Source organism: Nyctereutes procyonoides, unplaced genomic scaffold (genome assembly GCF_905146905.1).
Source record: "Nyctereutes procyonoides isolate TBG_1078 unplaced genomic scaffold, NYPRO_anot_genome, whole genome shotgun sequence".
NCBI classification, from domain to species: Eukaryota; Metazoa; Chordata; class Mammalia; order Carnivora; family Canidae; genus Nyctereutes; species Nyctereutes procyonoides.
The window spans coordinates 54730440-54788416 of record NW_026575126.1 but is presented as its reverse complement, the minus strand read 5'-3'; the positions used below and the strand labels follow the sequence as shown (position 1 = coordinate 54788416).

The 57977-nt window shown below is 40.8% G+C and overlaps 2 protein-coding genes across 5 annotated transcripts; one reads left to right on the top strand and one right to left on the bottom strand.

The window, feature by feature from the left end:
* Positions 1-11466: 11466 nt before the first annotated feature.
* On the bottom strand, positions 11467-57043 carry METTL9 (methyltransferase like 9). Of its 2 annotated transcripts, none has more exons than XM_055339941.1 (5): positions 56739-57043; positions 44511-44701; positions 39400-39609; positions 33152-33336; positions 11467-12168 (listed from the first exon to the last, which is right to left on the bottom strand). In XM_055339941.1, the coding sequence occupies exons 1-5, from the start codon at positions 56901-56903 to the stop codon at positions 11963-11965; spliced, it is 957 nt and encodes a 318-aa protein (XP_055195916.1). In that variant the 5' UTR covers positions 56904-57043; the 3' UTR covers positions 11467-11962. The 2 variants fall into 2 exon arrangements, with proteins under 2 accessions (XP_055195916.1, XP_055195917.1); XM_055339942.1 differs by having other exon boundaries at positions 11467-12165.
* Positions 12175-24785, top strand: IGSF6 (immunoglobulin superfamily member 6). 3 transcript variants are annotated; one of them, XM_055339944.1, is made up of 6 exons: positions 12175-14225; positions 18125-18484; positions 20725-20819; positions 21463-21510; positions 21893-21968; positions 23765-24785. In XM_055339944.1, coding segments are annotated over exons 1-6 (687 nt in total). In that variant the 5' UTR covers positions 12175-14119; the 3' UTR covers positions 23767-24785. The 3 variants fall into 3 exon arrangements, with proteins under 3 accessions (XP_055195919.1, XP_055195918.1, XP_055195920.1); XM_055339943.1 differs by lacking the exon at positions 23765-24785 and having other exon boundaries at positions 21893-23128; XM_055339945.1 differs by lacking the exons at positions 21463-21510; positions 23765-24785 and having other exon boundaries at positions 21893-23128.
* Positions 57044-57977: the final 934 nt, after the last annotated feature.

The following is a 57977-nucleotide window of genomic DNA, read 5'->3' as shown; positions in this document are numbered from 1 at the left end:
GGACTCAATCCCGGAACTCCGGGATCACGACGTTGAGCCAAAGGCAGATGCTCAACCATGAGTCAACCAGGTGCCCCAAAGTTCAAAATATTCTTATGCCTACTTTTGTATGTGTTTGAAATTTTCCTCACAAATGATTTTTAAAAGAAAAAGCAACAAAAGAGACTGCGTGTTTTTAGTAAAAGAGGGGAGGATAGATGAGGGGGGAAAGGAGATGGGTGCTCACAGGAAGGGACACACCAGGAGGAAAACAGGTAGGGATGGGTCTTTCAGGTCAAGTGGAAGGAGGGGGGAACCCCTCAAAATCTGTTTATAGATCAAATCAGATGAAAACTGGGGCTGCATTTTGCTTCCTCTGACTCTCAGGCAACCCACACCCCAATTACCGGATGCCACCCTCTTGGGATATTAACAGCAACTTGAAGGGAAGCCCCATAATGCCCACCCACGGTTTCCTGGGATCCTTTCCTACAGATTTCTCTGGTATTGTCTAGCTGGTTTAACAAATGGATGCTTTAACCCCCAAGGGGACTTCCACAACCAGCTTTGCAAACCATTAGGCTCATTTTACTGCCCAGGGCAAAAACAAACTGAAACTTTTGAAACCTACAAACACTAAAAGACACACATTCCAACAGGTTTTGAAGTTAGAGGATCCCCAAGCACTCTGCAGATGTGCTCTGCCCCCACCAATCCCACCTCCCAGCTGGTACCTTCAACTCTCCATAATAACTCCTACTGGGTTTGGGGCTTAGGGGCTTTACGGGGAAACTTTGGTTCTTTTTTCTCCCTTCCCTTTTGGTCAGCTGCCCTGGGGCACTGGCCTCATTCACAATTCTCCAGTTTCCTGGACAATGAGGCTTCTTGTACTTATTGCCAGCATCTCCCTACTAACTCTACGGAGAGGTATATGATTACTGAAACAGATGCCCGGCTTTCTACTGCACATAATGTCTTCCTGCCAAGGAAACCTCAGAGCATCACCAGTACAGGATTTGGTTTTAATTAAAAGCCCTTTGGGTCACTCTTTCAGGAGACTGGCCAAAAGGATTGAATGGACTGTGGAGGGCAATCATGATTTGGGGGTTGATGGTTTTCTTCATGGGCCCCTCCCCCTTCCCACCAAAGGCTCCCTGCTGCAGACTGGTGGAAATCCGGCAGGTTAGGGCTGCTTTGGTAGAACCTAAAATGAAAACAGCAATAATAACCACAAACCAGAAATGAACATGGATTTCCTGAGCAACTGGGAATGAGCATTTGGATGAACAAGGACACCAACCATCCTGGTTTCCCAGGACTGAGCGGTATCCTGGAACACACGGTTCACTTTTAAAACAGGAAAGGTCAGGGGATCCCTGGATTGCTCAGCAGTTCAGCGCCTGCCTTCAGCCCAGGACATGATCCTGGAGTCCCGGGATCAAGTCCCAGATCAGGCTCCCTGCATGGAGCCTGTTTCTCCCTCTGCCTGTGTCTCTGCCTCTCTCTGTCTCTCTCATGAATAAATAAAATCTTTAAAAAATAAATAAATAAATAAAACAGGAAAGGTCACAGGCAAAACAGGATAAGTTGGTCAACCTACAGATGAGAGACATCTCATCTTCTCTGAAACGCTGAAATGCTGAGAGGTTTCCCCCAACACTGGCACACCCCATCACAGACACAAACCAACAATTCCCCATTACATGGAGTTTTACAGTCTGTAAAACAGCTCCATTTACAGTCTGCATCATGGATGCACATTTTCATGCCATCAATGCAAAGTGGGTTAACTTGCCTGGTTTGTAGAATATCAGGCTGATTGAACTGGATTTGGTGTTGGAATGGCCAGGCTCACGGTGGATACAGAAGTCAAAGGAGTGGTTACTTTTTCGATTAGAGGCATGGAGGCTTGAACTCTTGTTCCAGCTCTGCCCTTGATGGGAAGCTTCTAGACAGTCATCCCCCTTCCTCTCTTTTAGTGTCAGGGGAACAAAATGGAAGATTTGGGATTCTGTGATAAAAGGAGAGGAAGAAAGGTTTCACTGAGCGTCTTCCATGTGTCGGCATCATGCCAGGCCCTCCCTTCCATTTACTCTCTCCATCAGCCCCAAAGGTTTACTTGACTTACTTGAGTTCAGTGGGCACACATGGCCACAGAGCAAACAAATGACAGACAAGGGGTCCCAATGCAGGGCTGCCTGACTCAATAGTTGTCCTAATCCCAGCAACCATTGAATGAGAGAGAGCTAAGTACACTCCCCTCTACATACACTGTCTCACTGAATCCTTGCAGAACCTTTGAGGCAAATATTACCATTATCACTACTTCAGAGAGGAGGAAACAGGTTCCAAGAAGTCAAATGACCGGCCCAACATCACACAGCTACTGAGTGGAAGGGCTGGTTCCCAAATCCAGAGCCAAACAATCCAAAGCATTTTAACCAGCTCTGCTTCCCAGCCTCCCTGCTCAGCACCCGGTAGCCAGTGCCATCCCAAGGACAGGAGCTTTGCTTTAGTTTGGACCACCCAATTTGTGCTTTTTTTTTTTTAAGATTTTATTTATTTATTTGACAAAGAGAGAGCAAGAGAGCACAAACAGCAGAAGCAGCAGAGGGAGAGGGAGAAGCAGGCTCCCCACTGAGCAGAGCCTGACATCAGGCTGCATCCCAGGGCAGATCATGACCCTAGCCAAAGGCAGATGCTTAAGAACTGAACCACCCAGGCGCCATCCCCCCCAATTTGTGCTCTTGACCAAATTCCTTAACTTCATTGGACTTGTGTTTCCTCCTCTGTACAATGGGGATGGCAACAGTACCTCCCTCACGAAGACTGTGTAAACATTTTTAAAGTTCATAAATTTATCCACTGTGCAGTCCGTGATGAATTTGCTTTACCTGCATTTTCCCATTTCTTACAACGTTTTCTTCCATAAAATACAGAAAATATGTCAAGAACTTGACTCGTATAGAAAACAGGTGAAGGGGGTCCCTGGGTGGCTCAGCGGTTTGGTGCCTGCCTTGGGCCCAGCGTGTGATCCTGGAGACCCGGAATCGAGTCCCATATCGGGCTTCCTGCATGGAGCCTGCTTCTCCCTCTGCCTGTGTCTCTGCCTTTCTGTGTGTGTGTGTGTGTGTGTGTGTGTGTGTGTGTGTCTCATGAGTAAATAAATAAAACATTTAAAAAAAAGAAGAAAACAGGTGAAGAACTGAGCCCAAAACTGGCACACAGACACACTCAATGAGGGGCGCAGGGGTGGCTCAGGGATTTAAGCCTCTGCCTTTTTCTCAGGTCATGATCTCAGGGTCCTGGGATGAGCCCCGCCTCAAACTCCCTGCAGGGAGGGGAGTCTGCTTCTCCCTCTGCCCCTGCACGCCCACCCCACCCCACCCCCCGCCCCCAAACTCAGGCTCTCTCTCTCTCTCTCTCTCAAATAAATAAAATCTTTTAAAAAAAGAATAGCAGCTATTAATTATTACTATTGCTGCTATTGTTTTTGCACCTGCCATGATGATTACAAACGTTGCCAGCGTTGCTTTTCTTGCTACTAGCATTAAGCGGGTTCGAAGCCCTTTCCTGGAAGTTTCTACGCACGCCCCACTCAGTGGACGCCCCCACCCGCAAGAGCCTTAAAGCCGCGGCGACTGCCCTTAGCCCATCTCCTTCGTCTCTGTGCCACTGGCGGCCTCCATCCCGCCCCATGCACCCCTCGTCCCCTTCCCTGGGGAGGCTCCGCGGGGCGCCCCCAGTCCGCGTAGGTCCCCTGCGCTGCATCCCCCGGGCCCTCCCCGCCCCCGCCCCCCGGGGGCCGCCGCGCGCGCCTCACCTGCGCTGCCGGCTCCTCTGCTGTGAGTCCCGCGCGGGGGGGGGGGGGGGGGGCGGGGCCACAGGGCTCACCCCGGGCGGCCCGAGCGGTGGGGGCGGCGCCAGCCTCCCTGCGCAGAGTGCCCCGGGGTCGCGGCGCCGGGCGGGGCCTGGGGCTTCATCCCCAGAGCCAAACGGGCCAGACGCAGGCGGACAGACTGCGCTATGCCGGGCCCCTCTCTGAGACCGTGGCTGGCCAGGGAGGGTGTGAAGAACTAAATGGCAGAACCACCAATTGCAACATAGGGACTTTATTCGGATCCCAAAGCAGACTGTTAAAATAATTGCAAGATAGTTGGAGCAGTGTGGGCACCGAATGTGTAAAGGTTAAGTTTCTTAGGTATGAGCCCTGTAATGTGGTTCTCTCTCTTTTTTTTTTTTTTTTTTTTAGGATTTCATTTATTTATTCATGAGTGACACAAGGAAAGGCAGAGGTAGAGGCAGAGAGAGAAGCAGGCTCCCTGCAGGGAGCCCAATGTGGGACTGATCCCAGGACCCTGGGATCACGCCCTGGGCCCCAGGCAGGCGCTCAACCACTGCGACCCCCAGGCGCCCCTGTAATGTGATTTTCTTAAAAGTCCTTATCTTTTGTAGGTATATGTCTGCAAAACAGACGTGATGTGTGGGCTTTGCTTGGAAGTAAAGGGGATCACGGGGCAGCAGGAGCCTGGTTAAAACAAGGTTGGGCCATGTGTTGATAATTGTTGAAACCTGGGAGAGGGGTAATTATTATTACCTTTCTTCCTTTTTATGTGCTTGGGATTTTCCACAATGACACGTTTTTTGAATAATAAGAACTGTAAATATGTTCAAACCGATTGGTCCGTAAATGTGACCTAATTTATCTGAAGGAAAAAAGAATAATTCCTCCCAAGTGAAAAAGGCTCCTGCATCAAAATATTTACTGTCCTAGTATTATATATATAAACACAAGTGGTGGTAGTACAAAAAGACCCAATGTAAGTGTACACCAATAAGGAAATGGTTAAACTGTGATACATCAACTCTATAGCCACTAAAATAGACATTAACAAAGACCATGTAATAGTAACACAAGGAATGATTTTATTTTTTTAAAGATTTTAAAAATTTATTTATTAATGAGAGACACAGAGAGAAGCAGAGAAATAGGCAGTGGGAGAAGCAGGCTCCCTGAGAGGAACCTGATATGGGACTCCATCCCAGGACCCGGGGATCACGACCTGAGCCGAAGGCAGACACCCAACCACTGAGCCACCCAGGTGCCCTAGGAAATGATTTTAGAACCAAAAAAGCCAAATATTAAGTAATATACACTATTATTAAAACTGGAAGTACACTGAAATGTTAAGTTTGCACAGTGGGATTATGCATAACTGTTCTACGTCTTTTCTAGTGAAAATATAATTGTGAACCCTAGAGAGTTCCTTACAATCCTTCATATTTAATGAAATACATCTCAATACCTGAACATTTTTCAATAGCTAAAATGCCTAATGCTGACATTATTTTGTCAGTGGCAAAAATTAGAGATTCTCTTCAGAAATGGCCACCTGTACTCTTCTGTTGCTCATCTAGTCAATATTTATATACGAGTGTTCAGCGTTCTCAAGCCCCAGCCCTTGATTTAATCCTTTAAACAAGCTCATTCTCAAGCCTTAAATGATGGGAAATGTCTTCCATTCTTCGTCAACTTTTGATTTAGAAATCAGGTATCTATGAGTTTCACATGATTCATCCTGAAAGGATAACAGTATCTTTTCATTTTTACATTTTTTAATGTTAAAAGTTTATAAACATGGGAGGGTAACATATGTGCATAGAAAATATCTGAAAGGGCATATACTAAAATGGCTTTTTTTTTTTTTTTACTAAAATGTTAATAGTGGTTCTCTTAAGGTTATAGGCTAGGTAAAGTTTATCTGCACTTTCTTCTTTTCACCTGTCTGCAGTTTTTACTTTTTCTATAATAAACATGTTACTTATAATGCAAAAGCCAGTAGGGCTTTATTATCAGTCATGGTCAACTTCTAAATGATAAGAACAAGGTGGCAGTGGGGCCTGGCTGGCTCAGGTGGTAAAGCATGTGACTCTTGACTTTGGGGTTGTGAGTTCAAGGCTCTTGTCAGGCGCAGAGCTTACATTAAAAAAGAAAAATTAAATTTTATAAACTAAAAAAAAAAGTGGCAAAATCAAGTGTAGGAAAACCTGTTTTGTTCTGCTGAGTATAAAAGGGACTGCCAATATATTCTCAACCACCTCAACTCTACCATCAAAAAATGTTGATAGGGACGCCTGGGTGGCTCAGCGGCTGGGGATCTGCCTTTGGCTCAGGGCATGATCCCAGAGTCTGGGATCAAGTCCCACATCAGGCTCCCTGCATGGAGCTGTTTCTCTCTCTGCCTATGTTGCTGCCTCTCTTTCTGTGTCTCTCATGAATAAATAAATCTTTTTTTTTAATGTTGAGGGTTAGCAATTGCACTGCTGGGGATTTACCCCAAAGATACAGATGCAGTGAAACACCGGGACACCTGCACCCCGATGTTTCTAGCAGCCATGTCCACAATAGCCAAACTGTGGAAGGAGCCTTGGTGCCCATAGAAAGATGAATGGATAAAGAAGATGTGGTCTATGCATACAATGGAATATTACTCAGCCATTAGAAACGACAAATACCCACCATTTGCTTCGACATGGATGGAACTGGAGGGTATTATGCTGAGTGAAATAAGTCAATGGGAGGACAAACATTATATGGTCTCATTCATTTGGGGAATATAAAAAATAGTGTAAGGGAATAAAGGAGAAAGGAGAAAAAATAAGTGGGAAATCTCAGAAAGGGAGACAGAACATGAGAGACTCCTAACTCTGGGAAACGAACTAGGGGTGGTGGAAAGGGAGGTGGGCGGGGGGTGGGTGTGACTGGGTGATGGGCACTGAGGGGGGCACTTGATAGGATGAGCACTGGGTGTTATGCTGTATGTTGGAAAATTGAACTCCAATAAAAAAATAAATAAAAATAAATGTTGAGGGTTCAAGGTTATTTAAAACTAATACGCTGAAAAACAAAACAAAACACAATATTCTGTTGATGCCTAAACAGGATATAAGAAAACAGCATTTGGGAACTATATCTGTTCTTTCCAGAACTTAAGAAGTTCAGATGTAAAGGCATTCCAATTTTACATGGTCATATATTGGGGGGGGGCGGTCTTTTCATTTTACATATATTCAAAACGATTTTTAAATGGTCTTATAACAAAAATACTATATTTAATTCGTGAGAATACAGCATATTGACTCTAAAATCCAGAGGGAAATCTTAAGTTCTAATTATGTAATAGTGATCTCCTAATTCTCCAAAAGTATAAAATTTCATAGCTTTTAAAAAGAAGTACTTTGTATCAGTGAGCACAGATTCCAATTCAGTGGTATCAATATAAATGGCAAGCCACAAAGCACAGATTACTAGTAAATGAAACCCAATGCCATACAAGTTGTGCTATAAAAACAAATCGTTCTAGAATCCATCAAAGCCACAATGAAATAACACCTTGCATCCATTAGGATGGCTACTCTGAAGAAAAACAGAAAAGAACAAGCATTTGCAAGAATGTGAAGAATCAGAACTTTTGTATATTGTTAGGAGTGTAAATGCTGCAGCTGCTGTGGAAAACAGTATGGCAATTCCTAAAAAAATTAAACTATTCCCATATGATCCAGCACTTCCACTTCTCAGTGTATACCCACAAAAAGTGAAAGCGCTCATCCTGACGAGTGCAGTCATATATGGAAGTGTTGAATCACTAAATTGTACACCTGAAACTAGTCTAACACTGTATACTAACTACACTGGAACTGAAAATTTTCTCAAAAAAGCAAAAGCAGTGACTTACATATTTGTACAGCCATGTTCACAGCAGCACTATCCACAATAACAAAAAGGTGGATGTAACACAAGTGTCTGTTGATGGATGAATGGATAAGCATTCATTGGTGGTGTATATGTATATACACATGGACTGTTTTTTGCCTTAAAAAAGAAATTCTGACACAGGTTACCACGTGGATGAACTATTTTTTTTAAGATTTTATTTATCTGAGAGAGATAGAGACAGCACAAGCAAGAAGAGAGAGAAGCAGGATCCCAGCTGAGCCAGGAGCCCCACTCTGGGTTTGATCCCAGGACCCTGGGATCATGACCTGAGCCAAAGGAAAAATGCTTAGCCAACTGAGCCACTCAGGCATCCTGCATATGTTTGAACCTTGAAAATATTATGCTAAGTGAAATAAGCCAGTCACAAAAGGACTAATACTGTATGATTCCACTTACATGAAGAACCTAGAGTAGTCAAATTCATAGAAAGCAGAAGAGTGGCTTTCAGGGGGTAGAGGAAGGGGGAATGGGAAGTATTTAATGAGAGAGTTTCAGTTTTATGAGATGAAGAGTTTTAAGGATAGATGGTGATGGCTGCACAGTATGAATAAACATGGACCACTGAACTGTACCCTAAAGATGGTTTAAGATAGTACATTTTGTTATGTGTATTTTACAACTTAAAACATTGGAAGATAAATAATGGTACCATGTCAGTGAACACAAATAATTTTTAAAGTAAGCAACTTAATGGGATATGGTATTCTGAATTGGCTCCTAAAATCCCAACACTCTATTGTTTACTTAATATACCAGTGCCAATTTCTTAGTGTTGACAAACATGCCATGGCTACATAAAACATTAGGGAAACTAGGTAAAAGGTGTACAGGAACTCTGTACTATCATTGCAAGATTTCTCTAAATCTAGCATTCTATTTATTTTTAAATAAATTTTTAAAAGATGACAACTTTAAAAGTTTGAATTAATTCCTAAGTAGAAGACAAAGACAACACAAATACATTAGAAGTGATAAAGGAAGCAGCAAAATATAAATGCCTATACATAGCTACAGTAGTTATGAAATTTTAATTTTTATTGTGCCATTCACTGTTGCCTATCATCTCGTCATCCACTAACTGCAAAAAAGCAAGCTGTTGAATTTTATATTGCAGCAATATTTCCTTAATGATTCTGGGTGCATATTTTCATTTAGATTACAAACAAATGTTTCCTAGCATGGATACAGTGTGAACTTCCTTCTGCTAGTTCCTGAGGTTGTATCTTGGAGAAGTTGGTTTTAAGTTTGTGAGCATCCTGTTTCAGGCCAATTACAAGCCCAAGTGTGTGCTCAGAAGGTGCCTAGGCAGTGCAAGTCAGATCAGATAGCCCCAACTTGGTGCATCGTCTTCCAGCTGAAATATGGAGGCACTTGCTGGAAGCTCATTTGGGGGGATTTGGCCGTCTGCACAAACATGGTGGATCACTTCAGCCACTGAAAATCCATGTTGAATATGTGCTGTAGTTATTAGAAAAAAGGATCATGAAACACTTCTATCAGTAATCAAGTAGTAGGAAGCAAGTGATGAAAACATCTTCAGGACGAGTCTATTTAAACACTGTCCTCAGATCTAAGTGAAAACAAAGCTTTAATCAGAAAGATGACTTCAAACAACTAAGTTTTACTTTGTCCCAGCCCAGCTTCTTTGCTGTTAAAAGGTCAACTAAGTAAAAACTGGTAAGACATACAGAAGGGTAAAATACACCATCACTTTTAACTACTCTGCACAAGGGAGAAATGACTGAAGGTATTGTTACCTTCTCTCCTCTTCTCTGTAACCAGTGGCCCTAACACTCAAGGGCTCACACTGCAGGTGCAAGGAGCTGTCAATCACAGGTGCAGCTTGCCTTTCCTCTGCCCCTGACCTTCCAGATCAATAGGTTAACTTGCTTTGTCCACAAATAGAGCTCTTCTTAATTTCTCTAGCACAACCTTGAACCTGATATGAAGCACTTACACGAGGAATGGTGCAGACAAGAAGGCAACTTTATTGTACTTTGGGGGAAAAAAAACAGGATTCCATTTAGGAAAAAAAAAAAGCCATTGACACTCAGTAAGCAACACTGCCACCTAGTGGAATGGCGACAGGTCACAAAGACTTTCAAGACCAGGTATCAAATGTGCTAGGATTTGTTGTTCAAATTTTCATCCTAAAACAGAACTGTTAAGATATTGGTTTTCAGAGAACCTCTGATTTTGAGAAACTATTTGTGTCTCTGAAATGCATAAATGAATGTATTTTCTGGGGCTTTTTTTTGGGGGGGGGGTAAGAAGAGAGATTTTTGGTGTGTTTTTTTTTTAAACAGACCATTCTATTCATTCTTGATTTCAAAATTATGAAACACTTTGCATCAACCTGCCTCTTTGAACATCCATTACTCTTGCACTCTCTTGCACTCTTGTTCAACAGTCTAAACAGCAAGATTATGACAATTTATAAAGAAACAAACTCAGCTGTGAAAGAACTACATTAAGTTTACTCATTTCCTCTATTTTTATAATCTAGGGTGCTAAGTATTTGAATCCCCGGAAAAAAAGCACTAGAATGCACCAATAACAATTTTGCATAAATCACATAACCAAACTCTTCTTATGACAACACATAATAGTGGAAGATATTGGTGTGAGGATGTGGGGATGCTGTTCTTAATGAATAATAAAGTAACTCTTTTCAAGGCTTTAATTTTCCTTTATACCCAGGTGTTGCAGTAAATGTGTTGACTTGATGACTTCTATGAGCATATAAATGAGAATATTTAATGAAACACCTGGCTGAAAAAAGAAATAAAGTCATGAGAATAACATATTGTTAATAACCACGATTTTAAATCCGTGTCTCTGTTATTATTGAGATTTTAGATTCTGGGTTAAGTGCTCTGCTCTCTTTGGAATATGCACAATGGTTATTGATCTTGCTAATGAGTTCCTCTATTGCAACATTTGTGGGTATATGGTTGGAGGCACTCAAGGATTCTAGAATGTAGGAGTCTAACATGGTCTTCATCAATCCATATTCTTGGCAAATAAACTCAGTTAAGGATTTCGGGACGAACCAGGTTCTGGGAAAGAGGTATACATGTGTAGAGTAAGAAGGGGAATTAAAACATTTTTAGGCTGCATTTTATCAGCAGACACAACGGAATGGTTCAATTATGAGAACCTGAGGGATCCCTGGGTGGCACAGCGGTTTAGCGCCTGCCTTTGGCCCAGGGCGCAATCCTGGAGACATGGGATTGAATCCCACATCGGGCTCCCGGTGCATGGAGCCTGCTTCTCCCTCTCCCTGTGTCTTTGCCTCTCTCTCTCTCTCTCTCTCTGTGTGTGACTATCATAAATAAAAAATAAAAAAAGAATAAAAAAAATTATGAGAACCTGAGATTATCCAGAAAAACAGAATTCTGAGTCTAGTGTGGAAGCTATCACAAAGTCAGAAGCCAGTGTTTTGCACTTCCCAAAGCAACATAAAATGGGAGTGGGGGATGGTCCCTGAAGTATTAGATCTGAATGAGGTTGCTCTTTCAAGGGTTAGTCTAGACTGCCTCAGTGTTCACCACAATTTGCAATAATCCCCCAGCCCCTCACCCAGTCGGAAGCCTTTATCACATAGTCAACTGTACATTTCACCTAATGCTACTATGTGGGCACTCTTGAAGCCAAAGCAATAAAAGATCCTAGGGGAGCCTTATATTAACTCAAACATGATGCCAGAGTCATCTCCAAAAAAGTTTATTAGCATGATTAAAAACATTTTTTGAATAATGACAGAATTTCTAAACATGAAAGAGTATCAGTGGCTATACCTTGTAACCAAATATTTGCAACTGAATGGACAGCTTTATTGCCAGTCTTCATTTTATTAAAAACAATCCATATTTATTGGTTCCATGTGAAGTCGTGACTATTGCTTTGACTGGGGATGAGTCCCTACCGCAATTAAGTATAAAAAATATCTTCCATACTTGGAGTGTGACCTGTATTACTGAGTAAAGAGTTGATAAAAATCCTCAAAGAGTTGGGTTTTGTTTTTTAAAAACATTCCTTTTACACACTACAAAGAAGTAATTAGTATTTTGGCTTTTTAAATTCCTACATGATATTTAGAATGGCAGTCCCCAAAGGTCCTCCCTTCACATAACCGCAAACGCAGACCCTCTTCTGGAGTGTACATTCTTGGGGTGGGCTCTGAAGACTTGGGCCTCCACGTGTCTATACTGGTTTGAGAACAAAGACAGCATCATCCAGAACGTAGTAGTCATTATACATGTCACCTTCACACAGGTATGGTAGTCTGGTGAAAGCTTCAATAACAAAACCAGCTTTTCTGAAAACTTCAGGCAGACTATTCACTTGTTCTTCCCAATTCTGTCCCTTGATTTCTAAAATTTCTGATGGTTTCTCCCACTTGCCACCTACTAAAACAAATAGAAACATTAAGTTAAATTCTTGAACAAACAAGTTCCTTAAAGAGAAAAGGGAGGAAGAACAACATTTGCCAAGGACTTGGTATGTGCCAAGCACCGGGCACTTTGATGAATCATCTTCCTCATATCCCCGAGGTAAGAGGACAGAAATGAAATATGGACCCAGAGGGCTGAGGATTCGCCCAAGCCTACAAGGTTAGTGAGGGTAAGAGCAGAAATGCAATCCCAGGTTTGTCTGGATCCAAAACTTATCATTTTACCATCTTTGACAGTTTCAGATATTACCCTTCATTAGACCAAATGGGTTGTAATAGTTCATGGTTTTAGTGAACTCCTCATTAAATACAGGAATATGGAAGCAGAGAGTTACCCATAAAATGTGAAAGAAAGGTTAGGGATAAATGCAAGAAAATACACCCGAGATATAGTAAATGCATGCAATGTATTAACTAGAAAGATATATCAGGCAGAAAACAGACTAAGAGGCTTTTAATTTATAAAGACAGATCATCAATGTGTTTTTCAAGTGAAGTTGAGCTACTCCCTAACTTTTCATAACACTTTTATACAAGTTAAGCTCCAAAACCAAAGAGAGAGAGAGCGTGCACTAGAACGGATGTGTCGGCCTGGCATTTCTTGGACTAGTGGTTGAAATCTGTCTCGGTCATTTGCAAGCCTAGGAGAGCATCAGATGCCTAAGGAGTGGGGATGGGGTGGCTGGATAAAGTCTTCAGGTTCACACCAAGCATTGGCTACAGACACACAGACACACACAGATAATGGTATATGTCAATTCTAGGTTGTTTGTATATACTGTGATGTTTTAAAAAATGCACACATATTAAATGTATTACTAAATTCAGACAGAGAGTAACTTTCTGTGAGAAAATGCATGATCAATATGTGCCAAGAGTACAAAGACACCCGGCACCTGAACCCTCTTCCTAGAGTCCTATGGCAGTCAAAGCCTGGGGAAGTAGCTTTCCCCTCTATTCCTATGGTGAAGGCACCGGCACATGACTTAAGTTCGGAACACTCGCCTGGGACACAGACTGAAGACCTAGTGACCCAGACAAGAGGGACGTAGGCTCCTTCTCTGGGAGGGCAGAGCAGTGGCCATGATACTAAGCAGCTGGGGCAGCATCAAGTGTTATGAACAATAGAGTGCAGTCTGTGCCATGGTCCCTAGTGCTCGGCAGCCAGAGTACACTTTTCAGATCAGTTTTACAGCATGTTTTTCTGAGGTTTTTTTCTTGGCTCTAGACCCGACGCATGATTCTCCAATCCTCCCATGACTGTGTGAGCTACCCTTGAATCCTTTCAATTTCCTTTCACTGAAATCAGCCAGTCTATTTCTGCTGCTTCCAAGGAAGAACCTGACTGATGAGGCCTCTATGGGGCAGGAGAGGGAGGAGGAGGGAACTTCAACAGAGGGCCCACTCTTGGTCTCAAAGACACATTAGAAAGGGGTTACACAAATCTGAGGTACAGCTAGTTAATGTCACATAGCATTTCTTCATTATACCACGATGTATTGTTCATTAATTTTTCTCTTCTCTCTACATGAAAACACTTCCTTCTGCTTCCAGTGTTACTGGCCCAGCACTGAGCACACAGTAGGTACCCCAGGATCAGTGACCAAAATACTCTGGAAATTTAAAGGAACAATTTATCTGTCAAACAATACTCTCTCCTGGGAATACAGACTACATGTAAATCAAAATCTCCCTCAAAATGTCTACAAATTCAAGAAACAATTTACCATATGAACATTTAGAAATGTGCCCTACACTAAAATCTCAACTCTAAATGGTGAAACTGGGTTACAAACAATCTTTTACACAATTTCAAAAAGTTCCCGGTTATGGTTCCTTAATAAGAGTTCCTCTCTTCAGTTCTTCTTTTCTAAAGAGACCGAAAAAAAAGAGCTCACTCTCTTCAAATGCCTACTGCCCACCACCGCACACGCACACCCCAAGAAATGGAGACTGTGAAGGGAAGCAGGATCGTTCTTGGCCTGGAAATCAATCTGATTCTCTTTTATGTCGGTAAGGTTCTTTCTTTTCTCTTCCATTTTATCTAATCAATTGCTATTCCTCACCTAATACATTTATATTTTAAGCCCCTTCAGATTAATTTTGAAATGTCTGACACTATAGAAAGGGTCTTCTTCCCCCAGACAAATAAGTAATAAAAGAATTGAAAAAAAGTTTCAGATTTTTTTTAAAGATTTTATTTATTTATTCATGAGAGACACAGAGAGAGAGGCAGAGACACAGGCAGAGAGAGAAGCAGGCGCCATGCAGGGAGCCCAACGTGGGACTCAATCCCGGGTCTCCAGGATTGGACCCTGGGCTGAAGGCGGCACTAAACCACTGAGCCACCCGGGCTGCCCAAAAGTTTCAGATTAACCTTGAAAATTCCCCTTGCTGCTTTAGAGAAGAGGACCTCACCAAACAAAGGGTTGAAAATGTTCTTAAAATTGCATGTGCTAGTCATCAACAATGCCGTTTCCATATAGGCAAACTCACACTGCACTTGATAGGCACTATGTAATACTTGCTGAATATTTTCAAAGAACAAGGTTTCTGAAAATCCAGATTTCTGTAAATTAAAAAGTACGTGTCATTAAAAAAAAATGCTGCCATGGCTCCTTCTATAGAGCATAACCATCCCATAATAGATATACTTTTAAAACTCTGCTTATATTGATTTTTTTTCTCTATGAAAAAGAAAGTGGGGGGATTCCTGGGTGGCTCAGTGGTTGAGCATCTGCCTTTGGCTCTGGGTGTGATCCCGATCTGGGGATCAAGTCCTGCGTCAGGCTCCCTGTGACGAGCCTGCTTCTCTCTCTGCCTGTGTCTCTGCCTCTCTCTCTGTCTCTCATGAATAAAGAAATAAAAATTATTAAAAAAAAATAAAGAAAAAGAAAGTGGTTCTAATAATCTATCTCATCATAGCTGTAATAAAGCTAATAATCTCAAACTTGTTCACAAAGTCTGGGTCATAGGACAGGGAAAGTAGAAAAAGGTCTTAAAAGAATTTTTTTCTCATCTGCAAAGAAATATATCAAAATGTTAACAATGGTTATTTGGGCTCGAGGACCATGGGTGAATTCAGTAATATTCTGATTTTTTTCTAATCTGTTTATATGACTTTCATAAACTATTTTCATTAGTATTATTTTAAAGAAGAATCCTTATGTTTTAAAGATATAGTCTGACAGATGTGAAAAGAGAATATCTGAGATTTACCCTAAAATCATGTGGGAGTGCTTCACAGATGGGGGAAGAGGAGAGACAAGACTGGGACATGGAGCAGCAGGGAGTTCACCAAGCTACCCATACTTCTGTGTATGCTTGAAATTCTCCAAGAAAAGTGTCAAAAATCAGTTTTCTATTTATCCAGCTTGGATCTAGCTTAGATCACAGTAAAGTGATTTTGGGGCAGGAGGTGCTGAGGGATAAAGCAAATCAAGAGTCGGGTGCTTAATCCACTGAGCCACTCAGGCACCCCTAAAGTCATCTTTTTGTTATTTCCTCCACCAAAAAGATAAACTTTCAACCTTTTCAGAGGGTACCACATTGGAGGGAAAAAAAAAGAAAAGAAAAAAAAAGAATCCTCTAAGATATGAGATATCTTATCTCATATCTCCTATTTTTTTTATGTCTGGAGTTATCTCCAAAAAATTTTCTGAAGATTTTATTTATTTATTCATGAGATGCAGAGACAGAGAGAGAGAGACAGAGAGAGAGAGAGAGAGAGAGAGAGAGAGAGAGAGCATAGAGACATAAGCAGAGGGAGAAGCAGGCTCCCCGCTGAGCAGGGAACCCAATGCAGAACTCAATCCCAGGACCCCAGGATCACGACCTGAGCTAAAGGCAGACACTCAGCCACTGAGCCACCCAGGCGTCCCAGGATGAGAATTCTTAAAGAGAAATTCTTACAGGACTAGGCTTGGTGTTACCCATTATCCACACTTCTCCCTTTTGCAAAGAGGCTGTCATTGGTGCAGGGGAGGGGCAGCAGTTTCCTCACCAGTCAGCACTCTCAAAAGAAATCATCAAGGGTTCTTTTCCAACACTCAGACTAACCATGCAGAAGTTGGAAATAAGGGGAAACATGAAACTCCAAAGTTGCAAGTATTTAGTTTAGTTCCCCGGCACTTTAGTTCTCCAAAATTTTAAACATCAGCTTCCCTTTTAAGACTATCTGAAGAGGACTTCAGACTGAGGTGCTGTCAGCTAACTGTTAAATCTTGGCGGGCCCAGCTCCATTTGAAACCCCCAAATGGGTTTCAACATAATGATATACTGATCATAACTTGCAAAGAGTTCATACTTCTAAAGGGACTGCCTCTGAGTAGACATGAGGCTGTATTTACCAGACGGAGGAGTGAGTGCTATCCTATTCAGCTGCAGACAAGTGAGGTGACCTTCCCCTCTCATCTGGTCTACATTTACCAGGTCACTAAAACACTTCCAGCACATCTCAGATTGTACGTATACTAAAATTAAAACATTGGTGAGAATATATTTGCATCACACATGCCATGATTCTAATTTTAATTTCTCTTCCATTCTGGATGAAGACTATGAAAACCATTAAGTCAAAAACAACAACAAAAACCCCTATCTGAAACTCAAGCATCAGGTCACTTGGGTTACTTTTCAGTTTCATTTACAGCAGCAAAGGACAAACTCAGACGAGTAAGACCATTTGGAACACATGACCAGCAGAAGTCAGACTAAAAACTAGCTTAAATTCTAATCTGTCTCAACCAATACTATTTTACATAGGCTCTCCCTTGTCCCTAAAAGGGTTTAGGGAAGATCTTCCCATTTATAAACACCAGAGTGGCACAGGCCTGGGATCAGAAAGAAGGCCAAGGTGGGGACCTAGCTGGCCTAGAGCAGAGGAAGCACGCAGCAGAGAGAGCACCAGACTGGGTGTCTAATCCCGAACCTGCGAACACCTGCTGAGACACCCACAATTATCCCTGATATGGGTGGCTGACACCATGGGAAGAGGAGAAGTGGTGACAGGCACAGCAGCAGACATAGCTACCTCTTATTAAATTCTTATTAAGGCTTAGCCAAGTAAACATTCCTTATGCATGGATGGTCTCACTTAAACCATCCACTAACTCCACGAGCTGCATATACTGTCCCCACTTTGCTACACACCACTTGCTTCAGAGCTAGCATCCGAAGTCAAGTCTGTGCTCCTTATCACAACATTGTTCATCAAAGAAGATAGAAGCTACAAGGGACTACAGAGCAGTGTGCTGGTACCAGGAAGAAATCAAATCTGCTTAGCTGTGGCACAGCTAACTCATTAGGCCTCCACTTGGTAACCAAATATGCTGGAGGCGAAGCCAGGGCTGTATTTCCCCAGGTGTGCACCTTGTCTTTTATGTTTCCCGTAGGGACAATCAGGCTTACAAAAGAGTAATTGTGCATTGCCATGAATTCCTAGCAATTCCAACCCCCACAAGGCCAAATTAAAAAAAAAAAAAATCCCTTCACTCATGCACTCACATGAGGGGCTTTAATACCCATTACTACATCGACTGCAACACTCTTGTGGGGCCAGGGAAACAGATGAGGAAACACGCTCGGAGATCAAAGGAAAGCCTGTAAGGACACTAAGAGTCAACATGGGAACCCCAAATTCCCGACTCCAGATCTGCTGCCACCTCTGCCCATAACACTGACTCCACTAGAACCTCTCTGTCCTCGAGTCATCAGACGTCAAAGCAAATAGCAGGTTAAGGTGAGGGAATGTGGGGGCCGCTGGTATCTTACTACTACAGTCTTGCTTGTGCTGAGAAAGAGTTAAGAAAAAGAAAGGAATCTGAGTTCCCTAGTCCCAAAATGTCAGTTAAGGGAGCAGAGGCAAAGGGAAACAAGAAGCTCACTAAATGGCTCGTGTGCTTCTCCCACAGGTGCTGCACGTGGCTGCAGAGTCTCTGTCTCACAACCACCTTACCTTGAAGTGGATTATAATCAAGAGGCTGCAACCATTCAGTGTTCCTTCACCCACATGGGGTGCCCTTCACAGCAACCAAAAAGCCTGTGGTTTCGCTATGGTGTAGACCAGCCTGAGAACCTATGCTTGGATAGATGCAAAAACAATGCGGGCAAATTCACAGTGAAAGAAGCCCTGACAGAAAACCAAGTCACCCTCACTGTAAACAGGGTGATGTTGAATGACAGTGCAATCTATATCTGTGGGATCATCTTTCCCAATTCAAAGGAACCCGGAGCGAAGCAGACCGGAGAAGGGACCACATTGGTTGTAAGAGGTCAGTCAGCTGAGGCTTCACTCAGCCCTTTAAATGCATCACATTACTTATATGCAGAGATTAAGAGACAGATATGCTAACTCAATACCCTAGCTAGTGAAGGGTGCGAGCTGACACAAGCTGCCACAAAGTCTAGATTGAAGCACTACTCCAATCCTGTCTCCCAGGCTCCACAAACACAAAGTCAGGGTTCTCTCTCTCTCTGTGTGTCCAGACCCTGCTAGTGCAGGCTGGCCAACAGGTCCTCCTTTTGTGAATGACAGTGACTGGTAATGTGCCAAGTCCAAAGGCAAATTTAGGATGATTATTGAGCAGCTTGTTCAGCAATTAGGCTGGCATTGCACCATCTAGAACAAAGCATAAGTGACCAATAAATTGGAGCTAGGGGGGAAATGCAATATGGAGAATAAACACAAATTTGAGAAGGCATTTGGAGACCTCTGACCCCACCCATTCTGCATGGAGAGAAGAACAGAAAGGGATCAGTATGACTCTAGCTTCTTGAGATTTGCTAAAACAATTTCCTCATTCAAGTGAGGGTATTGAACCTGGCTATATCCCACAAATTAAAAAATCAAGAAATTTCAGGAAAAAGCTTCCTGTGATTCCGGGGGAAAGAAGAGAAGGGAAATAAATCCTTGACTTTTTTGGATCTCTTCCCTTAAAAAGGACTCTGGTACGATGAGCACTGAAATCATTAAAACATCAAAATCAACCAGCCCTATGGGTTTAAAAGAGGACTTTAAAAAAAAAATAAAAAATAAAAAATAAAAAAAAATAAAATAGGACTTTAGGGACCTGAGATCATTCCGTACAATCCCTGCTTTTAATGACTAGGGGTGTTCTAATGGGCTTTTGGTATTCCACTGTCATTAACCTTAGTTTATTCTCACCTAGAAGATAAATTATAAATGAGTTAATACACATAAAGCACTTGATGATACCCAGCTTATATAGCAAGTACTCAAGAAATATCAGCTACAGATATTAAAACATACACAACAACAACTTTAGAGACTTGTATATCTCACTACATTAGTCTTCTATAAAAAACGTTAGCCAAAACTGAAAGTAGTTTGTAAAGAGATGAAAAGTCTCAAAACTGCAAAGTTTATGTGAAGAGAGATTCTTCTCCAAGTGACGAAATAAAGTATTACTAAGACACAGCAATTTCCTGCACCTTTTTCTACAAGAGCTTCTAATTTAGTACTTGAAACTTTAAAAAAGGATCCCTGGGTGGCGCAGCGGTTTGGCGCCTGCCTTTGGCCCAGGGCGTGATCCTGGAGACCCGGGATCGAATCCCATGTCGGGCTCCCGGTGCATGGAGCCTGCTTCTCCCTCTGCCTGTGTCTCTGCCTCTCTCTCTCTGTGACTATCATAAATAAATAAAAAAAAATTTAAAAAAAAAAAAAGAAAGAAACTTTAAAAAAAATTACAATATGGTTAATTTATTACAAAAATGTATGCTGTACAAACAGTTCACAGAATAAGCACCTACGGGATATTTAGTTGAAAAGTACAAGTTGCTCAGATAATAATTACAAATCCAATTGTATTTTCTGCTTCAAATAATCCGGTAATTGAAGAGAAGAGGGAGGGAGAAATTCAGAACTTGAAAATGGATTCAATAGTTCTACTTCCAAAATTTTATTAGAAAGAAGGGGCACATGTGCCTGTCTTTTAAAAGGTGTATTAAGCCCTAGGATCCTCAACTCATGTCTCCTCAGATCCTTGTACAGACTCCACTATTCAGCTGTGTATACTAAACAGTTCAGTTATACATGTCGGCATTAACAGATACGTTGCAAAAACATCTTAACTCCACGAACAGACTGTTAGTGACCCCTGTACATCATTTCTACCAAAAGAAATTTTAAATGCCCTTGAACAAACTGTCCTAAAATGTTTATATGACTTCAAATAATGTTATATAAAAAGTGATTCTTAACATAATGACAAGTAATTAATTGGATTTAAAATTTTTTTAGTTTTCAAAATGAGTAACAGTTTTGAATTTTAACACATTTAAAGAACTGATGAACCGGATTTAATTATATCATATACTTGAGTGTCTATTGAATCAAGAGACCCTGAATAAATTCTGACAGTAATAGACAAGCAGAGCAGTTCATGTTTGACCTCTACTATAGAGTAACTCCAGTTATACTTTTTATACATGTATTTGCAATAATATGTTTCCATAGTGACTGTGGTTCTTTCTGTTTTTGTAATTAACAAAGAAAGGAAGGAACTGCACAGTCTCCTGATAGCTGTTCTATCACTGCTCTCCATCTACATTACCGGTGCACTCGTGATCTTCGTAGTCCTCTCCAAAGTAAGTCACATTTCCTTGCACTAGATGTCCCTACAGCCTTGAATATTATCACAAGGAAATAATTTCCATCTCTCCACACGTGAGCCTCAGAAATAGCTCACCTAATTAACATCCTCCTGTACATCTGCAGGAAACACCACCTGCAGGAGTGGTCTGTGGGAGTGTAAATTCTCATCACTGAAGTTATTACCAACCAGAGTACACAACTTGCAATGTTTTCTCTTTAAAACCAGTAATACGAGAATAAGAGATCCTTCTTTATAACTAGCTTATATGCGATCTTTCCTCTGGGAAGCATTACTGTTATCTATAAAAGACCAAAAAGGGGTAAACAAAGACACTGAAAACTGCCTTAAAAATTTTTTAAAATGCCTGAAGTTTTTTAGAAGGAATATCTTCTGGCTGTTCATAGGCTATAAGAGGGGTACATATGTGCTATATTAGGATTATTACAAAGCCTATAATCAACACCAATATGAATTATTTTATTAATGTAATAAAACATCTCAGAAATGACATAGAAATTAACTCTCACTGTATACCATTTAAGTGTTTAGTTTAATCTTAATAGTGTATAAGATATCTGCCAATGTTTTGAGTGCAAAAAATGCCTATTTTAAGACCTTCCTTTTCTTCTTGACAGTCAAAATCTAATTCTTTAAGAAACAAAGAAACGGAAGATTCACGAAAGGTACAGAGCAATGCTTGCAAGATACCTTTTAAATGGTGGCTGGTTGTAATTACTTCAAACTCTAAATAATTTTTAAAAATACAGAGAACATTATGGTAACTTTCAACCAAAGATAGCTTCTCTTATTACTGAGAAACTCAAGGATAATCTCAAGTGGTAAACTATGATTTAAATTTGATCATTCTCAACCATAAACCTTACCTAACATGCAGGGAATACAAGAGTTAATGGTGAGTGTAGATGTGTTGGAGGGGTTGGGGGTTGCGGGGATAGTTTCTCAGACTGGTGGTGGTAAAGAAAGAAAAAGCTCGGATGATAATATAATAATCATCTCTTCTAGTCCTAAGAGAGACAAGGCATTTTTTCTCATTTGTGTTTACAGAAGAAGAGTGCTCGACGTATTTTTCAGGATATTGCTCAGGAACTATACAGTAAGAGACACATGGAAACAACAACCTGTAAGTGTACAATATCAAAAAGATGTAGTGCAGATACAAAGCATATTTGACTGAAAAAGCTAAGCTGCCAAAAGCCATCAATAATCATGTTTTCTATAGGGGAGTCTGAAAGAGGAAGGACTTTCATAAATAATGCATTTTTATATAGAATCTGTTTTGATAAATATGTAAAAAAGGATATCTGATACAGTATTAAATAGAGACCAGGCTGACATCTTGGTGACATGGAATCTTTCAGGAACTCATTGGATACAGGCAATGTTTTCAATTCAGACAAGGATGCTTTTGTGAATTAAAATTCCCTTGTATAGTACCTTGCATGTAGTCATGGGCAATAAGTAAATGATGCAAATGCTTGTGGGCCAAATTATACAGAAAACATGACTTATTGCTAATAAGGCAGAAATAAATTCACATTAGACAAGATGAGCTAATGAAAATAAAAATCAAGTATTTTATCAGTCTTTGGGGTTGGAGAGGCAGGAAGAATGCATTTATATTACCTATAAGGCATCCGGCAGTGTCTCTTTAAAGTCCTATATAACAGGTTTTTTAAACAAGATGCTGTTTTAGTGCTAGTGGAACAGATCCTCAGTTTCCATGAGGCACAATCAGACTGCTCAGATTTATTTTAAAATGTATCCAAAATAATGAAGTTATATACAAAAGATTTTTCCTCTTAAACAGCTGCCAAGAGGACAAATGTAACAAGTGTCTGATTTGAAGTATTTTTTTTTTTAATCTAACTTTTCAAAAGGATTTTCATTCAGGAGAGAGTATAGTCTAACTGGTCATTTCATACCTCAGTGTGTATACAAATACACAAAGAAATGGTCTAATTACCTAAGACAACACTCTGAATAATTGTAAATGCCTCTTCATTCCTTCCTTATTGAGGCAGGAGCGTCTTTTTATGCAAACAGGCAAAGGTAAGCGTCCGGAAGGCAAGTCTAGAAGTACTGTAATGTAAGCCAGGGCTCTCACAACAGCATCTCAACAAGAAAATTAATTTTCAACAGAGCACAGAGGAATATGTTACTGTACCCTATGAGGATAGAATCAGCAAATCCTAGACTGGAAAACACCACAGGGCAAATAATCCTTGCTTCAACAATATTGACAACAAAAATGCGATGAATGGAATCTTTTCTTTTTTTTAATTTTTTATTTATTTATGATAGTCACAGAGAGAGAGAGAGAGAGAGAGGCAAGACACAGGCAGAGGGAGAAGCAGGCTCCATGCACCGGGAGCCCGATGTGGGATTCGATCCCGGGTCTCCAGGATCGCGCTCCGGGCCAAAGGCAGGCGCTAAACCGCTGCGCCACCCAGGGATCCCTAATTTTCCTTTTTAAAGCATTTTTCATCCTTTATTGTATTTTATTAAATATATTAAGGGATCCCTGGGTGGCGCAGCGGTTTAGCGCCTGCCTTTGGCCCGGAGCGCGATCCTGGAGACCCAGGATCGAATCCCACATCGGGCTCCCGGTGCATGGAGCCTGCTTCTCCCTCTGCCTGTGTCTTGCCTCTCTCTCTCTCTCTCTCTCTCTCTCTCTCTCTCTCTCTCTCTCTGTGACTATCATAAATAAATAATAATAAAAAAATTAAAAAAAAGGAAAATTAATTTTCAGTTCCCATGTCTTACTCTAAGTATAGGAAGAATAATTATTGGACCTCTAAGATTATTAGAGGGTACTTAGGACACAGAATGCAAGAGGGCATAATAGTTTATATGTTGCTTGCAGGGGGCATCATTGGTTATACAACCTTAAATTTGGCTTGTTATTTACTATTACAGGATAAAGGCAACACTTATGAAAACAGAAGAGTACTTCCCAACTACGAAAGACCATAGACATGTTTTACTTTTCAATTAAGTCACTGAAAATCCAAATCCAGAAGTCATGGCAGTGTTAATGGACATACATATGCCCATCAAGGCTTTAAAAAAAACAAAGACGAAAAGACAATTCTCTACAAAGAAGGATACCACAGTACATTGAAACTTTCACTAACAGTAATTACCAAAATACTAAAAGCCTTACAAAATACAACTGAGAAAAACTTTCCTAACTTGCCAGAAGAATTCTGAGTAGTCTAACATTTTAAAAATTTCCAATTTCATAACATATATCCTATTGTTTCATTTGACATACGAGGTACATAATGACTGCTATCCTGAAGAAGTCATACCACATGCCTTTCTTCTGAGTGGAAGAATTGTCTTTATGGTTGTGGAAGTGATGGGCCAGTGAGACTAAGCTGGGACAGATGGTAGAAGGAGGAAGGGTAGTACCAAAATTTGAGTTAAAAAAAGAAAAACCGTCTTGCAAAGTATCTTGGAGCGAATACTATTTCTTCTGGTATTGCCACTGGCAACAGTACAGTGCACATTTTCCTGTCAGGGTATGCAAAATAACTTACATCATGCTACTTACAAAAAGTGAAAAGAGTAAGAATACGACAGCTAAAATATGGAAGATGCAGCGCAGAAGGTTTAACAGAAAACCTCAGAAAAAATAAGCCCCAGCCAACTCTAGATGTCAGTGTTGCACTAAATAACAGCACCAGGGAAGCGGTGGGCAAGGCACTGTGCTCAAGGCACTGTGCTGACTGTGTTTTTGCAATACTGATTTTTAATTGATTTAGGAGGGAAGTTATCAGATAGGGGGTTGGGTCCAGCAAAGGTGTTTATGGAATCATTACCATCTCACTGAGAAAACATGCTATGGATTGTTCTTTGAAAGCTACCTCATTGGAAAAATCTATTTAAATTATCCATAAGTGTGCATTCATTATTAAACATGAATTACAATCTATTTTTATTTCATTAAAGTCTTTCTTTTGGAGCACCTGGATGGCTCAGGGGGTTAAGCATCTGCCTTTGGCTCAGACCGTGATCTCAGGGTCCTGGGATTGAGCCCCACATCGAGCCCCTGCTCAGAGGGGAATCTGGCCTCTCCCTCTCCCTCTGTCTCTTCCCCAGCTTGTGTGCTTTCAAATAAAAACTTAAAATAAAAAGAAAAAGTGTTTCTTTTAAAATGGTATTAAATGAGGTAAATTCTATTTTTAAAACCCAGACAGAATTTTAAAATATTTTAAGATCCCTTTGAAAACGTTCTGCAATGATGGCTTGAATTGGTGGTCTCCAACACGTGTAATCACATGTACCAGGAAAAACTAGAAAGAGAAGAAAGGGAGGGAGCATGTAAACTCCTTTTATTTGTGTGTTTGTATATATATGTGTGAGTGCCTATGTTGTATATTTGTGTGTGCTGCTTATAGTGTATGTTTGTACACATATGTATGTGTATGGGCATATGTGTATATGTGTAACTTACACACAAAGGTAGGAATTAAACAATTGGCATAGTTACAGAAATAGAAATGTTAATGGTTTCTTCCTATAACCCAAAATAAACAGCCTTGTGTTCTCCTGGGTGTACAGCCCTACTTTTGAGACTGCTGACTTGAAATTCATCTACGCTAGATGGCAAAAAAGGATAAGCACTAACTATCCAGGTGAATAGAAAGTGTTAGATTAGATCATTTGCTTTTCATTTCTGAGAGTCATTACATTTTGTGACTCCCAGGACTGAAACTATACTGTTCTTTGTGTAACTTAGCCAGCAGGCAAAATCCCTAAGATAAACCAGTATTTGATTTAGAATAAATCTTACCTGATGCAACAAGGACTGTTTCCAAGATTACTATTTAAGCTTAAATCTGGAATACACTTTCCTTGGGGAAAGTAATTACATTCCCTTAGGTCATATATTACAGTTACTGATGTATATATTAATATTCATTCTTTTATTCATCCATCTAGCCAATACCTACTGGTTGCTAGACTATTGTACAGTTAAAAGTCTTTCTTTCATGCCACCCTTGGGTCACACTGACCTTATCCTTTTCTAATCCCACCTTGTTCACGCTCTCATGTTTTGCATATGCTGTTCCCTCTGCCTGGTAAAATGCTTCTCAGATACAAACACAGCTCAAATGTCACCTCTTATATAAAACTCCCATAACCGCCCCCCAGCAGTTAATGGGTTTTTCTTTCTCTAAACCCACAGTACCTTGTCATATTTCTTATCAGATTATCCTGCTATTGTCTGCTTACATCTATCTTCTGTATCATTCTGTAAGTATCTTAAGACTAGAAGCAAGTTTTTCATTATCTTTGTATTTTCACTGTCTAACATTGCCTGGTAAAAACTAGGCTCTCCGATGCCTTTATATGAATACAAATGAACACTATTTCTATAGAAAAATATTTTTCAGTATGTCAACTGAGATGTGAAGCACACTTCATTCCCTAGCAATCAACCCTCACCCCCTGTCTGTAAGCAGTATTTGAGATTCCCTGGCAGTATTAGTTTTCCCACTAGCTGGGCATCCAGAATTTTCACTGGAAAAAATTAAGCTATAACTTTCTGTTTAGATTGGAGTTTCCCATGACCATGAGAAGAGAATAATACTGGAACAACTCCCAGTAAAAGAAACAACAGAGACGTGGTTCTAGTGTCTATACACCTTGCCCTCTACCCAAGAGCACTTAAACCACATACTGAAAGATGTTAGCAGGATTTTCAGAATAAGTAATTTCTTCTTCTCTGCCACATGAGACCCAGGTGAATGGGAGACCCTGGCTCATGGGCATATAGTGAAGGCTCTGTGGGGTCAAGTCACATAAACCAATGGAGAGTGCATACTTTGAGATGAAGTTGTGATGCCTAGTGAAGTCATCAAATTCTGATGATTACTGTGAAGAGTATTTCAAACTGAAGGACTATGAACAAATAGGATCGATAAAGCTACCAAAAAAGATGAAGTAACAGGACAGAATAGGATGACCTAAATCTAACACACATTAAATATCAACATTGAGACAGACACAGTAGGGCACTCTCCTATATGTTAGAGTTTTTTATTTTTTTAGAGATTTTCTTTATGTATTTGACACACACACGTATACAGAGCCCAAGCAGGGGGATGGAGAGGGAGAAGCAGGCTCTCCATCAAGAGCAGAGAGCCCAATGCAGGGCTCAATCCCAGGACTATGAAGGCAGATGCTTAACCAACTGCACCATCCTGGTGCCCCTACACTAAATTCTTCAATACTCATGAAGAACCTCGAGGTAAAGATCAGTCCCGCTCTTATAGATGAAACACTATTCTTAATGAGAGGTCCAGGTTTCAAACAGGGTCAGCCCTCAAAGCCCAAGCTCTTTCCACACAACAGTCCTACCAGAGTCTTGCTTATTTCTATTTAGACTTATTCAAGTTTTAAGACTAAATATGCCTAATCAGAATAATAACCCTAGAAGAAAGTTAAAAATTTGCTAAAGGCTACCTCTCAACAGGCACAGGCCTCACTGGTTTCATAGGAGAATTCTACTAAACTTTCCAAGAACAGAGAGCCATATTCCATTTAAATTGTTTTACAGCATAGAAGAAAAAACTTCCAAATTATTTTTTACAAAGCCAGCAGAAGAGTGATACCAAAACATGAGAAAGATAACATCCTCCAAATCAGATATAAATCAATTATTACTCATCAACATTTTGCTAATATTTTTATTTAGAATTTGAGAAGACTATCCCATCTAAGCCCAGAAATGCAAGGGTGGTTATAAAGTATACAAGTACTATTAGTTTAACAAGTCAAAGGAGAAAAAAAACAGAATGTCTATCTCCATAGATGTTGAAAATACAGGTAACAAAATTCAACAGCAATTCTTGACTTCTTAAAGCTTTTAATAAAACAAGATTTAAAAGAATATGTATTTCAAGCCAAACAACAGCAATCTTAAGCCAAACACAGCATCATATTTAAAGTAGAAATATTCTCATTAAACTCAAAAACAAAACAAAAATGCCTACCATTTTTTAAAACATATTCTGGAATTAACTACCAATTTACTTGGACCAAAAAAGTCAAAACATGTAAAGTAAGGAGCAAAACCATTTGTAGATGTATCAAGGAAACAAAAGAGAATCAACAGAGAAGCTACTGGAAACACTAAAATATTTCAAAAATGTAAAAGATTACAAAATTAGTACATACATAAAAAATCAATTGCTTATGTTTGTAAACCTACCATTCATTCTCAAATATGATGAAAGAGCCATTTGCAACAACAGGGATGAAACTGGAGGACGTTATGCTAAGTCAAACAAGCCAGACACAGAAAAATAAATACTGCATGATCTCACTTATATGTGAAAACTAAACAAGTCAAACTTGTAGAACTAGAGAGTAGAACGGCGGTTGCCTAGGGCTGGAGGGTGGGGAAAATGGGGAGACACTAGTCAAAGGGTACAAAATTCCAGTGACAGGTAAGTTCTGGGGATCTAATGTACAGCGTGACGACCACAGTTAATAATATTCTGCTCTGTACCTGAAGTTTGCTAGAAGAATAGAACTTAATTGAGTAACTATATGAGGTGATGAATGCATTAATTAGATTGCAGTAATGCCTTCAACAACATATATGTATATTAATCATCATGCTGTATACCTTAAATACATATAATTTTTATTTGTCAATTTCCCAAAAGCTGGGAAAAAATTTAAAAGTTAAAAAAATGATAGAAGGAAATTTTCTATTTAACAGTATCACACAAACACACCATTAGAAAAATCCAACAAAAACTGTGCAGGACTTTTACGAAGAAAATTTTATGTTACTAAAGAACATGAAGAATTGAATAGGGCCACTTGGGTGGCTCAGTGGTTGAGCGTCTGCCTTTGGCTCAGGTCCTGATCTCAGGGTCACAGGATCGAGTCCCACATCGGGCTCCCCCCACAGGAAGCCTTCTTCTCCCTCTGCCTAGGTCTCTGCCTCTCATGAATAAATAAAATCTTTAGCAACAAAAAGAGAATTGAATAAAATGAAAAGTACATCCTATTATTAGCAAGGAAGACTCAATATTCCCTAAATCAATCTATAAATTAACTAGTGCTAAAGTTGATCTGTTAAATAAATAAGCCAAGAAAAATCTGCAAAGGAACTGCTAGAAGGGAGCTAATGCTATGACATTAAAATGTATGCTAAGCTACAGTTAATTAAAATGGTTTGGTACTGGCACACATGGAAGGATCAATCTTAATAGAACCAAACCCATATGGGACTTCAGTCTATGATAAAGGTAGCAAAGAACTGGGGAAAAGATGATTATCCCATAAACGGGGTTAAGATCTCAGGTTAGCTATCTGGAAAACTGTCTTTGCCACAAACAGTTCCAACTTTAGAAATGGTTCATATAAATATCCTTAGACATAACTTCCTTCAGGGTATTTTTTCTATGTCACCTTCTCAGTGAGGCCCTTCCCTGAATATCCTCTTTAAATTATGGCACCCAAACCCAACTGTCAATTCCAGATGCCCCTTTCTTGTTTTTATTATTTGTTTTCTCCATAACATGTATCACCAACAGCATGCCATTTGGTTCCTGTCTTCCTCACTAGAACATAAGCTCCATGAAGGCAAAGATATCTGAGTGCTTCCTACCCACTACATCTCTAGCATCTAGGCACTCAGGAAATACTTTTTAAACAAATGAAGATATTCTGTGGCAGAAGAGTAGTCAGCACCAATCCCCCTCCACCTTTGCTGCAAGCTCAGCCCAACAGTGTAAATATGCTCAGGACAGATGACTCCCTCCCAGACCCAGGGAGTGCATCTTGACTGTCCCTGGCTCCTCCCTCACCAGTTGCTGATTGGGCAGGAATAGGTGCCCCAGTCTTGCCAATGGGCCCTAAAATGAAGGGAGATTTCTGGGGGAGGTCTCCCTCACTAATAAAAAAAAAAAATGATATATGGAGGAAAATGGTTCTCTCTTTCTAGGAGTTGTTTTTTTTTTTTTTCTGAGGTGGGAGCAGGGGTGGAGGGAAAGGGAGACAGATTCATAAGCAGGCTCCACATGAAGTGAGGAGCCTGATGCAGAGTTCCAACCTCGAGATTATGACCTAAGTGGAAATCAAAAGTCGAATGCTTAACTGACTGAGTCACCTAGGTGCCCTTCTATCTTTTTAAGATTTTGTCATCCTACACATGACATTTGGTACTACATCAGCCATTCTGTAATTCTGAGAGGAATGTCAATACACTGAAGATGAAGAAAAGAAGCTCTGAACTTCAACAGAACAGCTATATATACCAAATATACCACTTTTCCAAAATAAACTCTTAATTTTTTAAAAGCGATTTATAGCTGCTCCATTTTAAAAAATATAGATTAGAGAGAGAGAGAGTGCATGCAAGCACAAGCGTGGGGGAGGGCAGAGAGAGAGAGAGAGAGTCTTAAGCAGAGTCTACACTGAGCACTGAGCCAGACATGGGGCTTGATCTGAAGACACTGAGATCAGGACTTGAGCCAAAACCAAAAACCAAGAGTCAGACTCATAACAAACTGCACGCCCCAGGCGCTCCTTCTGTTTCTCAAAGCAGAAAGCATCCTGAACATACTTACACATGGGCAAAGACTTGCCTAAGAGTGTTCATTTCATTATTATTTATAAAGCAAACTGTTGGTACCTAAAAGTACATCAATGGGGGCGGGGCTTCCTCAAGTAAAGTTATACATCCAGTGGCATGCTGGTCAATGTTTCCCAGCAAGCATGGGGAGGGGAGAGGCTACTGCAGTGTTTGCCAATTTCCAAGATTTAAGTGCTCCCACCACTGACCATACAATGATCAGGTTCAGTAGCAGCCACTCAATGACCAGTTCACTAAACTCAAGACAATATAATAATCAGCTCTCACAAGCCAATAAAACTGGTTCCAACATAGCACTTACAACCAGATGATGAAAGTAACATTTTCTATAAAAATTACAATTAAAAAAAAAGGGCAGCCCAAGTGGCTTAGCAGTTTAATGCCGCCTTTGGCCCAGGACCTGATCCTGGAGACCCGGGATCGAGTCCCACATTGGGTTCCCTGCATGGAGCCTGCTTCTCCCTCTGCTGTGTCTCTGCCTCTCTCTGTGTCTCTCATGAATAAATAAATAAAATCTTAAAAAAAAATTAAACATGCCACTATTCATTTTTGCAATATAATTTTCCTTTTCTTCATTATATACTTTTTACTTATTTGATATTTAAAAACAATTCTCACTAGATTTAATGACCCTTAACTAAAACTGGGTCAATAAACCAAATAAACTGAAATTGAAATCAGAAAGACACATTTTACATTTTTTTCAAAATGGCTATGGTGTAAAACAAATTTAAAAATTACCAAAAAAAAAAAATCATTTCTTCTACAAATGCTTTTTGTTAAAAAATAGATTGAGCCAAATATGCAAAGCACACTCCTATATTCCTAAAACAGCCCAGTATTCATGAACTCACACCACAAGGTCACTCTGCATTTCAGTCCTCACATTGTGTCACATGGAAATCATCAGTATCTAATTAGTGACTTAGAGAAAGGAAGCAATAATAGAGTGCCGTGGAGCAATCTGCAAAATGTATAGGTCATTAAAGGTCACCCACAGTAACAAAGCTTCTTGTCTCAGGTTTGCTCTGTGTCACATGTCAGACTCCTTGGACTCAACAGGCAACTCTGTGCTATGCATCCACAATCAAGGAGTTTGTTTTCAGGCCTTACTGGAGACTACTCTCTTGTCCAGTTGGATTTCCTCTCAATTTTTAGTGTGAGGAACACAAAAAAATAAAATTCATGGTTAGATTGATGTTTCTCCCCCTGCTCTTCCACCTCCTGCTATGCCAGGAAATAGCACAAAAATTCTATCATGTGGTTGCCCAACAGGACACAGGAAACTGGGACCTTACAACCTGATAACTAGTGATTGCAATGCAGAGATGGAGCTGAGACTTAATTAGACAGGGAACAGCATTGGAAAAAAAAGGTCAGGTTGCTAAATTATCAAGGACATTTACTAGATTTTACTGTAGGAACCCCCCACCCCCAAACACACACACACACACACACACACACACACACACAATATGGGCACTCACACTTAAAGCAGTTTTTTCTTTACTATGACAGGTGGTTCTACAACAAGAATGTGAAAACGGAGAAGTTACATGGGGGAGGGACTATCTGGTCTACTTGCGTTCTTTCCCACCCTCTTATGTCTAAAGAATTCTTTATTACTCCCATCATCAACTAAGTCCAAAATCATTTGATAAGGTTAAAGCAAGAATTTAATCTGAAGAAACTACAACCTGAGGAGAAAAAAATATGGACAAAAAGAAATGAAGGAGCAAGTGAGGCAATGCAAATCCATGGTTATAAGCAAACATGAGCATTACTCCTGAAGACAGAGTTTCACAGATATTTGCCAACTACAACCCTGGTGAAATAGTAATGGATTTCTTAAATATGTCTGCAAGCTCTTGGGAGTTTTTGAATCCAAAACTGAATTAGGCAGCAAAATGGAAAAAATAAAGATTTTTAAATTTGAACATGCAATACTTTACATGATAACTAATTTTTGTATTATTGCACATTAGCTTATGAAAATGCAAAGGAGAAGCTTAAAGTCATAACTTTCAACATGACCTGAAATGTAAAACCATGTTAGCTAAAACCATTAGTTAATGTGACTACAACCAGGTCACAGTAAATACGGAGTAATATGAAATCAAACCATTTCTTCTAACATATTCTTCATTCAGTATTGTTGAAGAGCAAGACTATGCAATCAAAAAGTCAAATGTCACACAAAGAAGTGAAACATGCTGGAACACAAATGGTCTTCAGCAGGGTAAAACAGGTAACAGCATTATCATTTTTAGAGTCCAAAACAAGAGATGTAACATACAAAACAACTATGACGTTCAGCAAGTATATACAGGTAGATTAAAAGGCAGCACTTATTTTTTGACTCAGGTTACAAGCTAATAAATAAGTGATTCAGGCTCCATTTTAAGAGCAGAAAATTGGACACATTTTAGGTTTTCAATTTCAAGCAGGCAGACCCAGCTGAGTATTCACTATTATCACTGCAAAGGGAGCATTTAGGGTTCTATAAAATCCACATTAAGATGAACATGTGTCACATGGAAATCCTCAGGGTGATCATTACATGGGTGGTATTTTACATAGGTTAACCAAATTCCTTTCAATTCCAGGCTCTTCTAAGAAAACAAAATCACAAATACCAATGAACATCTATGCTGGGTAAGAGGGGACCTGACCACACTTACCGTTTTCCACATAGGGATGAAAGGGTAAAACCAGGGCAAGGATGACCCTTCCTCTAGTTGGCTCCAAGACACTTCTGATATCTTTTAACAAAGTCAGGGGCTGATCACAGCGGTCCAGCAAATTTAAGCAGCTGATGACATCATACTGGAACCCTGTCTTCTGCCATTCATTTATACCAAGCACTCTGAAAATATCAGAAATAACCTGATTGATATAAACCCACTTAAAGACATCCTTAAACATAAAGTTAGAGCATGTACTGCAGGCTCTTACTTTATCTTCTAACTCAAATTAACTGCAAGCTCTTTCATTAAAATTTATATTTGCAGTAATAAAATGGCCAGGCAAAAGAAAACAGCAACCCTATTTCTTTAAATTTAGTGTTTCACCTATTTCCAGATCTTAAAACCTATACTTCCTTTATAAGAATTAATCATATGTTTAATAAGTATGAAGAGGGATCCCTGGGTGACACAGCGGTTTGGCGCCTGCCTTTGGCCCAGGGCGCGATCCTGGAGACCCGGGATCGAATCCCACGTTGGGCTCCCAGTGCATGGAGCCTGCTTCTCTTTCTGCTTCTCTTTCTGCTCTGCCTCTCTCTCTCTCTCTCTGTGACTATCATAAATTAAAAAAAAATAAAAAAATTAATAAGTATGAAGAATAAAGTGATAAAAATGGCTATAACTAGACCATCAAATTCCTGAATGTCAAATGAACAAAAAAATCCTACTTTCTACATTCATTGGAATTTAATCACAAAATACATTGTATATTCATGTTTTATATTCCTGGGGTCCCTCCTATTTTTAAGAATGGCTGGGGGTGGTATAAGATAATTTCCTATGGCTTTTTAAGCACAACTCTGTTCCCAGGAAACAGATGCCATCTCATATAGTATCTTCACATCTGAATAACTATATAGAAAACGATAAAGCACAGGTTCCTATTAAAACCATAAGGGAAGAGCATAGCTAACACAACACTCTCAGCCTCGGTCTCTCACTCTCTCTTTCTCTCTCTCTCTCTCTCTCTCTCTCTCTCTCTCTCTCTCTCTTTCTCAGAACATTTCTAAATCCTTTACAATGTTTTATCCACCAAAAGAAGGAATTCTCTTATCAAGAGTCTTTGTTAGCCCCACCATTTAAGGCAATTTGTAAATGACTCACTCTGCTTGGTTATGACAATCAGAATGTGGCAGGTGAGACATGTTATGATAGAGGCAGGGAAAAAAAGGAAACAGGAGAAAGGATCTTTGGTAAACAAGTCTCTGATAATGCTGAATAGATACAGTAAGAGTTATCTTAGAAAATTCTAAAAGTATAATGAGGGCTGTTTCAGAAAACTCATTAGCATAGTGATATTTGAGAGCATTTTTGAATAGTAGAATAAAAGGAGCACAAACCACTCAGCTGCATCTTCTTTTCAGTCTAAAAATTTTTTTAAAATAACTAAAGCCTCCTCTAAAGCAACACTCTAACCAACTTCAAGGGACTAGTCAGATTCCTTTGTTGCTTAAAGTAAGTAGGGCATTAGGGCTCCAAACTCACTTTGTTGTACTGAACTTGTAACTGCAATGATGATTTTAGAAACTAGATTTAGCTCAAACTCTAAAGATCCTAATTTTGAGATACAAATATGATCAATTCCCATTTTAAAAACCGAGATAAACAATTAAAAAGGACTATTTGCATATTAATACTTTAGTCAAACAGTTTAAATTTGTAAATTGCAAAAACAAATCATATACTTGATTTTAAAAAACAAAATTACAACAAAAGTCTTAGGCCATCTATAAGGAAGCAGAAGCCAAGCATTATCATCATGTTTTAATCTAGAACAATCTTATTAAATCTATCTCTGAACTGCGTGCAGTTTCTGAAAGAAAGAAAGACAGGCTCCTAACAGAAAATTATGGCTTTAACACAGGGATGGTTACAGCTACACATTTAGAAGCCCAACTTCATCTTTACTTCTGTAAACTCAGTTCCACCGATGAAGACAAACTTAGCCCCACTCAAACAGCATGTTAGCCCAGGAATAACGCATGTGGTTAAGATTTCCTAATGAGGACAGTGGAAGAAATGACTTGTCCAAATTACACTGCAAGTCACTGGCAGAATAAAAATGACACCTTGGAAATGCTCCTAGTACATTTGGGGCAACGAAGGTGCTCTCCCCAGCTAAGGTGAGAAAGGGCCTGATGATAGGTCTGTGAATTAATCCTGTCGGGGTGGTGGGATGAGAGCAAAGAGCAGTCTGCTCTTCAGTCTCCAACATCTTTTCATTAAAAAGAGAAAATGAAGATGTTAACATAAGAAATAGAATTCTTAACTAAAACATTATTTTCAAGGAAGATTTCAAACCTCCAGATAATGGATTAAAGTCAGGCATCTTTCAAATTTATATTAAAGATCTCTTCTCTGGTGTTAGAACTGTACATATGATTCCTTTTTGATTACCCACATGTGAATGGTCTATGTGAATTTAAGTCTAAACCCACCCCCTGCATAGCTCAGCATCTTACCACACCCGTATTCCCTCCACCATCTACTAACTACCATTCAGATCACCTAAACTAATTTTGCCACTAGTTTTTGGTGAAGCAGACCAAGAAAGGAAAATATGCTGCCCAAATTTTTTCCTGCCATAGAACCATTTTGTTATGTGCTATCATTTGTATTGTAGAATTGTTAAATAGTGCACACATCAAAAACTGTATAATCCTTTCCTATGTCTGTGGCTTTTCCAAAACAGTATTTTTTTAAAGATTTTATTTATTCATTTGAGACAGAGAGAGAGCATAAGCAATAAGCAGGGAGGAGAAACAGGGGTAGAGGGAGAAGCAGGCTCCCCGCTGAGCAGGGAGCCCAATGTGGGGCTTGATCCTGGGACCCGGAGATCATGACCTGAGCCAAAGGCAGACACTTAACCGACTGAGCCACCCAAGCGCCCGCAAAACAGTATTTCTAACCCTGGAATTATTCTTTTTTTTTAATTTTTTTTTATTTATTTATGATAGTCACACAGAGAGAGAGAGAGGCAGAGACACAGGCAGAGGGAGAAGCAGGCTCCATGCACCGGGAGCCCGACGTGGGATTCGATCCCGGGTCTCCAGGATCGCGCCCTGGGCCAAAGGCAGGCGCTAAACCGCTGCGCCACCCAGGGATCTCCCCCCCCCCCCCCGGAATTATTCTTTTCAAGAAAACGATTTAAAGTAATAGTTTATCTTCCAGGAGGATTTAAAATATATTTTACAGAAGTGAAAAAAGCAATCAGTATTTTCATATAGACTAAATAAAAAGCAAAACACCAACAGTATAAAGAAAAATTATTGTTTTGTTTTAAAAATCAAAACCACATCTTTAAGTTTTACAATTGGGTTTTCTGGCATAAATAGTGATTCTTGGCAACAGAGGAAAAACCCAGACATTTTCTGTAAATTATTTCAAAAATGACATCCAGAACCTTTATTAGAAAGCCAGTTTTTCATGAACTCAGATATCGAAGAGAAGCAAAAAATAGCTAGCTCCCAAGCCAAAATAAAAAAAAGGTATTAAACTGTAAGTCTGCCCTGCCATCATGGGTTGGATGAACCCCAATCTTAGTAAGAATACCACTTCCTCATTAAAACCTCAGACTGCCGAAAAATACCACTTTGTGAATATGTTTTTATTTAATACTAACAATAATGTGGAGGGAATATCAACCAGTATGAATTCCTATTTAGGTCAAATTACAAATAGATTTTGGCATGTGTTATAAATTAGGAAAAAAATTAAACTAAGTATTTTTCATATGGTGATAAGTTTATTACTAGGTTATATAGTATATAAACTCTAGATACAATGAATTATTAATTCACACATCTAAATTTCACTGATAATTCCATTCAGGCATTTAGTCAAGAAGGGCTTCAATGGCAAGTAAGGAATGAAAGGGGCAGGAGTGCATAGAAGGAGAATGAAGCAGTTTTAAACACCTTCCACCTCATATGCACTTCCAAAAACAGATTTTTTTTTTTTTAAGTGGAAGGAGAACATCAGATTAGGAATTTGGCATGATTTACGGCATTGTTAAAACAAAGGTAAAAAAGTTCCAAGTTTTGAAATGTTGAATTAATTTCTAAGTGAAGAAATACTTCAGCAGTCATCACCACAGGCCCTCCAGGATCTAATCTGAGACAAACTGCTAGAGCTAAGTGGGATCTTACAAATCATGTAGTTCAACCTCACACAGATAGAAATCTACAATAGCGTTCCTAACAGCTATTTAAACACTGAGAGTGGCAAGGACTTGGATGCTCCAGGTGTTAGGAAGGTAAATGCCCCTAAACTCTACCTCAACTTCTGAGAGCTAGCTACGCATGATTATACCAGAGATTACACTTACTCCCCTTTCCATATAAAACTCCATTTCATTTGTTGATCATAACCTTCCCTTCCAACTCCTTCCTACTTGGTCTCTCTTCTCCAAGCTAAAAATTCCCATGTTTTGCCAATGTTCATTCCAGTACTACTCCCAGAGCTACGTCAATACTCTGTCTCTAGGGTTAATTTGTGATGAGCAAAAACTTCAGTGGATAAGAAAGTGAGTGCATAATTCTTTCTCCTTCTAAGGCTCAACCTGGCTTCCCAAATATCAGGAGGCAGGCCCTATTACCTCCTGCATTCTGTACCCAGCATCTTCTTCTCTTCGGTAGAATCCATACTGAATAAAGAACAGCCTTCTTCCTAAGTCTCTTAAGCAGGAGATGGTCTTAAAACCAAGATTTGACACTTCATACCCATTAGGATGGCTATCAATAAATCAATAAATAAATAAATAAATAAATAAATAATAGTACTGGTGAAGATACAGAGAAATTGGAACCCTTGTGGATTGCTGGTGAGATGTAAATTGGCGTAGCTGCTAGGGAAAATAGTATGATATTTCCTTAAAAAATTAAACATAGTCTTACCATATAACCCAACAATTCCACTTCTGAGTATATATCCAAAAGTGAAAGCAGACACTCAAACAATTATTGTACATTCATGTTTACAGAAGCATTACTCACAATAGCTAATAGGTGGTGGCAACCCAAGTGTCCACTGACAGATGAATAGATAAGTAAAGTGTGGTATAGCCAGCCATACATTGGAATATCATCCAACCTTAAAAAGGAAGATTTTGATACATGCCACAACATAGATGAACCTTGAAGACGTTATGTTTATTAATGAAATGAGCCAGTCACAAAAGGACAAATAATGTATAACTCCTATATCAGGTTCCTAGAGTAAGTCAAATTTGTAGAAACACGACATAGAATGGTGGTAGCCAGGGGCCAGGGAAATGGGGGGGAGGGGTAGATTTGAGAAATTAGTATTTAATGGGTACAGAGTTTCAGTGGGAAAAATAAAAAAGTTCTAAAGATGGATGGTGGTGATGGTTACACAATGTAAATGTACTTAATACCACTAACTATACTCTTAAAAATGGCTAGAATGGTAAATTCTATGTTATGGAGTTTACCACAATAAAATTTTTTTTCACTGAAAAATAAAATAAAAACCAAACCTTAAGAATGTCAGATTTCGACAAATACCCACCATTTGCTTCAACGTGGATGGAACTGGAGGGTATTATGCTGAGTGAAATAAGTCAATCGGAGAAGGACAAACATTATATGGTCTCATTCATTTGGGGAATATAAATAATAGTGAAAGGGAACAGAAGGGAAGGGAGAAGAAATGGGTAGGAAATATCAGAAAGGGAGACAGAACATGAAGACTCCTAACTCTGGGAACGAACTAGGGGTGGTGGAAAGGGAGGAGGGTGGGGGGTGGGGGTGAATGGGTGACGGGCACTGAGGGGGGCACTTGACGGGATGAGCACTGGGTGTTATTCTGTATGTTGGCAGACTGAACACCAATAAAAAATAAATTATTAAAAAAAAAGAATGTCAGATTTCAATCACAAAAGTCTTTACGTCTGATCTCCCTCTACTAAGCTGTCCCTCATGTGCCCCTCTCCTTCTACAGAGCCGACTCCTCTAGACCAAAGTAATACTGACAAGGAAAGATTATTTCTCTCTGTTTCTACTTAACTGTAATATAGAAAGTTTTAAAAATTTTCTAATCATGGAGAATTGTTTCTGATTCATATCCTTTAAATAACATACTCAAGTGCTTGATTTGGCACCACATATACTAAATAATACACTAAAACCAAGAAATATACCCCAAATGATGTCTAAAACTTATACCTGTATTTCTTCTTCTGAAGCTGCCATATCATAGTTTCAGACAGCTCAGTGGCATAAATTTCTTCAAAATGAGGGCTCATGATTTTTGTGACTTCTCCATCTCCAGCACCTAAATCAAGAAGTCTATGGGTTTTCCAGTCTGGATTAATTTTTAGCAGTCTCTGAAACTGATCTGGTGAAAACACAAACATGGAGCCTCTTCCTAGCAACCTGGAAAAAAAAAAGGGGACAAAAATGGAAGAGTCCATGCAAAGTAAGCACCCCCACATACATTCAGAGCAACTATAGTAACTAGCCCTGACAGCCTCCTCCTGAACCTACAAAATGTTTATTTTATGTGATTATATGGTTAAATTATACATTACCTTTTATATGACTTACAGGGTTAAAAGCAAAGTTAGTAAAATAAGAAAATACCTCCCTCCAGGTATCGTTTGGCTCTGAGATTATAAATAAAAACTATAAAGAATGGGGAAGGGAGAGAAATAAAAGGCAGAAAGGAAACAGGATGAATGAGAGAGGAAGGGAAGGGAGGAAGAATGAGTAAGAAATTAAAAAGTGAATGTGAGGGGATCCCTGGGTGGCGCAGCGGTTTAGCGCCTGCCTTCGGCCCAGGGTGCGATCCTGGAGACCCGGGATCGAGTCCCACGTCAGGCTCCCGGTGCATGGAGCCTGCTTCTCCCTCTGCCTATGTCTCTGCGTCTCTCTCTCTCTCTCTGTGTGACTATCATAAATAAATAAAAATTTAAAAAAAAAAAGTGAATGTGAAGAACTTATGTCAAACTAGGAAGGAGAGATGGATGGAGTAATGTTTTCTGTTACAGGCCAACAGAATCAGACCACAGCACTAGCCAATAACACTAAGCAGAAAAATCAAATAGAAAAAAAAAAAAAAGCTGTTATGAAACTAAACAATGGGTAAGGAAAAATAGCTTCACTATCATAGATGTTTAAGAGACACTAGAGAAAGCAGAAAGAGCGGCCCCTGTGGCATCAGTTAATTTGCATTTAAAAAGTAGATTCATACTTCCATTGATTTATATATTACCCAAATGTCTAGGTCTATTATTTTTAAAGATCCTAAAAAACATTCAAAACCACAGTAATGCCTCAAAAAAAAGAGTTGGAGAAGAGTTAAATGGAGATCAGAGAGAGTTCTTGCAACAGCAGCTATGGCTCAAACCAAGTCTCACAGAAGCATCATGTTGGGGAGCAGAATGTGTTCCTCACTTAGCCCTGGTTTTCTAGCTCTCAAATCCTAGTCTTTCCCAAGCAGGGATTCTCCAACTCCCTTTAAGCAGTAAAACCCTTTCTTGAAATCAAGTGGAGCTCAGAGATGACAATGAATGGTAAATGGAGCTGCTGCAGAAATGAGGTTAAGAGCCTTCAAGAAGCTGCCACTTCTGGGCCTTTCCTTGCAGCCTGAAGCAGCTCCTGAGGCACTTCCTCTTCAGACCCTGGAACACAGTTTGAAAACCACTGGTCTAGGAAATGGCAGAGAAATCTGTACTGTACTGCTACTTTCTGGAAATAATCATAAGGTACAACATGTCACAAGGTGACTGGAAAGATGTGTGCAACCTGGTGCTCCTGGTAAGACCAGTTTAGGAAAGGATTAAAACTGCAGAGTTCATATAACAAACCACCTCTCTACCCTTTTCCCATTAAGGCAATAGGAGAGTTTCACCATATCTATTAATGTGTTTATAGCAAATCTTATGCTCCACAGAAATGCTAAAAACTAGGGGGGTTTGGGAGCATGGACATCAGAGATTGTTAAACACGATGCTATCCCTTACAGAGAAAAGTGATTTCCTCCAATACAGCTGTCTTGTTTTGTTTTGTTTTGTTTTGTTTTAATCTTCTAATGTACATTACACTGCAGAAAGCAAATCTGAAAAAAGGGACTGAACTTACTGAAGGGGCTTTACAAAATTCACACAGGAGCCAGAGTCAGAGCAGGAAGAGGGTACAGACAGCATGGCTTGAGGGATGCATTTTCCCAGTGTTGCTGCTGACTTGCCACAGGTTCAAAAGTAATTTACAAAACAGTTATTTGGCTTAAACTTTCCCAGTTATAAAATAACATGTTTTCCTAGCCAACTTGGGATGTAAGGAACCTTGACATGATAATCCTAAAACTCTAGACATAGAGGTCATCTGCGGTCAGAGCTCAGGAGGTAATCTGATTTATCTACATTTAAGGGCACCAAAGAGGGGTGACTGAGTGGCTCAGTTGGTTATTTCCAAAAATCATGAGCCACAAAGGCTCCACAAAAAGATTAAAACTGTCAAATCAAAATTCATCAAGCCCTCAACCAGGTGTTTCTCAACCAGGACCAACTCTGCCCTATAGGTGAGAGAGTCTGGGGTAGTTCTGATGAATTGGGAATGCTGTCAGTTAGTGAGGGTAGGCCAGAAAAGCTAGGCTTCCTGACATATGTGGATCAGTCCCACACAATAGTTATCCAATTTAAAATACCAAAACACTGACCTAGCTCAATATAAGTTTCCAGCAAACACATACTATGGAGAGGTCTGACTCCCTCACTTGCCTTTAATTTCTTTTTTTTTTTAATATTTATTTATTTATTTTAGACATAGAGAGAGACAGAGAGGCAGAGACACAGGCAGAGGGAGAAGCAAGCTCCATGCCAAGAGCCTGACGCAGGACTCGATCCCGGGACTCCAGGATCGCGCCCTGGGCCAAAGGCAGGCACTAAACCACTGAGCCACCCAGGGATCCCCTTGCCTTTAATTTCTAAAGTTAGTGATGTCCTTGGACAGTCGGGGGTTAGTGTTTAATAACCATCCTCCGTTCTTTGGCCACAATCTAAGTTCTCTCTAGATTTAGAATCTATAGAGGTGTGCCTCCTTATATTTTCCTTACAATATAAACTCTGAAAGCAGCTATCATGTCTCTCCTGACTTGGCCTTCCTCTTGTCTGATAAGTAACGTCTTAATTAAAGAAGGTACCACGCAGTACAGGATACCCAGACCACTACAATAAAGCGAGTATCACAATAAAGCAAGCCAAATGAATTGTTTGGTTTCCCAGTGCACATAAAAGTTATGTTTACACTCTACTGTGGTCTATAAAGTGTGCAACAGCATTATGTCTAAAAAAGCAATGCACATTTAACCTTAGTTAAAAATACTTTATTCCTAAAAAAAAAAAAAAAATGCTGTCACCTGAGTTTTCACCAAGGCATAATCACTGATCAGAGATTATCATAATATAGTAATGAAAAAGTCTGAATATTGTGAGAATTACCAAAATACGACACACAGATGCAAAGTGAGCAAATGCTACTGGAAAAATGGTACTGATAGACTTGCATGATGCATGGTTATCCCAGACTCCAATTAAATTTTTTTTAAATGCATTATCTGGGGATCCCTGGGTGGCTCAGTGGTTTAGCTCCTGCCTTTGGCCCAGAGCATGATCCTGGAGTCCCGGGATAGAGTCCCACATCGGGCTCCCTACATGGACCTTGCTTCTCTCTCTGCCTGTGTCTCTGTCTCTGTCTCTGTCTCTGTCTCTCTCTCTCTCTCTCTGGGTCTCTCATGAATAAATAAATAAATATTTTTTTAAAAATGCAATATCTGTGAAGTACAATTAAGAGAAGAACAATACAATGAGGTATGCCTATAATTATTTCAGAAAGAGACAACCATCTATGGTAATAACGTATCATGGATGCAAAGTACCAACAGGCTCAAAATTAAGCTTTCAGGTGAGAAAAGGACACAGGACATGTTTTGGGAGAGTGGGAGGTAAGAGCCATAGATAAGGGAACCCAAAGGATTGATTAAATGTATTGCCTCTCTTTGACCAAACCACGAAATTCCAAATCAAGGAATTTTAACCAGGAGCCAATGGGGCAGAAGTTGGAGATGGGGTGGGGGTGAAGGAGAGAGGTGGTTCAGTTTGAAATCACCCAAAATTATATGTGAAATGTTGAATGTAAATACTATTTGAAGAGAGGATTCCTACCTTTTGTCATTTTTTTTCCTTTTGTCATTTTTAAAGAGGTAAAGGCCACCATAAAGGATAAGAATTATTGCTACAGTGACTTGTCTGCTTTCCAAAGAAAAATAAAATGGTATAGAACAGAAACTTGGTGCAGCCAATTTCAGAAACAAAATGTCAGACCAAGTTGTATAAATTCAACTACCAATACAAAAATAACAACTGTTTGCTGAAGCAAACTTAAGGCAATTTCATATAAACAATGAAGAAAATCAAGTAAGAAATCTTGAGAAATGGCTCATGGTGCCTAAAAACATATTTAAGGACCAGATGATAGATTGGGGATCCAGACATTCAGGAGAAGCTGGCTCCAAACCTGAAGGGGGAAAAAAGTGGGCCCAACTAGTGGCTTTAAGCTGTCCAAAAAGGCTTCATAAACAGTGAGCCCTACTGATTTTCCCCTTGGCATTCTAGATTCTTGGGCCTTGGAGATACTTGAAAATTTGACCAAGAAAAGATAAAAAATATTCCTAAAGCTTCTTCCATGGATTTATGCAAAAGAACCACTCTGGAGATAGGTACTTCCATAGTAAGTTTAAAAAATTCTGGTGAGGGATCCCTGGGTGGCTCATTGGTTGACCAACTGCCTTTGGCTCAGGTTGTGATCCTGGGGTCCTGGAATGAAGTCCCGCATCAGGCTTCCCTGCATGGAGTCTGCTTCTCCCTCTGCCTATGTCTGCTGCCTCTCTCTGTGTGTCTCTCATGAATAAATAAATAAAATCGGAAAAAAAAAATTCTGGTGAGCCTAGACATTAGGACCCTTCACTCGAAATAAGCCATCACACATTGCTGCACTGATTAAATCCCCCCCAAAAACTTGCTCCTGGAAAGTGTGCTTAAGGTGAAGATTTCACTCTCCAGCTATGTTAAGAACTCAGTTCTTGATACTCTCCCACAGGGAATTAGCAGCATTATGAACATCACTTGGGAGCATAAGGCTGAAGACTGGACCCACTGTCAAGGATTCTAACTAGTAGAAGTACTGTAGCGGAGGCAGTCAACACCTTCAACAAAACAACTTTCCTCTTTTTTTTCATAAACCTAAGGGTAAAGAAAAAATACACAAGATTCACTTACCCATTGATAGATGTTCTAGACATAAACAGGCTAAAAACAGATGACACAAAAGAGTGATATAATTGGATAAATAGCCAGCCCGATTTCTCAATGCTGTTGTTTAAGAAGATCTGTGTTCCTTGGTCAAGGTAGCTCTGAACAAAGACAGCCTGGAGTGATTCGCATAATTTCTCTCTGTTGCACACATACCACTAAAAAAGAAGAAAAAGTGAAAATACACAACTGAAGTGTCATCTAAACAAAAGCCCGAAGACTAAATCAAATGTGATATTTCCAAATATCATAATCTCATGGCCCTTGGCACTTTGAGGATAATCTCATCTTTTATGCTCAGATAACCTATAAAGTGTAAAATACTTCCACATACATAATTTCTCATTTAATTCTCCTAAGGGGATGGGAAGGCAGAGGAAGGTTGAAGAGGCTTCTGAATCATATAGCTTAGTAGGTTAGTAGGTGGCAGAGCGAGGCCATAATCCAGGTGTTCTGACTCCTGGCCCACTATTTCAGTCACTATACCTCCAGTACTCTGAGATCTAGGAAAGCTCTGTTGGCCTCTCCTTCACTGAAAATCAGTCTCAGAAGCCAAAACTAGCATTATTAACTTTGTTTTAGATAAGGAAACCATCATGTAATGCAGTGATTTAATTCAAAACCACAAAAAAAAAAAAAAACACCAAACACATCAATGGCAGAGTAAGCAGCAGAAGTTAACACTCCAGTGACCAGATTAAGCTGCCTTTAGAAATACTGAGGTGTGCTTTACCAGGTCATATAACATTCTCAAATAGGGGCAATATGTTCTTGAGAAAGATTAAGAAGTTACTTAAGGTCACATTGCAATCAATGAGAAAACAAAGTAATAACAGGCCAGAGAACCAAATACCCAGGAACAGGCTCTAACCAGAATGCACTTTTGAGAACAAAATCCAAGAACGTCAACCATGGATGAAATTTAATCTTCCACAATACATACGTTTTCCATTTTCATTTAGAGTTAGTGTACCAGGAAAGGGGAAGGTAGATAGTAGGGTAGGCCAGCTTTAGGTCTGCTCCACAATCAAGTCCTGGCTCCACCATTCCTGTGCAAGCTTGGAGAAGTCACTTAGTCACTGAGCCTCAGTTCAGTCATCTGTAGACTAGAGATGTCACTGGTATGTACCTATCCTAGTAGATACCTACCTGTCACTGGTATCTACTGAGAGGATTAAAGAAGGTAATGCAGGCAAATCCTCAATATAGTACCAGACACACAAAAGAATCCTATAATAACAGCAATGAGATCCTCTAACATGGCCTGATAAATAACAGTAAGCCCATTAATTACAATGATGAAACTGTAGGGTTGACCAGTTACTAGTAATCCATGATCTGCTAAGAAACAATCAATTTTTTCCCAATAAAGTCTACTGGCCAAAAATAATTTGCTTCCCCCTGATAAATATGACATTTATCAGCAGGTGTCCCGTAACTGCTTACTCAACTGGTGGACCAATTTTACAGTCATTTGAAGCTTGCTAAATGTGGAATGAAATCTTGGGTAACATTCCTGACACTAACATTAAAAGGAACCAGTTAGAAACCAATACAAACAAGCAAACAGGCACATTAAAATTGCAAAGATTAGCTCATCTTTTTCACAAACCTATATCCAAACTAAATACCAGATCTCCCAACTGTTGACTGATTTGTGTTAATTCACTATTTGAACACTGTTACCAAAACTGCTTAGACTTGAAAACAATTTTCATTTCTTCTACTGTACATGATAAGCTGTGAAGCTTCTTATATTTACTGCCTATACTTTTTTCCTTGGTCTGAAAATGTTCTTGCTTTATCATTAACTAATTCTTAATATTCATCGTGCCTGAAGTTATGCCCCAGTACATGTCATAAACCATTTTTTATTATACTCACGACCTTCTGTGCACATTCTGAACTCTGTAATACTGAGGCCACTCTGACTTTCATTTATTTTTTATTCTCTGAAATGACTAATCAGGATGAAAGCCATCACCTTGGTTGTAGGCAATCAGGTACACTCTATTAATGTGGACAAGAAGTCATTCAAGTGAAACAGAGGAGCTAACAATTCCTTGGCATTCACTTGTAATGGACAACAGAAAACAGTGGACTTCCAGAACTTGGCATCATTAACTGCAAATTGCTTTCAAGTGCCAAGAGGAAAACTCAAGTTCTTAACAGCATTTTTCTCAATTCATTGACATTCACACATGTGGTTGAACCTTTACAGCCACTCAAGTGTTTCAGAAAAGAAACTGCTTACTAAACAGAATTGCTACAGAATAAAAAGGAGTAAAGCCCGCCTCTTTAAAGACAAAGGTTGAAATCCATGTTCCTCCTGACCATCTGCAGGATGCAAATGTCAACTCCACAGCAGCATTATTCATAATCTCCAAAAAGTGGAAATAGCCCAAATGCCCATCAATTGATGGATAAACAAGATATTCAGCCATAAAAAGCAGTGAAGTACTGATTCATGTGACAACATGGATGAACTGTGAAAACATTATGCTAAGGGAAAGAAGCCAGACACAAAAAGCCAGAAAGGATAGGATTTCACTTACATGAAGTGTCCAGAATAGGCAGATCCAGACACAAGAAGTAGATTGCAGTTGGCAAAGAGAGTGTCTTAATTGATATGGAGTTTCTTTCTGGAGTGATGAAAATGTTCTGAAATTAGAGTGGTGATGGCTGTACAACTCTGTGAATATACTGTGCTAACCACCACCGAACTGTACACTTAGAAGGATGACTTTTATGGTATGTGAATTATATCTCGATAAGGGTTTTTAACATACACATACACATTTAAATGTAGATGCCATTTTTATCTTCCAGAAATGAAAAGCGGTCTGAAAATTTAAGTGACCAAGCAAACCTCTTTAAAAATGCAAATTTTTAAATGCAAATCTGATCACATCAAGACCTTGCTTCACATAAGTCTGAAGCTAGTATCCAAAATGCTCAATTTGGCTTACCAGGCCCTACACGATTTGTCCATTCTGTGTCCACAGCCTACCTCATGACACTGTCTACCCATCCATAACCCCTGGCCATTCACTATGCCACAACACTGTATCCCTCTATTTCTGGGAGGCTCCTTTCTCAAGGCTGTCTCACACCTGTCTGCTCTGTCCCCTCCATTTCCCATTGCCTCAACCCACTTTCTCTTCACCTGATTAATTTGATCTAAGCCTAAATATTTCTTCAAGTGTGTTTGCCTTGAACTTGCAGACTAGGTAGCCCCCCCCCCCCCAAATTCAAATACCTTCTCCTATATCCCATATATCTCCTCAGTAACATTTATGACCATTGAAGTGAATAACTATACATAACTGTATGTTCATGTCTATCTTCCCAAGTAGACAGAAAGTTTCATAAAGGTAGGGACAATGACTGACTTCAGTACCTGGCACAGATACAATGAACAATAAATGTTCATCAAATGAATTATTGTTAAAATCACAGGCAGCCTAGGCCTAGGGGCACCTGGGTGGCTTAGCAGGTTAAGCATTCAACTCTTGATTTTGGCTCAGGTCATGATCTCCAGGTCATGAGATGGAGCCCTGTGTCAGGCTCCATGCTCAGTGGGGAGTATGCTTCTCTCTTTCTCTCTCTTTCTCTTTCTCTCTCTCTCATTCTCTCTCCCTCTGCCCCTCCCCCTACTCACATACTCTCTCTCTAAAAATAAATGAATCTTCAAAAAAAAAAAAAAATCACGGGGGCACCTGGGTGGCTCAGTTGGTTAAGCATCTGCCTTCAGCTCAGGTCATTATCTCAGGGTCCTTGTATCAAGCCCTGTAGCAGGCTCTCTGTCCAGTGGGGAGTCAGTTTCTCCCTCTCCCTCTGCACCCTGCCCCCTGCTCATGCTCTCTCGTAGGCACATGTGCTCTTTCTCTCAAATAAATAAATAAATAAATAAAACCTAAAAAAAAAAAAAAGAAAAAAAGAAAAAATCACAGGCAGCCTAACAGAATTTGAAGTTTCTAACAAAATCCTAGAAGGGATATAAGGATAACCACAGAGAGAGCTGTCACTGTGTTTCTGTCAATTTCTAAAATTCAGGTTTTTGAAAGGTCTTGCTTTTCTTTTTTAAATTATTTTATTATTTTACTTTATTTATTTAAGTAATCTCTATACCCAACGTGAGGCTTGAACTCACAATCCCGAGATCAAGAGTCATATGCTCCACCGAGTCAGCCAATGCCCCTGAAAGGCCTTGCTTAAATCCACTTCTGCAAACAGTGGTTAAATCTACCCACACACCACAAAATTGCATCACCACAAGCAGGCAACAAAGGACAACACTGACTGAACACCTACCTTGTACAAGGCACCTGGCCAAATGCTTCACATTTCATTTACCACCTCACAACTTCTGGATAAAGGGGAAGCCTAGGGTTTCTGAGCACTTCCAGCTAATCTAGGTTCCTATTCTAGGTGCATGTTGTTTTACCAAAGTTTCGTTCAAAGATTCTCTTTAGTCTACCCAGTATGTCTGAGATTCATTTTCAGAAAAGAAAGCAGGACCATTCTGCCCAAGTAAACTGGACTGGGTGTGTTTAGAGAAATGATAATCTGATCTAGATAGCAACTAAATTATATGGTTTTCAGCCTCAGCATTCCTGACATTTGGGGCAAGATAATCCTGTTACGGGATCTGTCCGATGCATTACAGGATATTTAGCAGCATCTCCAGCCCCTACCGATCAGATGCCAGGAGCACTCCCCCCAGTCATGACAACCCAAAATGTCCCAGACATTGCCAAATGTCTCCTGGGAGGCAAAATCACCACTGCCTGGAAACGACTACATGGGCCAACCCAGAAAATTTCATTAGTGTTTCCTAATTATCCCAGCTTAACAGTGGTCTAGGTAAAATGAAAGATGGATTCACTGGCCTCCAGGAACTTATACTCCAGAGGAGGGAAAAAAGTCAGAAACCAAGGGAAGCAAGGGAATCGGGTAATGGGATTATGATCTTGGTCAAGATGTTCAGGGCTTAAATAAGCAGTCCCCTTGCTCTGAGATGAGATACTGATAGAAAAATCAATGCAGGGGCCCCTGCAACCATTAGGCAGTCCCCCGGAGTTCCTCTCTCCAGACAATTCAGCTTAAATGAAAAGCTGTAATGAGCTTGCAGCACTGGGTGGCCTGTCTGTAGGCTCTCATGCACTTTCAAGCAGGTAAGTTCTTTGAATATGTGCTCCTCAAAGACTACAGAGACCAAGGTGCACAGGCAAGAACAAAGCATCATGCTCGTTAAATGTTCACACTGGAAGGACGGTGTACCCACCCTACTTACAGTAGGCTGGCCTCCTCTGCTGGAGACTGGTGTCTGGAAAAACGTCGTCTTAGCATCTTCCTTTAAAGCTTACTTGAATTTTCTTCAATCCAAATAAGTAAGGAAATCTTTTAAATAAATTCTAATCAAACCAATTATGCCATGCAGTCATCTGCTGATGCCAAGTACAAAGTAGGATGTGATAACTAACCAGGAAATCTTCTAAAAATTACAGTAAATAGCAGTGTTCTCCCTACTTGCAACAAGACTGTAAGATACTAAAAATCAGACAAATAAACAGCCACATCAGGTAGACATGAGTTCTGAACACGTATGTGGCAGTATTCACTAATCAAAATAATATGGTATTAGGTCAGGTCTTACAGATAAAGCCCACAAACATCTCCTAATCTTTATATCATCTTGGTGGATGAATCGTTCCTTCAAAGCATATCCTATAAGATTATATTTCCTTATCTAGACCGAGGGATAAAATTACAAGTTTTTCGGGATCCCTGGGTGACTCAGCGGTTTAGCACCTGCCTTTGGCCCAGGGCACGATCCTGGAGTCCCGGGATCGAGTCCCACGTCGGGCTCCTGGCATGGAGCCTGCTTCTCCCTCCTCCTGTGTCTCTGCCTCTCTCTCTCTCTCTCTCTCTCTCTCTCTGTCTATCATAAATCAATCAATCAATCAATCTTTTAAAAAAAAAGCACACAGAATTTAAAAAAAAATTAGAAGTTTTTCTAAATTTATTTTTGAGTTCCTCAACAATCAAACAGAAATGTACTATCTCTTTTCTTCCAAAATACAAAGGACATGAGCACAGTAGTAGAGTTGGAATTAGAAAGTGATTTTAAAAAGCCAACTTCCTGATTTTAAGCAATATGGTATAATAAAAAAAAATACATGTATATTTGGTCTTCACCACCTAGATCCAGGCACAGAGCTCATAAAAACCTTGGAGAATCTCCTGAGTGATCTTCTGAGTATCTTCTGTAATGCTAATATGACGATGAGGGGGTGGTGGCAAACCGTGGAACCTTCAGCCCCACCTCCAACCTCTAGGGACTGAGTTTAATCACTAAGAGCCAATGATTTAACCACCCATGCATGCCAAGGTAATGAAACTTTCATAAAACCCCTAAACAACAGGGTTCTGGGAGCTTCCAGGTGGCTGAACACGCCAATGTGCTGGGAGGGTGGTTCACCTGGAGAGGGCAGAAAAGCTCTGTGCCACCCTCTACCCCCGCCCATACTTTGCAATATGTACCCCTTCCAATTGGCTCTTCCTGAATTGTATCCTTTATAATAAACCAGTAAATAAGTATTTTCCTAACTTCTGAGTCATTCTAGCAAATTATCTAACCTGAGGGAGGGTTATGGAAATCCCAGAATTTGTAACCAAGTTGGGCAGAAGCATGGAGAGGTAGTCTGTGTACCCATTACCTGCAGCTGGCATCTGAAGGGAGGGCAGTCTTGTACGACAGAGCCCTTAAACCTCTGGATGGATGTCAATTCTGGGTTGTGTCAGAATAAAAATGAGGGCAGCCCAAGTGGCTCAGCAGCTCAGCGCCGCCTTCAGCCCAGGGTGTGATCCTGGAGACCTGGGATCGAGTCCCACATCAGGCTCCCTACATGGAGCCTGCTTCTCCCTCTGCCTCTCTTTCTGTGTCTCTCATGAATAAATAAATAAAACTTAAAAAAAAAAGAATAAAAATGAATTGTAGGACGCCCAGCCAGTGTCAGAGAATTAGTGTCAGAAAAAAAGACATCATAGGAAAGATTTTTTTTCAACATTAAACTTGACCGAAGCACGCACAAACTGGATTAAAGCCAAAGTTTGGAACAGTTGTCCCATCCTGGTCTAATTCACAAACTGCAAAACTCCAATGGGTGTTTTGTATAGCTACATAGCTTCAATGTCTACACAGAGGTCAACTAGGGTGGAGGCAGTTTCCTATTAAGGAGGCAGCCTACTTTCCCAGACTCTCAGACAACACAAGATTTCCTAGGAGGGATACCATGAAAAGGTGGAAAAAGCCTGGGCCTTGAAATCAGACAGAGCTGGGGTCAAAACCCAACTCTGCTACCTACCAACTGTCTCATAAGCAAGTTTCATCTCTCTCAGGCTCAATCTTCTATCAAAAAAGGGGGTGCACCCCCTACCTCTGGGAGTTGTTAGAAGGATGAGAGAGGATGATACATTAAAGTGTTTGGCACACAATAGAAGCACAATAACTTGATTTCCTTCCCCTTCCTGTCCAAGGCCCACAAAAGCCAGTCAGAGAACTGAAGTTCAAGGGAATGCCTTAAAACCACACTGTAGGTCTGGGCACCCAGCCATTCTCAAAAAGAATGAGTAACCAAAGACCTGAGGCATTTAGTACCACTAGAAACAATTGGAAAGGCTCCACTGATGGGGTCCATGAACACAAAATCTTTTCTACTACTGGGGGTGGTCAGACCAAGCCTAATGACATTAACCTGACAGCTAAGGATTCAAAAATTACATTCTAAGTTCTGCAATGAATCCTATCAGTCCAGACATTCAATCACTGACACTTTCTTGCATTTAGGCACAGCATAAGAGTAAATATTCAAACCACTCATTATTTTTCCACAAATGACACAAACCTAAACCAACAACCTCTTTATGTGAGATTTTAATGTGTAGAGTGACAGAGCACTCTCTCATCCATGGAGAGAAACAATTCATATGGATTACATTAAGTTGTTTCAGCTTTGATTTAATAAATAAATTATTGGCAATTTTCATTTCAAATACTCACTGTTAGAATTTTATAATCCTAAGATTTTAACAAAGCTTCAGAGGATCTAAACAACAGTCTTTTACTGGCAATTACCAGGGTGCCCTCAAGCACCTTCAAAGGGGAACATAAAGGCCCCTGGTATATATCCAGCAGAAGAGGGAGATCCTACTGTTCCGAGAAACTGAGGCAAACACTTATATCGGGCTTCAACACAGGTTACAAGGAAAGAGACTCTTCAAAATCTCTTTGGTATTCGGCCGCAAAGGCCTCCAGGTTCTGGAAGGCAATTCAGAAGAGGATACAAATCCATCAGTTGTCCATCTGGCAAGCTGGCAACTGCTCCTGAGCACTGTTAACTCATGCCTGACTTTGGTCAGCCTTCACCACAAGGTAAATGAGGAATGAGGGGACAGGAGGCTGAATTTGTCCATTAGCAGCACTTTGACCTATGACTGTGAAGCCCAAGTATTTTTTTCATTTGGAAAAAACAAAAACAAAACACTAATAGTTTCAATTCTGTCTTAAATCCATCACTGTTTAAAAAGAAAAAAAAATTCCATCACTGTTTGTAACATAACACAGTTCTGAAGTTATATAAGAAGGTGAAAAAATAACTATACCCAAACTTTTGCAATTTTAAGTTACACTTCACTAACTGCAGATAACCAGTGTTACCTGTGCTCTTAAAAATCCTTACAGTGAAAAAAAAAAAAAAAATCCTTACAGTGCATCGCCTGAAGAAACTGTCCGGCCTCGTTCCAGGGAGTTCCATAACAATTCTTTTTTCCACTCTATCAACTCAGAAACTATTGAATGCCCCTTTCAAGTTTCAATAGCTCCATAATAGTTGCATTAACTTTAAGTATTAGGTACAATGCATCAAAAACACTAGATCCAAAATGTTTATTGTTGCTACCTTCTTTTTAAGTTCTGAGCCTGCCAATACCAAAAAGCGACATATCTAGTTTCTCACTGCCTGGCTCTATTTCTTCCCAATGAGTCAAACTACCCACTGTGCAACCTGTGATTAAGAAATGTGCTGCTGATGAAGGAAGCTGGAAATTTTCTCTGGGGAAAACTCTTTTTCTGTAAGGGGACACACAGTAAATATTTAAGGCTTGTAGGTCGTAGAGTACCTACCAATCAAGTCTGCCATTGTTAGTGAGGAAGCCCTTACAGACAGTAAGTAAATGAAGGTGGTGGCTGTGCCAACAAAACTTTATTTGTGGACACTGGAATTTGAATTTCATAAAAGAAATTGTCACATATTACAAAATATATTTTTTGTGACCATTTAAAAATGTTAAACTATTCTGACTTCATAGGCTATAACAAAAAAGTCAGTGAGCCCAATTTGGCCTGCAAGCCATATCCCAGCTCCAAGACAAGCCCTTCCGTGCTATTCTCTTGCCCAAAGTGAAAAAATAATCCCAGATTTGAAGCTAGCACACCAACCAAGTTATTAAAATGGTGCTGCTACTATAGTTTTAGAGCAACCTTAGCTCAAAAGAGCCTTACATTTCACCTCCAGGCAATAGTAACTAAATAGCAATTTTTAATGATAAACATTTCCCAAGAACTCTCTTTTAACCAGACTCCTCCACCATAATTTCTTAATAAAATAACCATAAAGAAAACTTGTGCTAAGTACAGTTCAATTAAATCCATAACCCCACTTTCATGCAAGTCCAAAAGAACCAGATGTGGCTGGCGATGGATCCCACACACCCAAATGAACACCAGAAAACCTTAGATGAAACTATAAATTTGAAGAGGGAAAGAATATTAGTGTTAAGTTACTTCATAAGTGAGACAGTTTATGAGGCACATCTAGGATGCTGCAATATAAAGCAGTAACAATCCATAAACAGACACTCTGCAGAGCGGACAGCGTCCTCTTTCACTTTATCTCACCGTGCTTTCTACATACACATTTCTTTTGTTCATTTTTATCTTTATTCATAGGCAATATTTCATAATGTCAATGTCTCAACTCAAAATAATGTCTGGATTGATCACTCTATGGAAAAGAGCCAATCTCCCCCTAAATATTCAGAGAGTACCAGATTAGTCTTCACCTGGAGAACTTAACTGCCAAACTGTTAGTCGAACTGGTTAAAGCACACCTGTGTACACACATACCTGAGTAGCTCAGAAGCGAAACAAAGTAAACGAAGTATCTGAAACCAGTATTAGTTTTCCTCAGAACCTAACTGATTCAGTTTTAAAAAGGTATGCGATTAGAGAGTATCCCCTGTTAGGAGATATTCCGAGGCTATGCTAAGGCGCTATATATATATATTCTATCTACACTCCACAAAAAACAAATTACTTAAACAGCTTCTCAATTTTTAAAATATAACCAATTTTTCTACAAGCAGTGAAAACATATCAAGTGTGTTATAGTAGAAGTAATCAAGACAAGAATCATAAACACCTACAGCTAAGAGATTCGACCATAATTCCACATCAATGGAAACCAGTCTCCTTTTTATCCTACCCAGAACCTTCTTTCTACCTATTGTTGAAAATGACATTTCTAATTCATTGTTTTACACCACCATCCATACGGATGTGTGACATTTTGGTAACTACATTATCACCGCGGTACTTTAGAGTCGTCTCTCTGAGAAGGGTAAGTGTTAAGCAATTAACCCACAGCAAAGAATGTGGTTTTACAGCTTAAGATCACCTACTGACTTTAGGTACACACTCCCAACAATACCATAGGCATGATTCCCTGACAAATTGCAAGAGCTGTGGGGTCACGATAGAAAACAATTTTTTTTTCCTTCGTGGAAATTTATTATTTCCTTGAAAAACAGAAAAGGGGCTGTGACCGGTAATTACTAGATAGAAACTAAACCGCTACTTTTCTTAATGAATTGCTTTAAGTCCTTAGATAATTCTTCACGTGTAAACTCTCCGAACGCCTGGCATAATAAATGCTGTAACACAGGAAAAACAAAACAAACAAAATCTATGAAAAATGATGAGACACAAAATGGGGAATAATCGCTTCCTGCTCCTTGCAAAGGCAAGATGTACTATAAACGCTAGCAATCCTAGGCCAGCACTCTAGCAGAGTTAGAAAGCCTCTTCTCAATGAAGGCAGGGTTAACCACACACTACATTACGGTCAAATATGAAATGTCACTTTTCCTTTTTTTTTTTTTTTTTTTTAATTTTCCTCCACTCTTCCTTCTACAGCTGAACTGCACACATACTTCTGTGGAGTGGCACAAAACTATCATGAAAAGACCACCCTAACCGGTCACATCGCAGAGCTCACGATCCGCAACTCTGAAAAGAATTCACTCCTGCCTAATTCTGTTTTGCTTAAAAAAAAAAAAAAAAAATCCCTTCCAGGAAAAGCTTGCATCATCTTCCTTCTTACCACATCTTTCTGGTCAGATACCAAAACACTGAAGTTGCAAGGAGAGCTCTCTCTCTCTCTCTCTCTCTCTCTCTCTCAGGGAGGAGGGAGGAGTGGAGGGGGTGGGGGGAGGCTCAGGAGGATGGGAGTGTGAGGACCTGTCAAACACCCTTTTTTTTTTTTTTTTTTAATTTAACTGCAGGGGGAAAAATGTCAGTCGCTTAAGCCCAGAGACTTAAAAAGGCTCACGATGCACGGTTACATTTCTTTATGGCCCTTTGTATGTTGAGAGATTGAAGCAGACAAACAAGGGTTGGGGTGCGGGGTGCGGGGTGGGGGGTGGGGGTGAGGCCGGCGGCGGCCGCGGGTCGCGCGGGTCACGGGCTCGGCCCGGTGGTGCAGACCGCAGGCCCCGGTGCCCGGTGGATGCCCGCGGCCCCGCGCCCGCCCCTAAGGTCCCGCACCCCGGGCGCCCCTGCGCCTGCGACCGCCGCCCGCGGCCCGGGAACAATGCGGGGCTCCGGGCCCGGGGAGGACCGGGAGGCCGCGCTCCGCCCGCGCCCGGGAACAAAAGGCGCCCGCGGGGCCCGGAGGCGGCGCCCGGCGGGGGAGACGTCGGGAAAACTTTCCGAAGGGCCGAGGCGACTGGGCGACTGGGCGACAGCCCGCGGGGGCGGGAGGAGGCGGCTGCGGCCGCGGAGCCCCGCACAATAGCCCGGCCGCGCGCGGGAAGGCCCGGCCGCCACGCCCCCGCCCCCGCCGGGCCGCGTACCTGGTGGTTCTCCTTCCTGCCGCCCGCGGCCGCCGCCGGCCCGCCGGGGCCGCTCGTCATGTTCACGTACAGGGAGCGGGTGAGCGGGCTCCGCAGCGTCCACATCCTCCGCGCCAGCCACACGGACGCCAGGCTCAGGCACAGCCAGCCCACGAACAGTCTCATCGGGGGCCGCGGCCGCTCCTTCGGATCACCGCCGGCGCCGGGGCGAGGAGGAGGAGGCGCCGCCGCCTCCGGCCGCCGCCGCCGCCGCCCGGGCTCGAGCCATCGCGCCCAACTTGCCCATCCAGCCCCTGCAGGGCCGAGGCGGGGGGGTGGGGGGGTGGGGAGGAGCGGGCGGCGCGCACCCTTCCTGCCTCCCCCCCTTTCCTTTCCGCCCGCGGAACGCCGCAGCCGCCGGCACCGGTTTCCGCCCGGAGCACTGACGGGACGCGGCGGCGCGCTCCTCCGGCTCCGCGAGCCTCCGGCGGCTGCGGCGGGGGGAGCGGGACAAAGGGAGCGCGCAGTCGCCGGGCGCGCGTCCCCGCCTTCCGCCTGCGTAATGGTGGAGAGGATTTCTCGCTTTCGTAGGGTAGAAGGGGGGGGCTTCTTCCGAAGCGAGTTACTGAAGCGTCCCGGCCCCTCTAAGGTGGTGCCCTCAGCGCTTCTGGTCTTTCTTCGCTTTTGCCGTTGCCTCCGGGCCCCCCCACTCCCGGACCCCAGCAGGACTTGCTGCCGGTTGTGCAGACGGACCCCGGAGGGGTGGGGGAGGGTGTCTCCTTGCGGTCTGTACGTCCAGACTGTCAGACCCGACACCTCGCCGGGGACGGACGCTGCCAGTGTCCTGTTTACGTTTAGAGCCGACGAGCCGGGCCCCCACCCCCTAGGGCCTCCACCCGCCTCTGCTGCAGCTGCAAAGCCGCCGGGAATCTCGGGGAGACAGGGTATCAGCAACCCCTCCTCCCAGTCCCGTCCCGCACGCCTGGCAGGTTGCTGGGTGCGTGCTTCTAAGAGGCATCCGTGAAAGCTCTGCCATTGTTGGAAGCTCCTGCCGCCGGGGCACCCGCAAGTAATATTTTAATGTATCGATGACCCTGTCCGAGAATGAAGACACAACCCCGCCTCTCCCCGCCACCCCCCCCCGGTACCCCTCCCCAGTTAGACTCCCTTGCGTGTTTCCTTGAACGGAAATTTGGACCCAACCAACGCTCTTCCAGCGAACTGGGTTCTAGGAGCAGTATTTACCCGATGTTTCTTTGA

Bases quoted from the DNA above. Each gene is read 5' to 3' on its own strand.
- IGSF6 (XM_055339943.1), top strand. From the start codon at position 14,120: ATGCCTACTGCCCACCACCGCACACGCACACCCCAAGAAATGGAGACT. The intron at 18,485-20,724 runs GTCAGTCAGCTG...TAATTAACAAAG, and splicing joins GACCACATTGGTTGTAAGAG to AAAGGAAGGAACTGCACAGT. The intron at 20,820-21,462 runs GTAAGTCACATT...TCTTCTTGACAG, and splicing joins TCTTCGTAGTCCTCTCCAAA to TCAAAATCTAATTCTTTAAG.
- METTL9 (XM_055339941.1), bottom strand. From the start codon at position 56,903: ATGAGACTGTTCGTGGGCTGGCTGTGCCTGAGCCTGGCGTCCGTGTGG. The intron at 44,702-56,738 runs GTACGCGGCCCG...CTTCTTTTTTAG, and splicing joins GCAGGAAGGAGAACCACCAG to TGGTATGTGTGCAACAGAGA. The intron at 33,337-39,399 runs GTATAAGTTTTA...TGATATTTTCAG, and splicing joins CTTCAGAAGAAGAAATACAG to AGTGCTTGGTATAAATGAAT.